General features: G+C 37.0%; 11 protein-coding genes across 20 annotated transcripts; 2 read left to right on the top strand and 9 right to left on the bottom strand.

The window, feature by feature from the left end:
• Nucleotides 1-379: 379 nt before the first annotated feature.
• LOC117631646 (heat stress transcription factor A-6b-like) lies at nt 380-2,598 on the bottom strand. Its single transcript, XM_034364916.1, has 2 exons — nt 2,027-2,598; nt 380-1,540 (listed from the first exon to the last, which is right to left on the bottom strand). The coding sequence occupies exons 1-2, from the start codon at nt 2,300-2,302 to the stop codon at nt 836-838; spliced, it is 981 nt and encodes a 326-aa protein (XP_034220807.1). The 5' UTR covers nt 2,303-2,598; the 3' UTR covers nt 380-835.
• A 2,789-nt stretch (nt 2,599-5,387) lies between these two features.
• On the bottom strand, nt 5,388-8,204 carry LOC117631699 (1,2-dihydroxy-3-keto-5-methylthiopentene dioxygenase 2). 3 transcript variants are annotated; one of them, XM_034364989.1, is made up of 7 exons: nt 8,082-8,204; nt 7,343-7,454; nt 6,838-6,932; nt 6,391-6,505; nt 6,180-6,304; nt 5,821-5,891; nt 5,388-5,711 (listed from the first exon to the last, which is right to left on the bottom strand). In XM_034364989.1, exons 1-7 carry the CDS (start codon nt 8,097-8,099, stop codon nt 5,645-5,647), a joined length of 603 nt encoding a protein of 200 aa, XP_034220880.1. In that variant the 5' UTR covers nt 8,100-8,204; the 3' UTR covers nt 5,388-5,644. The 3 variants fall into 3 exon arrangements, with proteins under 3 accessions (XP_034220880.1, XP_034220873.1, XP_034220887.1); XM_034364982.1 differs by having other exon boundaries at nt 7,343-7,460; nt 8,082-8,203; XM_034364996.1 differs by having other exon boundaries at nt 7,343-7,481; nt 8,082-8,145.
• Nucleotides 8,205-9,185: 981 nt separating this feature from the next.
• LOC117613845 (1,2-dihydroxy-3-keto-5-methylthiopentene dioxygenase 1) lies at nt 9,186-11,180 on the bottom strand. Of its 2 annotated transcripts, XM_034342441.1 has the most exons (5): nt 11,050-11,180; nt 10,860-10,947; nt 10,648-10,742; nt 10,026-10,265; nt 9,186-9,536 (listed from the first exon to the last, which is right to left on the bottom strand). In XM_034342441.1, the coding sequence occupies exons 1-5, from the start codon at nt 11,059-11,061 to the stop codon at nt 9,408-9,410; spliced, it is 564 nt and encodes a 187-aa protein (XP_034198332.1). In that variant the 5' UTR covers nt 11,062-11,180; the 3' UTR covers nt 9,186-9,407. The 2 variants fall into 2 exon arrangements, with proteins under 2 accessions (XP_034198332.1, XP_034198331.1); XM_034342440.1 differs by lacking the exon at nt 11,050-11,180 and having other exon boundaries at nt 10,860-10,962.
• A 370-nt stretch (nt 11,181-11,550) lies between these two features.
• Nucleotides 11,551-16,432, bottom strand: LOC117615555 (protein TIFY 4B-like). 2 transcript variants are annotated; one of them, XM_034344654.1, is made up of 9 exons: nt 16,151-16,432; nt 15,768-15,907; nt 15,499-15,641; nt 14,697-14,787; nt 14,459-14,624; nt 13,848-13,907; nt 12,726-12,789; nt 12,405-12,601; nt 11,551-12,144 (listed from the first exon to the last, which is right to left on the bottom strand). In XM_034344654.1, the coding sequence occupies exons 1-9, from the start codon at nt 16,266-16,268 to the stop codon at nt 12,122-12,124; spliced, it is 1,002 nt and encodes a 333-aa protein (XP_034200545.1). In that variant the 5' UTR covers nt 16,269-16,432; the 3' UTR covers nt 11,551-12,121. The 2 variants fall into 2 exon arrangements, with proteins under 2 accessions (XP_034200545.1, XP_034200546.1); XM_034344655.1 differs by having other exon boundaries at nt 12,726-12,783; nt 16,151-16,403.
• A 3,614-nt stretch (nt 16,433-20,046) lies between these two features.
• Nucleotides 20,047-20,887, top strand: LOC117615633 (EPIDERMAL PATTERNING FACTOR-like protein 5). Its single transcript, XM_034344747.1, has 2 exons — nt 20,047-20,299; nt 20,393-20,887. Exons 1-2 carry the CDS (start codon nt 20,158-20,160, stop codon nt 20,641-20,643), a joined length of 393 nt encoding a protein of 130 aa, XP_034200638.1. The 5' UTR covers nt 20,047-20,157; the 3' UTR covers nt 20,644-20,887.
• Nucleotides 20,888-24,680: 3,793 nt separating this feature from the next.
• On the bottom strand, nt 24,681-29,556 carry LOC117614370. 5 transcript variants are annotated; one of them, XM_034343162.1, is made up of 7 exons: nt 28,629-28,735; nt 28,399-28,532; nt 28,154-28,254; nt 27,124-27,231; nt 26,398-26,515; nt 26,152-26,304; nt 24,681-25,118 (listed from the first exon to the last, which is right to left on the bottom strand). In XM_034343162.1, the coding sequence occupies exons 4-7, from the start codon at nt 27,138-27,140 to the stop codon at nt 24,912-24,914; spliced, it is 495 nt and encodes a 164-aa protein (XP_034199053.1). In that variant the 5' UTR covers nt 27,141-27,231; nt 28,154-28,254; nt 28,399-28,532; nt 28,629-28,735; the 3' UTR covers nt 24,681-24,911. The 5 variants fall into 5 exon arrangements, with proteins under 5 accessions (XP_034199053.1, XP_034199056.1, XP_034199054.1 ...); XM_034343165.1 differs by lacking the exon at nt 27,124-27,231 and adding an exon at nt 26,672-26,790; XM_034343163.1 differs by having other exon boundaries at nt 28,399-28,529.
• Nucleotides 29,557-31,766: 2,210 nt separating this feature from the next.
• Nucleotides 31,767-33,794, bottom strand: LOC117614258 (chlorophyllase-2, chloroplastic). The gene is made up of 2 exons (XM_034343006.1): nt 33,462-33,794; nt 31,767-32,562 (listed from the first exon to the last, which is right to left on the bottom strand). Exons 1-2 carry the CDS (start codon nt 33,768-33,770, stop codon nt 31,882-31,884), a joined length of 990 nt encoding a protein of 329 aa, XP_034198897.1. The 5' UTR covers nt 33,771-33,794; the 3' UTR covers nt 31,767-31,881.
• A 3,504-nt stretch (nt 33,795-37,298) lies between these two features.
• LOC117615459 (protein LIFEGUARD 4-like) lies at nt 37,299-39,009 on the top strand. The gene is made up of 4 exons (XM_034344540.1): nt 37,299-37,751; nt 37,827-37,940; nt 38,191-38,348; nt 38,616-39,009. The coding sequence occupies exons 1-4, from the start codon at nt 37,490-37,492 to the stop codon at nt 38,817-38,819; spliced, it is 738 nt and encodes a 245-aa protein (XP_034200431.1). The 5' UTR covers nt 37,299-37,489; the 3' UTR covers nt 38,820-39,009.
• Nucleotides 39,010-40,000: 991 nt separating this feature from the next.
• Nucleotides 40,001-43,909, bottom strand: LOC117615250 (VAN3-binding protein-like). The gene is made up of 7 exons (XM_034344303.1): nt 43,495-43,909; nt 42,999-43,109; nt 41,825-42,245; nt 41,475-41,711; nt 41,101-41,150; nt 40,827-40,884; nt 40,001-40,676 (listed from the first exon to the last, which is right to left on the bottom strand). Exons 1-7 carry the CDS (start codon nt 43,798-43,800, stop codon nt 40,462-40,464), a joined length of 1,398 nt encoding a protein of 465 aa, XP_034200194.1. The 5' UTR covers nt 43,801-43,909; the 3' UTR covers nt 40,001-40,461.
• A 9,369-nt stretch (nt 43,910-53,278) lies between these two features.
• On the bottom strand, nt 53,279-55,805 carry LOC117614098. Its single transcript, XM_034342791.1, has 6 exons — nt 55,531-55,805; nt 55,259-55,405; nt 54,530-54,604; nt 54,271-54,396; nt 54,064-54,159; nt 53,279-53,659 (listed from the first exon to the last, which is right to left on the bottom strand). Exons 1-6 carry the CDS (start codon nt 55,637-55,639, stop codon nt 53,583-53,585), a joined length of 630 nt encoding a protein of 209 aa, XP_034198682.1. The 5' UTR covers nt 55,640-55,805; the 3' UTR covers nt 53,279-53,582.
• Nucleotides 55,806-61,828: 6,023 nt separating this feature from the next.
• Nucleotides 61,829-62,800, bottom strand: LOC117614733 (E3 ubiquitin-protein ligase RNF128-like). 2 transcript variants are annotated; one of them, XM_034343631.1, is made up of 2 exons: nt 62,402-62,800; nt 61,829-62,283 (listed from the first exon to the last, which is right to left on the bottom strand). In XM_034343631.1, the coding sequence occupies exons 1-2, from the start codon at nt 62,620-62,622 to the stop codon at nt 62,046-62,048; spliced, it is 459 nt and encodes a 152-aa protein (XP_034199522.1). In that variant the 5' UTR covers nt 62,623-62,800; the 3' UTR covers nt 61,829-62,045. The 2 variants fall into 2 exon arrangements, with proteins under 2 accessions (XP_034199522.1, XP_034199521.1); XM_034343630.1 differs by having other exon boundaries at nt 61,845-62,286.
• Between the last annotated feature and the right edge of the window lie 3,042 nt (nt 62,801-65,842).

Below are 65,842 nucleotides of genomic sequence, written 5' to 3'. Positions count from 1 at the left end.
AATTTGACTACTCCCTACAAAATGCCAGCTAAACTGCTCATGCACAGCATGTGCAACCTTATCGCTTGAGCCAGACAAATGCAGCTCTGTGTTCCAACTCAATTGCAGATATGGTGCACCATAAAATTCCCTGTCATTTAAAGGAAGCTAATACTCCAACTTTTTAATTTTTGCACCAATTTTCTGCCCTATTGATGTTTGCATTTGCACAAATAAACTAACAGCTTACACAAACATGTCATGCACCCTCTCTTCATGCATTTCAAGATGCAAGTAAGAGATTTCAAGCTTTTAATCATTTTGGTGAGACCACCATGCATCATCCACCACCTTCATGGAATGATTCAATAACAAATTATATTCCAGGACAGAAAAAACATAGCAAAAGGGTTCTAGATCACTGATGTCAACAGTCAGTTACAAATTAAGCAGAACATGATCTCAAGGGTGCAATCTCCAACTGGATTTTAAGGTCATGAATGTCAAGATTAATGATCTATCAGATAAATACATACCTTTAATTTCCTACCACTGGCAGGAACAAAATTAGACTGTGGACAAGAAAGGAAATGAGAGCAGTTCTAAAAGCAAACCCGGAAATTTAAGATATCCTAAAAATACCATCACTGAAGGAAAATCCCAGAACCTAACCAGTTTGCATTGGAATATTGTTTTCTGTTTTGCTTCATCAGTGTAATTTCTCAGTGTTAAAGTGTTGCCATTCACTCTTCAATTCCAATTAAGAAACCATTTAGGAACTTCAAGATTTTTTGAACGATGAGCGTCTCCTACCGAACTTCTTGAAGAAAACATTTATGAAAGCTCCTCATCTTCTTTACTTGGGACTAGAGGCCAAGTAAACAAGCTCCTCGACGAACACATCGACATCCTCATCTTCTTCTTGAACACCTAGCATACCAATTTCTTCATCAATACTCTCATTCAACAATTCGTGCCAGAAACTTTTATCCGGGTCTTTGCTTCCACTTTCATTTCCCTCTTCCTTCTCTGTACATTCTTCCTCATCGTATTCTTCAGGTTCAACTTTAACAAAAGTTTCTACTCCAACGTGGCCTAATTCATCCACCTCAAAACTACTAGGCCCTTGCTCAATAGGCCGCCTTCTCTTCTTAGTAATTGCTTCCTCGAGTTCATTCCTTTTGTCCTTCTGTTGTGCCAATTGTTGTACAAAGTTGGGATTCTGCATTGCTCTTGCCAAGAAATTCATCAGATGTTGCTGTTTCATCTCTGTCCTCTTCAGTCTATTTTCCATTCCGTGGAGGTAAACTCTAGTAGTTTGCTGCTGTTGTCTAAGCTTCACCAGTTCCCCCATTAAAACCTGTTTATCACGCCTCAGCTGGTCAATCTCTCCATCCAATCCAAACTTTCCAACTTCAACACAAGAGTCCAAAGCTTTCTGTGAAGCCTGAGGATGGTAAGATGTCTTCCTCCTCCGGATGTTCTTCAAAATATGTTTTTGCCCTCTGAGAAACCCTTCATTAGCGAACTCCCATCTATCTGTATCAACCTTTCTAAATCCCTACATTAATTAAATAACTTCTTCTTGATCAAATCCATAAAAGGCTGCGTCTACTAATTTTTTTAGTTTGCATCAGATCAACCCTAAGAAGCTTTGAAGTTGACAAATCCAACAGAAAGAAAAACAAGAACAAAAACCAAACAACAACTGACCCATATCTGTAACAGTATCATGCATATTTTATACATTGGTTTGTGCACTTTCCCTTTTGAAGCCATTTAACAAACAATATGTCCACATTAAGTAACCCCTTAAACAAATACACAAAAAAGGACCTGATTAAACAAAGACAGACAAGATTAAAAAAATGACACATTTCTATCTGTTTCATGAGCATGAATGTACAAAGTAGTCAAACCCAAAAGAACCCCACAAATATATCATAGATTTGAATACAATATCCAAATTGAAAAGAACAACATGGCAATTTCTTTGAAAAAAATCATACAAATGAGCAATTAGGACAGCCTAGAAAGTCATGCTTACATAGGTGTTGAGCTGCCTGACGAAGCTAGAGAAATTGTTGTGCTTGAAGTATCTGGGGAGAAGGCTCATGGAAAATTTCTGAGGATCCAACACAACAAAGCTATTGTTGTCTCTGCTCCAAGAAACTATATCATTGGTTGTTGGGTCATCAACGATGTCATAAGTTTTGGTGAGAAATGGTGGAGGGCCTTGGTCATAAAGTTTCTCCATTGGCAGAGGATGATCAGGTGCCGCACCTGAAGATGACAAACTTACTGGGTCTTGATCAGAATTCATTGTTCGATTAATGGTAAACTCTGATGGATGATTAGTGATCTGGGTTGATGATAATAATTATTGGGTTTGTTTGTTCAAATGGGTTTTAGGAATGCAGGTATACGAATTATTAAAAGCAAAGAGGAAGCACAGAGTAATGGTAAGGTAGTGCTAGAAAGAACAGAGCATAGACAGGGATGGTTGGTTGTGTTTGTGAGAAAGAGAAGCTCTGGCTGCTATGGAGGCCAAGAAGGCCAAGAGACTGCAGAGCTGAGGAACAGGAGGCTGCCGGGGTTTTCTTTTTCCTTTATTTGTTTTTTTTTTCAGACAGAAGGCAACTGTGGGGTACCTACCACAATTTATAAATCGCGGGTAGCACCTTTTCTTTCAAAAGCAAAAATTAAAAATGGTTTTTCTTCTCTTTTCCTTTTTGGCCAGACAAGATTTGTTCGATTGGATGGGAAACAAAGATGACACATAGAATACAAGCACATTTTCTTTTCTTCAAAATGTTTTCCTATTCCACTCAATTTGAAGGAGTTTGAAACAAATATTAAAGAAAAAGTTAGATTGTGAAGCTTTTTTTAAAACGAAAATGGCGTTGATGATAAATTCTTCTCTCTCCAATGCCCTAATGTTGTTTCTCCTTTTGGAAACCCACTTGGCACAATAGGTTTTCATCACAGTCAGTCATGGCGAAGAGAGAGTTTTAGAGTGAGACACTAAAGACTCTTTAGTAAAGAGACCTACAAAAACATTTAAGTAAACTAAAAAACTTATCTAATAATAATTGTGTTGTACTTTATGATCGTTGAAAACCAGAAGCTTGTAGAGCCATCATCTTAATAAAAAAATGGGTTTAGACAGTTCTTTATTGGAGAGGTGGGTATGGGTGCAATGCAAGTGGTACCCAGTGTACATGTACATCGAGACCATTCTTACTTAGAGGTGAATTAAAAATTGCTTAAGCATGCGTGGTTGATTTATAACCATTAATATATATGATTGAAATGAAACTCACATGCATCATCGAATAATCTTAATTATGCGCTCAAGTCGATTCACACTAGCACTTTCCACTCTTTAAAGGTGAAGGTTGTGGAAATAAACAAATATCTTAGAAGCTAAATTATTATTAAATGCATAAATCAGATCAACTTGCATTATATTGTTGTCACACTAATGATCTACGGTCCCGTTTAGTTTATGGAAAAGGAGGTTTAGGGATAGAAAATTAATTATTTTTTTATGTTTGGTAAGTCTAAGTACAGAAAATCGTTGTATGAGAGAAAGTGAAGCTCTCCTCTCCCTATGGGTTTTGTTTTCCTCCTCATGGAAAAATTTGGAAAAATGAGCCAACATTAAATACATATTTTTAATGACCATATTATTCCCATTAACAATTTAGAATTACAATATAGCATTAAATGCATTCTTTTTTTATTTGATTTCATATGTGTATAATTGAAAATTGGGAGATTCATTATTATACCCAATACATGTACCCAAATTATAAAAATACCCTATATGAAATGAATTTTAGAAACACATCAAAAACTCATTTACAACATAACAAAGAGGCTTTTAACTTCTTATAAATTGCAAAACTGCCATCAATTCTTAAAACAAGCCCAACCTCAAAATCTCATAAAAATACCCAAAACACTCAATAGGGCATCAAAGTAATTTAATAATCAATATTAATTCAATAGGACTAGCTATCATTTTTTGGGTTTTTTTTTTGTTTGTTTATAGAAATTCAACAGTGTGGGGTTTATTTATAATATTAGTGCTAAAAATTGGTATATCACTAAATATCTCTTGAAAATTTAAACAAACTTTGTTTTACATTCCTATACAAACCAAATGTATGAAGCTTAACTAAACAAATTACAACATATAATGAGTGGTTCCACTACTAATTATATCAAGACTTTTTGTGATAAAATATCACACATATTGGGCTTTGTAAGTTGTTCCTGTTTGTTTTTTTGCCGGTGTTTTTGCTCAACTTTGTTTGTATTGTTCTCTACCCTTTTGGGGGTTTGCAATGAATTGCAACGTCGACCAAAAAAACAAAAAGTTGGCTAAAATATCAGTAGTGTGCCACTGATTTGTCTTTGTGAAATTACACACGAAGTTGGGTGAATTCATGAACAATAAGCTCACTGTGATGCTAGCTGGAATCTAAAACGTTTCAAGTTACTGTAATTGGCCCTTAACAAAGTGCAAAAATGCCACCACACCCCGTGTCATTAATTGGGTTGTAGAGAAGGTGAAATCAAGGCTGTGCGGCTTGGAATTTTTGCTAAAGGTGAAAATTATTCACCTAAAAACACAATCAACACTGTAGGAGACCAAATTCTGATTTAACACCAACTAATGCATATAATATTATTTTAAGGGGGCACTTAAGATGAATGTAGAAGTGCAGCGAATATATCCGACAAAATATATTTTCAAAATCAAATTAGAGGGGGTCCAATCCAAATCTAGCTTTAGTAAGAATCAAATTTGTTATATAAATTATTGCACCAGGATCCCATGAGACCATAATGAGATCGGCTTCTTTGTCAAACACTTAAATCCAAGCAAATGAAAAATGAACACTTTGAAAGTTTCGTTTAGAAGTGATTTTGGGATAGACCAAAATCCCTTATGAAGAGAAATCATAATTTATGACCACTAGACTGTGTATTGAGTCATGATTGGTTTGTATCAATTTGAATTCGTCCCAAGTATTAACCAATTCTAACCCAACTTTCTTGTCCTTTTGTTTTATGAACACGAATGAGAATTTGAATTCTTCGAATATTAGGAAGAAAAAAAAATCACTAATTTGACTCATAATTGACAACTTGGATGAAGCGTTTGGATTAACGTCGATTATTAAAAACCTAATCCGCTTAATTTAGTAAAAAGGCTAAAACTTTCTTGTCCTCTGGTTTGTTTGTTTCTGTTTTTGTATTGTTTAAACTTTAAACAAAAGAAAGATTAGACTGTTAGCATACAACAGCCCAACCAGCCAATCTAAACCAACTAAACTTTAAAGTCGGCCCAGACTAAGAAGTTTATGCCTGGGCAGAAGGCAAGGCTGGAAGCACAATAACTCACAATTTAACACAGTAGAATTACGTAATTATTCGTTTTTACAAAGTTAGACATCAATATATAAAGATCATTAGGTAAAGATTATTCGGAATTTATTCGAGTCACGGAGCTACTAATAAACAAAGCATTACATAACAATACTATGGAGCCACCGGTGCATCCCAGATGATACAAGCATACATATATCTATATCATAGCCAAAACAGTCACTTCATTATTTGTAAATCCCAGTTTTAGAGCTTAAACCAGATTTCATGCTGCAGCATCAACTGCATGGTCACCAGTTTCCTTATGCACAAAAGCTTTAACATACTCCTGCCTGCAAGAAGGGCTCCTTGTAAGAAGAGACTCAAAGCCTATCCAACATTGTATTGTCTGCATGTATATAAGAAGGGATGCCGGCAATTTAAAGAAAGAGAGAATCAAACCTTGCAGGAAGATGGTCATGAGGGCGGTTAAAGGGAGTCCAAACTGGATCACCGACAAAGAGTCGCATTGCCTGCATTGAACACAAATCTTTTAGAACGTCTTTTGATTTGAAGATGTTAAACACTGTAAGGACCATTGTGGGACTTCTTAATCGACATTAATGCACGGACACAAATGTCAAAAATAAGTACAGTCCTGGTCTACAGATTCACCATCATCCCACAATAAAATACTTTTAAAAAAGTCAGTGCCAGATTATGTAGAAGTGTGTATTCATTCGAGTATAAAAGCATAACTAGATGGAGAAGGGGGGAAACAAACAGTGGGCATCACAACATTTCACACATTGAACCATTACCTTTATGTAGTTGTTTGTGTCCAAAGTAAAGCGGTGGTAAATTCCAGCAGGCAAAACAATCAACCCACCCTTTTTCAACCACACACGAATCCAACGTTCATTACGGTCCCTAACATCAAAATAACCTTCACAAAAGAAGTACACAATCACTAATCTGGACAGGTAAATAAAAATGGGACAACAAATTGGGATAAAGCATAACTAATCCTACCACTTCCTGCCACAGCATAGCGGATCTCCTCATCAGTGTGAAGATGTTCCTCAAAGAAACTTTTTATCTTCTCTTCATAATTAGGCAGCTTTTCAGGGGAAACCTCACAGAAGTCCTAGGAGAGGAAAACATTATCAAAAGTGTATAACTGTGCACAGAGACTTCTTGTGAATTTGCATATTCACAGTTACTATAACCTGATTATTAGTATTCAAACTATAAACAAGAAGGGGAAAAAAGACCAAACACATTTCAAAGTGTACGTTCAACAGGAGTCAAAAAATTTAATAGTTAATACGGAACAATTTCTTTCACATCATATTGGCAATCAATGGGCAAAACTTGGCATGGTTGTGATACATTGCCTTGAAATAAGTGAAGTAGAAAGTTTAGGTAGAAGATGACACAAAGCAAATAAAAAGTTAAAAATAAGTTAGTGTGACAAACCATGTAGGAGTAACCACGGTCTTCACGAATTTTCTTCAACTCCTCATCTGTTTCATAGTTATCAGCATCTAAACGCCAGCTGAGAACTCCAAGCTCTGCAAGGTCAACACAAATGCTCCCGAAAAGTTAAATGGTAGAACAACTATCATCATCCTTATCTTTGTCCCAACCAAGAAGATCAACTAGATGAATAGAGATGTTCCATTGTTTTCCATTATATACAATATCTCCTATTAAACGTAAGTTTTAAAAATCTTTCTTGTTACTTCTTCCTCGATTGGTCTTGGCCAGCTTCTTGTATTTTAACTTCTACATTGACTAGTATTATTGGTTAAAAATACATCTACTGGTCTACTTAGTATTTATTCATATCAGCTTAAGCCCAGTTTATCTTAACTTATCACTAACAGATGTCACTCCCATGGTTTCTCTAATGCATTGATTCTTCAAAAAATAAAACATTCATAATCTCTTAAAACTATTTTGTCTTCCTGAAAATGCTCACCAGTAAGTTGGTCTAGGGATACAAATTCCTTGGGCTCACGGTGATGGGGGAGCCTCTGGTCTTCATCACTGTCATCCATGTACCATGCTTGGATGACTTCCTCTCTTGGATCCTGCATCTGTTAACACTATGAGATACCCTGATCACAAAAATGCTGTCTATAATTTCCCTGTAATTTTTTATTCCCACAAACAAAACAACAATGAACCAAACAGAATTTCCAAAAATCTAACAACGAAAATCCCGCAAGTCCATCGCTGCAAGCACAGCAATAGCCAAATTCCAGTATCTAGCTGCCTTATCATCATTACTTTAGTTCACCCAAATTATCTTGAAGCAATATTTAATTCGCACAACTTATCATGTACAACTAATTAGCAGTAACACAAAATTAAATGCAAGCTACTACTGGAATCTCCTTAACCACCAAAATTGAGCAATCAAACCATAAAATTCATACAAAACAATTAACAAGCAAAGCACGTTCTGATGATGCATCAAGCTTGAAAACCTCAAACACAATCCACAAATCATAAATTCTAAGAAAACACGTTGTTGAGACAGAGAATAGTATTCAGAAAAGCTTCAATAGAAGAAAGGGGAAACACATAAATTTTCTGCTCTGTTTGCAATACGAAAATTTTCTCAGGAAAAAGGCGACTCTTTTTTTTCCCGAGAAAAAAGAAAACGAAAGAAATGATTTGAGCTGGGCTGGAGCTATAAGATTCGGAATGTGTACCTTTTCGGTGGCAACCATGGCTCTGCTTTTGTTCTGCGTTTTGGCTGACGATCCCTGAAATTTCTGGAGTGGCTTTGAGATCACGCGTGCCTCAGCCCTTTTAAACGAAGTGCAAAGGATGTTGAATGACGTAAATGCCCATCCGATGTTTACGCACACAGCAGTTTTGTGCTTTGTCCAGGTTAATTGAATCAATGGGTTTTCTTTTCACGTCGGCATTTCACTGCGGATTTTTTATTCTATATTCATATTGGTAAATAAAAAAAAATTAATAATAGAAAGGAAATTATATTCTTTCTGTTTTTTTGCCAAAAAAATTATATTCCTATCCTCACAAAATTTCTATAACAGAAAGGAAGATGCTATATAACCAATATTTGTCCTAATTGTTTTATAACTCTCACCATGCCATCATGTGAAAGGAATTTTTGTTTTTGTTAATTGTTTGACTAATCATCTCCACTCCTTGATTGGGTGGTTTGAGTGATTTGACTAGGGTTGGCAGGCCCCTTGATTTTCTTGGTTAAACTTTGTTAGTTTTTACCCCTTGGTTGGGGTTGGGAGGTCTCCTCATATAGCTGGTTAAGTTTAAAGGAGAAAAATTTAGGCCGCAGGTGTGTTTCGATGAGGCAGACTGACAAATAAAGAGCGTATGTGTTATAAAATCTGAATTATACATAACAATTTATAATAAACGTTATATTTTAACTGGACAATTGCTACTCAACCTGCCCATTTTTTTGTTCTACAACCAGCCTCGGTGGTAAGGAATGAAAAAAGAAAAAAGAAAAGAACAAAGCCTAAAATACGGACAGGTTCAATCTCTACTTCTAATGAAAAATAAAAGGTAGTTTTAGATCTCATTCTCATGTTATGTTAAAACATAGTCTTTGGGCTGGTGGTCCAAAATTCGGGAGTCAACATTCATCACAACAAATTTCATGTCACATGGCAAAATATTGAAGTCCACAATTATTCAAATAGGAAGACAAAGAGAAATACGTCTTTCGGGTTGCGTATCTCAAATTGCAACTCCCACAGTATCATTCCTTTTTCTTTTTGTGTACATTAAAGAAGCCAAAAGAAAAAGTCAAAGACCAAAACTGTTGGCTGAGAGGCTCACAGGCATCCAAAAATATATTTGACAAAAAGCACCATCCTTTAGACATAAGATTCTCATTATCACAACCTCAATTTTCAAGCACATATAGAACAATAAAAGAGTTCGAACTATAATCATACACCTTATAATATCATTACAAAGAAGATTCAGAACAACAATACCATGATGGTTCATCTGCAAGAACCCAGAAGAGTCATGACCCTTCAATGAGCTTCCAATGCCACTCCCACTTTCTTAGTGAAGCTCTCTATATACTCCTTCCTAGCCGGATGATCTTCCTGCGGCCGGTTGTACGAAATCCAAACAGGCTCTCCCATAAACAACCTCATCAACTGCATAATACCATGAATATGAACTTCATAACAAATTATCAAACATTCACCAATATTTTGTCTCGTCTTCTTCAATCGAGGTTTTTGGTGCAAATAAAATGAATGAGTGGAGACACTCTGCTGATCTTTCCTGTATTGATATGGTGCTTATGTCCAAAACTACATTTGTTTTAAGTTTTCATCAAATTGTTGTTCAACATATACACTTAAATACTAAACTCCTCAAACCCAATTACGTCGTTTTGGCCATAAATATCAGTACAATAAAAATCAGTAGAGGTTCTTCTGCCCAAATAAACTATATTGCAATGCACAACAAAGTAAACTCCAAAATTGTACAATATTTATGAAGCAGTGTTTTAAATTTCTATGTTTTTCTTTTCTAACAACTAAAATAATTGTGGTTTGCGAAATCATTTGGTTTGATGATTAAAACTTGGAAAGGCAAAAAAGAAAAAAACTTTTGATGCATATTACTTAGATTCTCACCTTAACATAGTTGCTAGTATCAAGGGTGAACCTGTGGTAAATCCCAGCAGGCAAAATGATAAGGTCACCAGCCTTAATCCAGATTCGAATCCAACGGTCATTCTTGTCTCTGACATCAAAGTACCCACTTCCTTCTAAACAGTAGCGTATCTCCTCATCAGCATGTATGTGCTCTGTATAGAAGTTCTTCAACTTCTCCTCATAATTCTCCAATTTCTCTGGGCATATATCAAGCAAATCCTACAAAATTCCCACCCAATAACAAGCATTTTTCTTTGTCAATGACCAAAATAGCAGATTAGCATGAAATCAACATCCTTTCTTTTTTCTCCAAAACCATGTCTACAAATACAACGCCACCAAGCCATAAATTTTGGCAAAAACATTACCAAATAACTTCCTCTTTTTTTTGGTTGCAAAAGACCTACTAGTGTAGTGATTTGGAGCAATTGCTTCTTCAGAAAAGGTCATGGGTTTGAATCCTAACATTCATGTGTAGTGTATTGTAGTGTGAATTCAGTATACTATCGCTCAATAGAAAGGTCCTTAAAAAAAAATTTTCCTTTTTAAAAAAATTGAAATTGAACCAAATATTTCATAATTGAAAAATATAAATACATACCATGTAATTGTATCCCCTGGTTTCTCTAATGTTGCGAAGTTGTTGATCATTCTCATAGTCCTTTGGGTTCAATCGCCAGTAGAGCACACCAAGCTCTGCAATACCAGCACCCACCAACTTGTTAAATACAAAATCAATTACACTAATTCGTATTAGGGACTAATTAACGAGAGCTAATTAATATTGATGTAAGAAAAAGATATAGAATTGACCTGCCAAATGGTCCAAGGGAACAAGCTCTTTGGGGTTGCGATGGTGAGGAAGCCTTGGGTCTTCATCGCTCTCGTCCATGAACCATGCCTGTTTCCATTTCATTAATTATAATTATAATTATAATTAACACCAACCCATTTGTTCACCATACCAATTAATTTATCGCTAATATACTAAGTAAGAGCTCACCTCGATCGCCATGGCTGACTCGCTTTCCAGCTCGGCGTTTTGCTGAGTAAACTAAACACAGTCACTGTTTATAATGGAAGCTAAACGAGTGTCGTTTTGCACTGGAGTTTCTTCTTAAACTTTGTTTTCGATGATATTGTTTAACATGAATGATTTTGCCAAGTGTATGGTTAGATTTCCTTCAAGTTAATTGTGGACACTATTCTTGGCAAATTTTGTCACCATTTTATTATGGTGTATATCAATTACGCAATTGATCTGATATCTAATCTAATACTCACAAAACCAATGGTCCAGATTCAAATAGTGCGCAGCACCAATCCTAGTGCACATGAATTCGTTCAAGTATCATTTTCCAATTTTGCAGTATCTTCTCGAATCTTCTTTCCATTTTGGGGTCCAAAGGTAAGATGGGTTGGGTCCAAAATACATGTACAGTCTGAGAAAGAAACAACACGGCCAACAATATTATACAATCTAATATATAGGAAACTGGCTTCAAGCTGTGCCCAAAGTGGCTTTTAAGTGTAAACCTAACAATTGTAGAGTAATCCAGAAAATAATACATTTTTCCAATTCCAATTCATCAACTCGCCGCGAGTTCTCTGCAAGTTGCAACGCATTTTTGCCAACTTTCATTGGGAAAATTATAAACAAAGGAGACCATAAATTACATAGAACTGTTCTGCATAGCTACAAAACGTTAAAGGAGATGATTTCCTTCAACTTGTACAATAAGCTCTCTTGACAGAGAATGGTACCGCGTACAATAATTACTTACATAAGGAGTTAAAAGGAAAATGGCTGCTTACAGCTCTGCATCTCGACCCTAAAACTTACAAAACTGATCAAAGCCATACCGGTCCAAAAAGAGAATTCTCCTCCTGATAGGCAAAAGCCAGTGAAAAAACTCCATGATCCTTGGAGCAGCCCAAATCATACCAAAAGGCAGGTCTCTAGGAGGCAGTTAAAATTAGTTTCTTCTTTCCCTTCCTATCAGGTTTGTCATGGTTCTAATTTATAACTGAGGGGTTCTTCAATCAACTCCCAACTCTGAATGACCTAGAAAGTGTCAAGTTCGGCGTTCCAGGATATCTGCATAACAGCCAACCGGGGAAAAAGAAAAAAACCAAACAAACCACCTGTAAATATTTTATAATCCAAAATATTTGCACATAAGATGATCTGTTTCTGGCTTGATTCCTTCAAATACGATCACTTAACATAATTAGGACATCCAACGTACCTGATATGTCACTTTATATTTGGTCGGAAAACGATAGAAGTCAAATTCATAAACAAATTATGAATATCATATGTCATGAAACATACAAAGGAGGAATTTTATAGCTTACCCTTGTCATTTAGGTCAACGGGAAGACACAGACTCTTTGGCTGATTGTCAGCTGTTTGTAGCGGCCCAGGCTGGGGTGGAGAGCTTGTGCCACTCTGACTTGAATTACCATTTGAGGTATGTGTCCTAAGTTGATGATTCAAAAAGACCTCCAAGCTAGAACTCGATCCAATATTTTTCTTAATCTTTAATCTCCCCCTTGTAGGAACACGAGCAAAGAAAAGGAGGAAATGAATGGGATGAAATCAGAAGCTTAGAATCAATTTAATTTTGTTGCAGATGATTTTAGAGGCAGTAAACAACAGTTTCTATCAGTAGGTACCTGTCTTTTCGCTTTTCACGATATCTCTCCAACGAGACTTTTCTGCTTGCCTGGCCCTCTGCATCTTAAGAATTACCACCAAATGTTTCAAGGAAAATAAACTACTAAATTTCATATTTCATCAAAGAGTGAAGCTTCTTTAACTGGTTAATCCTCTAAGACCCTTTCATCAGAATCCCATGGCATGCAAAGGGGCCATGTTAAAGCTCCACTTCAATAGGCTTTCCAGAAGTATCTACAGATCAACTTCTTTAGGTTCAAAGTTGTATATAATATGTTTCAACTGAACTTTAATGGAACCATTTCACTAAAAATGGGGATAAATGTATGGAGATGGTTTGAACAGCGTAGATGAAAAGGTAGTGATTGCAACACAAGCAATGGGAAATGAAAGTGACAGTGAAAAAGGTAGTAAGAGCAAGTATCAGTGGTGAAGATATTTTAGAGATGTGTCTTTTAAAGCAGCAAGGGACGGAGGACTACAGAGTTCAAAGAAATAACTCTGTAATGGAGTTTCACATGTTACAATGGCATAGCTAGTTCCAGAGGTTGACGTTGATGTGACAAAGGTGAAATGGTGGTTCCTATTTTTGGCCTCAAGTGACTGCAAAGTTTGGTTGTGTTGTGAATCTAGTGACACCAATGTAGATGCATTAACCTTCCACTAAAATACTTCTAAAAGAATAATACATCTTAAAGTTACCACACTTCTTCAAAGTACTGCAAGGTGCATCACCAACTGCAATTTCATAGCTATACCTTGCCTTACAGATTTTGAAATGATAAAAGGTTCTTCCAATATACTCCTAAGGGCAACGTCTACAGAGCAGGGGTAAAAGAAAAAAGAAAAAAAAAAAACTGATGAGCAGTTTCTTAAGAAGATGTCTTTTCATGTAAGAAAATATGGCACACAACCATGTACCTTCTACCTACTGTGTGAAATCAATGAATGGCTAGCATCTATCAAGATTTACGTCTCTTTTAATATAGGATCCAAAGATGTATGTCCTTGGAAAGTATAAAAGTTACAACAATAAGCATCTTTCTATTTAAACCAAGAACTGCACACTTTTCATCCTGATAACAGCAACTTCTGTAGAGGTGCAAGAATACTAAACTTACCAGGATCTCGAGTGCTGTTCCCTTTCTCCCAGTACTGCTGAGTATATTCACCGATCTTCTCTGTAAAGTTCAATGAAAACTATCATTACATAGCCACCAGTATTTCAAAAGCTACAATTTTCTAGCATAGGTATTTCAACATTGCCAATTGTCAAGGTCTCTAAGCTATCAAAAACTATAACAGCAAAAATCCTTTCTCTGTGACTCTAGCCAAATTGACTTGTAATTAATAGAAATAAGACTCAATAAAGATTCAGGCCACCATGTTTAGTACTATGGAAAAGGAAGATTGAGGAAGTTGAATAGAGAATTCTTGATTGTTTAAGTAAGCCTATATTATGAAAATCATCTTCCCATAAGCATGACGTCATTTTCCTTCTTTTTAAAACAACCAAGAAACAATTTTTAACAACAAAGTTAATAAAATCATACTGTTCCATGAATAAAATTATACTGTTTCATGAAAGAAACATGGCAATGCCTATAACCATTTCTTGGATCTTAGTTTCCATTCACCAAATGCAGTTCCAATTAAGTGTCAAGTACACAGCTACTCCATTCCACCCAAAGTATTTCACAAGGTAACCTAAGAAATCCTTCTGCGCGAATACCTGTTTGCATGGCCTGAGAGAATGTGGCACTCGGAGGGAGAAAGCCATCTTTGTCTCCGGCAGTCTGGAATTGGCATCGTAAGGATCTTAGTGCCGCAGTACCACCAAATTGATTGTCCAGAGGCAAAGAGTTGGGCCTTGCTGCAAGGTGCATGATTGCCCGTGCCTGCAAATCCATATAGCGCTGCATTGGAAGGATTATCTCCAGGTATCCATGCTAAGAGGAAGCTTCATTTACCTTATCAGGTGGCACTCCATCATATACATTCACCTTGCCGCAGTAGAAAATTGTCATTTGCCTAACTGATGCATCAATTGTACACTGATTTCTGTGGCCACAATATCAAATACTTTTCTTTAGAACTTAATATAAACATATCACAAGAAATCTAAATTAGAAGCATGCCGTGCCAATCTTGCCGCAGAAAATAGCAAAATTATTTGCTTCATTTGAAAAGGTAAAATGCAAAAAGTTTTATAAACAAGAAATATATCATATTATGCTCTGCAAAACAAATTAATCTGCTTTGGCTTCATACCGCCTTAAGAACAAAGAGAATATGAACATCAACACACCCACCCCCCCTCCCAAAAAAAAAATGTAATGTCACTTCAATTGAATATTTAACAGGTGGCTTATCATGTCAAGCATATTGTAGATGGAAAGCATACACAGGAAAAAAGCCAAAAACCATGGAAAAAAGATGGTAAACTTGGTGCCACCTTTAATGATGTGGGGCTTCTTTAACACCTATTTGGGCTAGGCATGAAAACAAGAATCCACATCAAAATCTACTCCACATACCAATTCCCCCACTCAATCTGCTGAGCTCAAACTAGACTCAATATGGAATCTCGAAGGACAAAGCCAACATTATGAAACCAAAGTCTACTAGTTTCCAGAAGGCTAAAACAATAACAGCTTCAACTAAGCTAAATTAGCATATTTAACTACCACATTGTGCTTAACATAATCAAACTACAGCAATCAGTAAATTCAGACATTGCCAGAGCCAAAGAGCCTGATAGAGAAGTTAAACCTTGGACTGATGGCCTTCGTATCGGCATCGGCTGGCCGGTCCTCCTGAACCGGTTTCTGATACGGCACCGGTTCGTCGGCTGACACGGAAACCTGGACATCGGCACTCGCTTCCTTGGCCGAACCGGCTGAATTCGAAGCCGCCTGTACAGAAAATTCCGAATCAAACAAGTGTTAAGAGGGAAACAAAGAGAAAGAAAAGAAAGACAGTAACTTTCTTTTGCATTTTTAATTTCTCGGGAACCAAACATATAATAAGAAAGCACTGACGCGCGGGGTGGTGGTATGAGGCGAAACGACAATCCGTCTGAGCGCTCCGGCGCCGGTATCGTCGTTGGGCTCCAGCAGAGCCTTGAGGGAAATAACTTGCTGGATCGCCTGCGATTTGTTCCACGAAGGCCTCCGCATTCCTGTACGGACACGTGTCCATCACATTTTTAAATTGCCAAAAAAAGGAAAAAAAATCCTCGTTAAGTAATTAATCAATTTCAATAAATAAATATAGTTGGAGAGAATGGAATGTTCCGTGATTGTAGACGTATCGGAGAACATGGCGGTGGAGGGAAGAGAGAGAGAGAGAGAGAGAGAGGCGAAGGGCAAAAGCGAAAATTAGTAGAAAAAGGGGGTGAGGTGTAAGGGGGGGGGGGGGGGACCTTTTTCTTTGAGGTATTTGCGGCAGTCTTCGCGGGTGAGCTGAGAAATGTCGTCCTCTGTGAGCTGGTTGAGGGGCTTCTCGAGAATGGAGCGGAACGACGTCGTGGTGGCGTTCATGGCGGGAGTTTCGGCGGCGGAGAGCCCTGCGAATGCGATCTGGGCAGGTTGGTAATTTCGCGGGAGTTGGGAGGGCGAAAGTGGGATTGGGGGAAAAAGGGGAAAGGGCAGCAAGCAAAGAAGTGAGAGAGAGAGAGAGAGTAGGCGCGGCGTCGTCTCATAAGACTAAAGAGTCACTCGTAAGTCGTATGGGGGTTTTGGTGGGGAAGGGGCTTTTCGGTAGCTGCGTTTCACCCTAGACTGCCACGTAATTCTTGTCTGAATGATTCTGGACTAAAACTTAGGGTTTTTATTTTTAATTACTGATTAATTAGTGGTTTGGGAGTTAGGGGCTTTGGGTTAATGCCACACTGCCACTGTGGAAGGGATCAAGGGAACATTTTGGCGGGGTTTACTAGGTCTGGTGTTTTATTTAATAATATTATGTTTATTCAAGGACCTTTTGGCAAATAGACCAAAAAGGTGTTTTCAACCCGTTGTGCTCTACATTTGAATTCTTTACCCATATGAAAATATTTAAATTTACATGATAGGTGGTTTATACGCTAGAGTTTACTTTAAAATTATGCGTCTGAATTATGAGGCTTTCTTTATTATCCCGAAATAAATAAATTTTTATTAGTTACACATGAGTTTGTGTGTGCAAATAATCAAGAATTGAATTTATTTTTGTGCGTTTCGCTCAAAAAAAGAATGATCTCGAGAAATTAATTTTTTTCTTTAAATTGTTGAATTAATATCTCTCTTTTCATAATCTACAAATCTCTTCTCTTTGAACATGTCTTTAATCTAAGAGAAATAGTGAGTGGTCAAGTTATTATGTGTTGGGGGGGTGGGGGGGAGAAGAGAAGGTGGGGGTGTTGATTTGATATTGCTACACGACTAAAGTATTGTGAGTTCAACTATTTGATAAGACTGGATTTTCATAGGAAACCTGTCTAATCCGAACATGTTAGGTTTTGAATTTAGAGATCTAATTTACCATTGTCATCGAATTTCGTCACTAGCAAAGAATTGGAAGGTCATTCTAGAAAAAAAGGGTTTGTCTGTTAAACATTAAAATTTCAGGTACACACACAATATAATTCCATCAATAATTAGACAGCACTATAGCATGGCTTAATTAAGAGATATTTAGTGACATACCCATTTCTAGCACTAATATTATAAATAAACCCTACACAATTGAATTCCTATAAACAAACCCAAAAAAAACCCAAAAAATGATAGCTAGCATTATTGAATTTAATATTGATTATTAAATTACTTTGATGCCCTATTGAGTGCTTTGGGTATTTTTATGAGATTTTGGGGTTGAGCTTGTTTTAAGAAATTGATGGCAGTTTTGTAATTTATAAGAAGTTAAAAGCTTTTTTGTTATGTTGTAAATTGGCTTTGGGTGTGTTTCTAAAGTCCATTTTATATAGGGTATTTTTATAATTTGGGCCCCCATATTGGGTATAATAGTGAATCTCCCCTTAATTAATTGAGTCTTCAAAGCTCAACTCTGGGAGAAAAACTTAGTTGCAAATTATAATGGGGATAGCATTGTTTTGCTATTTTCAGCCAATAATACTATAACACGTGAAAATGTTTTCAAGCGTGTCATAACGTTATTAACCGGATATAACAAAATACTGTTATGCCCGTTGAAGTCTTTCTCCTGCTCTACTCTAGGTGCCCCTTTCTTAAACTGGAGCTTGTAATCATTGAAGTGCAGCCCATGGCACTTGCTTTGTTAAAGCCATAATATCTATTGCTTGCAGAACCAAACTGAAGAAGATATCCTGGCCTCAATCATTTGACTGTGAAGGCTTGAAGCTATATGCAGAATCCAGACTCAATTATTCAGCTTGTAATTTTTGGTTAAGAATGAGTACTACAAATAGTTAAAACTTTTAATGCTCCAAACTAAAACTATAAACCACAAGGTAACAATTCAAACAGTTGTTGCAGAAACAGAAGTGCAAGCAATCATCAATGGCGTTTTGTTTTGTTTTGTTTTGTGTGTGTGTGTGTGGATTTTTTTGATTTTGAAATATCATAATGCAGTGAAGTGTCCCTTTCCAACTTGTACAGTCACAGATGATGTGTAAATCAAGCATGCAAAAGCTAGTAATGGTTGCTTCCTGCCGTGGGAAAAACCCTCATGTTAGTCCTGTTACTGTTTGAACACTAGGCCTCACCAACCCAAGAACCACCAAGGGCCCAACAGAGGCTAGGCCTAGTAGTTTTCCACTGTCCACACACTTTAAGCTGCAAAACTTAATTTCTGGCAAAAATTCAAGCGACGGAGGGAGGGGAGAATCAATCTCGGGCGTATAAGTAACTACTTTTAATTAGTTAAACTACAAGTCTCTTGTCAATTCTTTAATAATTTTTGTTTCCTTTCAATTCTCAACAATCAGCAAATTGATTAGTTTTCACAAAACCTTGGTGGATTGCCTTGTCCAACTAAAACCATGGCCTCTAGCAGCAAATCATTCGCAGTTCCTCTTTAACCCCAATGCGGCTATTTTTCTTTTTTGTTGTTGCCTTAAATGCAACCAAACCCAAAACCCATCAAATCACTGAGCCAGATTCACAGACCCTTTACACGGTTATACACTCTTCCTCCTCCTCCTCCTCTCACAGCTGCACAGACCCTGAGAGCCTGAGAGCTACCTGGCTAAGGATAGGCTAGGGCAGGCAGGCCCGCACTTACAGAAAGATCATGGGGGTTCATTTAATACAACTGCTCCTTCCTCCATTAATTTCTCATTCTCTTATTTCACCAACAACAAAATAAATAAATAGAAGGGAAAAAAGAAAGTGGCATGCATAATAAAAGTTATAAAACAACAAAAATGTTTCCATGTGGGCCCTGTCCCCTGTACAAATGGGCCCCTCTCAGAATTCAATAGGCCTACCATGTTAGACGAGAGAGAGAGAGAGAGAGAGAGAGAGAGAGGCAATAATGGTGTGCATAGGGTGGGCATTAGGGTGAGGGTGGGTTCAGCCTTGACTCAGATGTTCCGTGTTCGTCCCGTACGAGACAGCATCCCATCCTCCCCCACACGGGTGCTCTGCTCTCACCCATTTTACCTCAAAACCCACCTTCTTTTCGAATTATTACATTTAAGCCACTCTTCCTTTATTTTTCTTCCCCCCTCCTCTTGCATGTTTGCATTTGAAATTTTGTTACGCTCAGTCACTCACGTGTATAAATATTTTTCAGACAATAATTCATATGGAGTTCACTTCTTAACCACATACACAACATGTAGCATGCTAATATATTGTTATTATGATCTGATCATTGTTAATAATATGAGTAGATTCATAACACCTTGTTAATGTAAATTCACATAAATCACCATGTTAATAGGTCAAGTGAAGTTACTGTCACGTACAAAAATTTCTCATACCTAGATGATATCTCGTTCATTGTTGGTCTGAAATATGTTCCCAACCATTTCACTATCTCAGTGGCATTGTAGTGAATATGGTTTCCAAGTTGGCCTCTGTTTCAACTCCACATCACAATCATTCAGGGCCTTACAGGGTCCCAGGACTCTACCCCTTGGCCAAACAATACAACAAAGCTAAGAAATCTCTCTCTCTCTCTCTCTCTCTCTCTCTCTCTCTCTCTCTCTGGTTTGATCTTTGATCTTTTGGGGACTGTGTTTTTGACTTAGACCACCCTCCCCACACGCTCACAAGTAAAAACTGCAATAACAATAATAAAAGCATCTCCCCCCTCCCTCATTTCCCAATCTTCCTCCTCACTCTCCTTTTACATCATCATATCATTCATATTCATATATATCCTCCTCTTTCTCTCTCTCTCTCAATATCGAACTTTCACAGCCGAGCCCAGTTGCTAACCTGCGCAACTCCACCTCAGGCGATGGGCGTACTGCGCCACCGCCACCGCCACCGCCACCGCCGCCAGCACCACCATTACATCAGGCTATCAACTCTCATCACAGCCTTCACTTTCCTCTTGTTCACCTCAGCCTCCTCAGCCATAACCAGTCAAACCCAACTCGGTAAGCAACTCAGCAGCAAAACCCCTTTTTGAGTTTCCTTGACTCGTTGAGCAGTGACTCAGTTGTTGAGTTCCAACTTCAATGAATTTTCAGGCGGTGGGCATCATTCTCATCAGCAGCAGAAGCAGAGAGAGGAATATCAAATTGGGTCGTCGGCATTGGAGCGAGTTGAGACTCAGAAGAGCCGGCTGGGTTCATCGCCACCGAGTTGCAGATCCAAGTGTGGAAGGTGCTCGCCTTGTAAGGCGGTCCACGTGCCCATTCAACCAGGTGTCTCTATACCTCTCGAGTACTATCCTGAAGCTTGGCGCTGCAAGTGTGGCAACAAACTCTTCATGCCTTAAAAATTTAATTATAATTAGAAACTAAAACTACTTGATTTATTAATTACACTTAAGTAAGTAGTACAGTCAAATATTTAAACACTGCACCTGATCTGATCTTTAGCTTCTCAATCCAAAAATCTGTCACTAATTATATTATTATTATTGTCAATTATTTCCCACTATTTGTTATCATTATATTCTTGTTAAACATGGCATGGGGCGACAAGTGAGAAGGTGTTGGAAATGTAACATTTTAGGTGTGGCTGGCTCTCTCTCTCTCTCTCTCTCTCTTGTTTTTGATGATGCATGGTAGATGTATATATATATATACATTAATGCAAAGAGTTTAATTGAACTTTGCATTAATGCAAAGAGTTTAATTATCATGGGACAGAATGGAAGTGGAGGGCATGAAATTAAAGACCAAGCTTCTTCTTCTTCTTCTTTTTTCTTCTCTCTCTAGCCTCTAAGCTTGTATGTAAGGGAGAAAGCGATGCTTCAGTTCATGGAGGAAATACAGCTGGGTTTTTTTTGAGTGTTTGGTTTTGTTTTTGTGTGTCTGTAGACTCTGTAGGTTAACAATTATGTGCTATTTAAGTACATGGGCTTTGATCCTTAATGTTTCTTACTATGGGCTGATGTGTAACGAAAGAGATTGCACTCTCTGAAATCTGAATAGTACTGAGATTGTCTGATACTAGTGATGAATTATTGATTTGTTGGTAGCTATGCTATCTATCGTCATTATGGGTTTCATGTACAGCACCAAATATATTGCAACTATTATTTTTCAATTCTTATTATATATGCGCATGTGAATCAAACATGGGTTTCCATTCTTATTATATATATGTATTACGAGTATAATGACATGTATTTTTTTTTAGTAAGTAAGTCGGTGACATGTACGTCACCAATTTAATAATGAGTGGAACGATCCTACATTTAGATAAAAGATTAGAAATTGTCCTTGTTCACATACGCATAAACGACTGAACTTAGCTCACTCGTGCATAAGTGACTGAGCTTATCCCGGATGTTCGATGCTAGTAGCATACACATTACACAGTAGCCAAATTACCTTTTGAATTCTGTCTGCAAAATAAAAAGTGAAAGACTATACGTATGATCTCTTTCGCTATCGAGGGGGATATGGACATTAACTTCTGTCTATGGAAAAATCGCTTTTCCTGCGTACCTTGTTGGCTGCTTTATTAATTTTGTTACCAAATCAGCTTGTCTTCATCCTCAGGTCTTGGATAAACACATTAATTACTCCCTTGGAAGTTAGATAGATGGTTTGGTTCCATCCATCCATCTCTTGGTCTTGGTCAAATGTGGGTCAACTCCAATTTCTTAATGGCAGAGGCAGAGCCTGCCTGCAGATCCACAGCTGCTACTGCTTCTTTCACATGTGTGTGTGCATGCTCTCTGGGCATCTGCCAATTTACCATTTGGTATCCAATAAGAGGCAAATATTCGAAGATTAATTTCTTTGGGAAACAATAATTTTCCCAATTCCATCCACCAATATCTCTCTCTCTCTAACCTAATTTTCCAACTTTAAATTCTTTCTAAGGAATAAAAGATAAATTTTGCCACAGCTAGCTTGTTTGACTTTTGTTTTTGTTTTTGGTTTTTATGGAAACTCTCAGATATATGTCGTATTATCTGATTATCCCATGGCTGCATGCATGCACTTGTTTGACGTTGCAGTGGTTGGTGGACATTTGACCTCCTTGTTTAATCACAAATCTCGGATTAACACTAACACTAAAAGATGATCTTATTCTACTTAGAAAAACATTCTCTTCTCGAACAAATATTTATATTTTTGAATTCTAAATTTAAATTTAATATCAAAAAATTAATGATCTAGATTCAGAGTCTAATGTTTGAGAGAGGGGCAAGAAATGGCCAGAACAAGAGAGAGATTTGACCACATGATGTTGGGTTTGGTGATTTTGGTGCAACCCAACATGCAAACCCAAAGAAAAATGGTGTCGTTTTGTGGTCTGGTTAGTCTTTGCCACAAAAATCAGCACAAATTTATACGGGGCAAAGCCGTACATTATGCTGAAACCATCGCTTCACGAGGAGAGGAGAGGACCCCTGACATTTCAATTTCAAAATTTTTTTTTTCTTTTTGTAATATTATTTTGATAGGGTTTAATATTTCTGGATTAGGTGAGACATTTTGACAAAGAAAAAGAAAAGGGTGGGCCGGTGGCTCCAAAATACATTGAAAAATCAAAAGCTCAAGTGGTCTATGCTTCTGAGGTGTGGTCAGGTCAGAATGCCCATTCCCACGCACATGACCATTCCACCACCTTCTTCACTTTCTTTGGTTTCAGTTTCTGAACTACACAGACAGAGAAGACAGAGAAGAGAAGAGAGTGAGAGGGGGAAAAAGGAGACAGTGAGTGAGGGATTAGGTTATTTTTCTTTGTGGAAGTGATATTTGATTTGACACAATTGTTTTGGTTGCTGGTATTGATTTAACATATCTTTTCTGCTTTAGGTCTTTAACCAAACTTCTATGGGAGAGCACATTCAGTCTTTTCTCCGGGAGCATATCTTTTTTGTTACCAAATTATTCCCACGGTAAGTTCATCTTGCACTCATCTACTCTATGAAATTGAAGTGGAAGAAGCGGAAGGTGCAGTCCTTATATTTTTATTGGGAAGGAGTGTAGGACAATTTGTTTTAGAGTAGTAATATATAACAGTTTTATTATTATTTATGATTAACTAAAGTTGACATTAGCAAGTGTATATAGCTTATATGTGTATGGAAGAGAATATCTTGGGTCATTTTCACAAAAAAAAAATAATCTTGGGTAACGTTGTTTGGACTGTTCGGCCACTCTCACAAGGCAGAAAAATTTATTTGTAACGGAAATAACACTGTTTTACTATTCCCAACCAATAATACAATGACACGTGAAAAAGTTATCTCACGTGTCATTGCGTTATTAATTGAGAATGACAAAAAATGTTATTTCCGTTGCATGAAAGTCTTTCTCCTCGCAAAGGGTATAACTTCTTGCTTTTTGGTACCATTTGGCTTCACCTAATTACAACTCCTAATATAAGGATCGTGCTCTCTTGTGAGAGCAATCGAACAGTCCATGTAATCAGACGACATGATCATCAAAGTTGTTCTCATGTATGAAAATTGTTCTACCATGCCCTTTAGCGACAAAAGCTCATTTACACACCTTTACTCTTTTTAACTAAATTATTTTACCAATATGTATATCATGTGACATAATACACGCGATGATTGAAATTCACAAAAACAATGCAATTAGCATCCTTCAAAAAGAAAAAAAATAAAATAAAATCAATGATAACAATTCTTTTACGGACATGAATTCTAAAATTTTACATGATTCATCGCTTAATTTTCATATATATCCAGTCGGCTTATGATGAAAACATAGTTTAAGAATCATTGGGGTTTTTATCCTTAAAGATTTTGTCTGCAAATGTTTTGCTTTTTAAGATGACAACACAACTTAAGACAAACAAAAAGAGATCGACAACACAACACATGATTCTTCTGGTGTGGATGTCCCGAGCACAATTATTTAGGTTCATTGTGGATGTGGATCTATCATTTTCAGTCTTCAAATTTCGTTTTTTCAAAAGAAGGTACAATTATAAGGCCGACACAATTGTTCTATACCACATCAGTTTTCAGTTCAACGGGAAATTATTATCTGCAAATCAAATATAGTAATATATGGTGCCTGTCCTCATGCCCATCAGTTATTACTATCATGTCATAGAAATGGAAAAAGTTAAGAAAAATTTGAGTGGATGAAGAACTAAACGGCTTGGCTACCTCCCATGTGTCTCATCTTTAATGGACCAGTGCTTAATCAAATATCGTTCGTCATGTCGTCTTCATTTGGCGGGTTCATGGTTTAGGGTTGTGTGAGTTGAAAATGGTTCAAACTAAAAATTGGTTTTGACTTTTCACCTTTGCTTGCAAAGCCTCAAGCTTTCTTGTTCGAGAATGGTGTGGGTCTCATTTGAACAGACCAAATGCATTAAGAATAAAGTCGATGCCGAATGCAGAACAAAATACGTGCTTAATACCAAAACCTCCTTCCTTCATTATCGCTTGTACATGTAAAAACGAAAGGAAAGAATCACATAGAACATGATAAACTTGCTCTCAAACCTACAAGTTCAAAAATTCATGTGTCTTCCAACATTGGTATTGGCATTGGAACGCTTTTGAACACAAAATTTTTAAGAAAAGATTAACGGCCAGTCCTAAGACCCATCGATTGTCTCCATTTCTTCCTCATTTTCTGGTTTCCCTTCATCGTTATCATTCTGGTCTTCAATTTTTTCCACATTTGTGGTTTTTGCATCATTTTCGACAGTCTTTGCTGGAAGAGGAGATGGAAACACCTCTACCACCAATTCTACCAGCTCTTCAACAGTATCTCCTAAACGCAAGTCGCAATTCTCAATAAGCTGTGAAACATCAAAAACAAAAAATTAAATAACAGAGGATATCTGCAAATGAGTTGACATGTTTAGAAATTAGAACAAACCAGGAACGTTACAATATTTTCTCTCCGTTTACAAGTAGGAAAATCATATTAGGAGCCTTGGTAGAGACAATGTGACCCTTGGTCATTGCACATAGTAAGATCAAAATAAAATACCTCCATCCAGACGCAAAATCTTAATGCAATCATATTCTTGAGGATTATTATATTATTATGTTCACATGAACGAAGATGATCTATGAAGAAAAAAAAGAAGATATTGTGTATGCACCAACCACATGTTAATCCAGCGCGAGCTGCCATCAGACTCTCTCAGCATATAAAACAAAAAGACACACAAGACCATTCTACCATTTGGGAAGAAAAACAATTTCTTATAGACAGACATTAGAAATTTAGGCAATCCATAAACTTTGTCAATTATTAAGTTACAGAATAAGGTAACTTTGTTTATGATCCCGACTTCTGACAGGTTCAACCTTAATTGCCAATGTCGTGTTAACAATGATAATTAGGGGAATATCAGGCAGAGTTGATCATTTTCTGATATCACAAGTTACAGAAAAACAAAGAAATATGTTCGCTACAGAGAAGGGAAAGAAAAGAGATGGTACTCCGCCAATGTTCTACCATACTAGAGAGTAATGTGAATCAGTAAATCCATGGTCAAGTACTAAAAATACAGCATTATGCTCCTCATCACTCATCATTATTCTCTACACAAAATATAGTACCTATAGTTTTTTTCTCCTATCCCAATTTAATACGGTTCCAAAGCCACCCACAATGCAGGATACAAACACAAACAAATTTATTGCATAAACGGCATGATCCCATAAACCAAATACACAAAACATCACCAGCAAACACAGTAATATACACAATCATAAATTTAAAAGAACCTGAAACTATAAAGACACAAGCATCACAGTCATTAATAAAATCAATAAGCTACAACAGAAACAGATTAACAATAAAAGGTTGTTATAACAAACCGGGTAGATTCCAACAATGCTAGATGGCCTAGTGTTGATGATATTGAGCACCTCAGCTTCCGCAAGGTCATACTTCTTACACTTTTCCTTGAACTCATTGATATTCTCCGTTGTTTGACCACGAGCAGGAGTCCCAAACAAGTAACCATAAACCTAAACAAGGAAAATAAACAATACATCAATCTTCACAACAAGGTTGAATTAAAAACAGAATGTGGGTGGTGGAAACATAAACACCACTACAACCTTATTCTCTGATGGCGTTACGTCAGAAAAAACCCGTGCTGAATCTTCAGAAGCCCCTCTAGATTCTAGAAATTTGAGCACGTCGAAATTAGTAAGCACACCGGAATTAGCCTGTATTCTGCAAAGAAATTGGAATTTATAACATGGCATTAGAAAAATAAATAAAGAAGAATTGTCTAGAAAGACTGAAAACAGACATTTATATACAATTACCCTATCAGAAATAAGTAAAAGCAATAGGAATGAATAGCAAAAATAAAAGTTTAAGACATACATCTTCATCCCACTAAAAATCAGAGCTTCAGAACGATAAAAAACTGTTTAATAACAGAGTGTTTTGATACCCACAACGAGTCAGACGGTTTTCTGTTTTAATCTATTTCAGCGGAATACCTATAACATAGAACAAATAAAAATTAAGTAATCAATAATGTTATTAGAAAGAAAAAAAAAAAAAAAAAATCAGATAGAGAAGATGGATTAAGCACATTTGTGTGCTACCAAAAAGATTATGATTCATAAGTGTACTACATCCATGAAAGAGAATACGAATGCCTAGTTTGATAGCATGACTATAGCATTGTAGCCCAATATCAAAGAACTATCTGGGTGCAGATTATTGTGCTTTTAAAGTCTGATATTTTACATCCTACCCAATGAATTTCTATATTCTGTAAAGAAACCAAAACATCTTTTTTCAAGGGGAAAAGTTGGATTACAAAAAACCTGAGAGAACTTTCCATTCAAAGAGCAACATTCGTAAAGGGGATCCATGTTCCTAAGGACTAGGGGTGGGCACGGTTCGGTTTGGACCGGTTCCTAAGGACTGAAAAACTGCAAAATGAAAAACTGAAAAACTGAACAGCAACAGCAGTAATAAAGCTAAACAAAAATATGCAAAACTGAAAAACTGCAAAACTGAACAGCAACAGCAGTAATAAAGCAAAACAAAAATATGCAAAACTGAAAATCTGCAAAACTGAAAAACTACAAAACTGAAAAACTGAAAAATATTGCAGCAAATCTGTTATACACTGTCAATTAATCAATTAATCAATTTGAATGCACAACCAATTAATAAATTTGAATGCACACTAGTAAATCAAACCGAAACAACAAACAAAAGTCAACTACAAGCTAACAACACTTAACTAGAAAGCAACTGAAAAACAGAAACCAATTAACTAGACTTGAGCCAAGCAAGAAAATAAAGGGTTTCAAATTGCAGTTTTGACAAATCTGACATCTGTTCAGTTTTTAGCCTTTAACTTTCAAACCACTAGCCCAATTTTGACATTCTTTGCATCATTGGATTCAGCACGAAAAAACAAAGAACCCTACGCAAGCCAATTTCTCAAAATAGTTGCCTATGACAGCAGTAATAAAGCAAAACGAAAAACTGAAAATCTCAAAATCTGCAAAACTGCAAAATTGAAAAAATTGAATGCACAATATGAGCACAAACCGAAACACCATATCTAATTCCCTAAACAAATAATGAGCAGAAGAAATATACAGTCATGAAAGTTTGATAAAAATACAAATGCAAACAGAGATAACAATATTGAAGATTAACAACTTGGCTTAATTGTTTTGAAACTTTGAACTTCTCAAGTAGTGGAAAACATAAAATAAAATATGATTCGTGCTTTCACTCTTTCATTTTCTAAGCAAACAACCAGAGGATATAACTAAATATACAAAAGGACAACAAAATCCCAACGAATAAAAGAACAAAAATTTGCGAGAAATGAACCTGTTTCAAGTTGCAGAAACCTTCATAGATGGCAAGAACAACAGAGTCGAACGCTTTCACAGGGGAAAGAAGTGACGACTTCCCATCTTGATCCACAATTTCTACACATACCCAATTCATCAAAACCAGTTAGTTTTTTAAGAAAAAAACCAGCCACTTTGACCAGAGCCCAAGTAAGGAGCTCTCTGCTCTTGGAGTCCAGCTTCACTCCGACCACAACATTTACAGAAGAGTGAGAAATTCACCTTTGGCACAGAGAGAGTCTTCAATGGAAAACTGACGAGGAGGAGTGCACGGACGGCTGCGTCAATGGGAGAAAAAAAAGGAGTGCGAAGCTGCAACCTACTCCGGAAATATGGATGATGATCTGCACGAACTGCTGATGGAGGACATAGAGATGGTCAGACAGAGAATCGAAGGGGGAAAAGAAACAAAACGAAAAAACAAAGAAAAAAGAAAGCCAGAAGAATTGAACCTGCTTGCGTGACGAGGACGACGGCGCGACGGCTGAAGAAGAACAAGGATGGCTGCAACAATGGTTTCACGCAGAGGAAAGGAAAGGTTCTTTCGGGTTCGGCGGCTCTGAAATCAGAGAGAGGGAGAGGAAAAAAATCGAAGAAGGAAGAAGAAACCCCTAAATCGTGTGTTTTAGTTGTGATGATCCTCTGTGTGTGTGCGTACGGTAGTATTTTAGATAGCCAATACAAAACAGCCACATGTTAACTATATATAAAATATAAATATATAAAATATATAAAATATATATTAATTAATTATATTGGACCGGTTCGAATTGGACCGGTTCCTTGTAGTAGAAAACCGAAATCAGAATCGGTATGAACCGGTCCGGTTCAAATTTGACTCGGTTTTTGACTTTTTTAGTCAACACGGTTTTTTCCGGATTTTTTCGGTTTGGTTTAGTTCGGTTTTGCGGTTTTGCGGTTCTAATGCCCACCCCTACTAAGGACAGTAAGCAAACAATACATATCCGTCTGGTTTGATGCTCTACTGGAGTAAAGGGACCTTGCAAGCAAAGCAAACAATATTTGCCATGTAAAAATTCAAACTTTCAAAAATATACTGACAGCAAGCAAACAGTTGATACTGCTCAAAAGAAAATAATAAGGGCCTTTAATTACGCTTAAAGAAAAAAAAACTTTTATAACCCATTCTAACTTGGACCAAGAGAAATTCAAAAGCTCCACAATGAACAGACTATAAACGTACCCCAAAGTTCCAAGAGAAATTACCACTAGACGTGTACATGAGTAAGCACAAATTATCCAAGTTGCAATGCTCAAACAAAGTTTATACGGCAATAAGAAATTAGAAAGCTATTGAAAGACCAACAGAAAAATAAGAAGTAACAAGAATGGGAGTGACTGAACCATTGCAGACTTTTGGTTGCTGAGAAAAACTACAGACGAAAAAATGGAATTTTACAACAGCCTTTTCAAAACTAAGTCCATCAAAATTCCCACTTAATTTTTCGTTTTCCCAAGATTTCTCAGCTACCAAACAGGACCCATAAGATAATCAACCCCCAGCAGATACAGGAACTCATAAGCCAAAGTTATTTCAACAGAAAGTAAAGAAATTTTCTTAGTAAACTTGGAGAATAGCGGGACTCACCGATTCAGAGAAGACAATCATTAGGCACCAGAAAAACCCAACTTCTATAACACTAAAACAACTGTGTTCCAGTATTTTCAGAGCCAGAATGCCAACAACAACTGCTATGAAATCGAAGGCCTTTGTGTCCCCGCAGGCTGCAACCCCCTTAGTATTTTCTCAACTATAATTTCTAAAAGAATCGAAAAAGACGATGGGGTGGGCAGGGAGAATGGCTGCTAGGTGGAGGTGAGAGAGGCGGCGAGCAGAGAGAAAGGGAGGAGGAGGAGGTTGCGTTGGGTTTTTTATTCTTATTTTAAATGAGTTTTTGGGCTTAAAAGTAAAATCCGTTAGTTTTTAAAATTCAAGCCCCGTCATCTTTTTATAATGATATTGGGCCAGGCCTTCACTATGTTTCTAAGAAACTTTTAGTTTTTGGGCTTAACAAAATAATCCATTAGTTTTTGTGAAAATCCAACAAACTCATTTGCATCATAAGAATTTACAGTTGCCAACAGGATCTAGCACAGTAGAAAAGGGTCTTGACTCAAAGACCGGAGGCCTCAGGTTTGAATCCCCACGACATTATAGTTATGTGTGTGTGAGAAATCCTCATTCCTTGTAGTTTAGACTGTCGCTTGTACAAAAACAAGTTTGCTTCCCGTCCTCTCTTTCCCTCCCTCCTTGAGTTTTCTTCCTCACCCTTTTCTTTTGCTATGACTTTGAGATTTCCTTTATTTTTGTAAGATCCCACATCAACCAAACGGAGAGGGGGTGATGTGCCTTATATGGCACACCCGCATCCATCTAGCACGAGGCCTTTTGGGAGCTCACTGGCTTCGAAGTTGTAAGAACTCCGAAGTTAAGCGAGTTGGAGGCTGGAGCAATCCCAGGATGGGTGACCACCCTAGGAAGTTGCTCGTGAGCTCCCAGAAACAAAACCGTGCGGGCAGTGAGGGAGGCCCAAAGAGGACAATATCGTGCTACGGCAGAGCCGGTCTGGAGTGTGACAATTTTGCAGGGAGTGTGTGGTTGGGTGTGGGTAGCTTCGTTGTTCTGCTCCTATTCTGGATCTACTTTGTCTGGGGATTGCCTCTGTGTTTTGGTGGCTTGGGTGGTTTCCCCTGTGGCGGCCGCAGTTGGTTTATTATTCCGATTTGTGTTGCTGGCGGATTTTTTTGCTCTGTTTGTTTCTTTTGCAAATTTGAGATTTGATTCATGCTGGAACATTACTTTAGATCTATGATTCGCCTCTATCTATGATTTGGTGACAAACGAGGTGACCAAGCGTGCTATGCGATTCTCTTCAGCCTTTTGTGCTGCTTTTGCTTTCAACCCGTTTGTGGTGTTGATCAATATCTCTTTTAGTTTTTACTTGTAAGAGCCTCTAGTGCTTGATATGCATTTTCTTCTCCTACCACTAGCGGCTATGTCTCGGCACCTTCCCTTTACCACCATCTTCAGCGCCTCGACCACACGAGGGTCTCCTCTCCTTGGTGACTGTTATGCAATTGGGGTTGCTTTTAAAGTGCTCATGTCACTTATTGCTTGGATTATGGTAGCGCTCTTTGTAGCTTTGGTGGCTTGTCCACCACCATTTTCTATCTCGAGCATTGGTTACTGGTTTCTCTTCGGTGGGTGTGGGCTTGTGTTGATTATGCTGTTGTTTGGTTATGGGTGGTGTGGCATTTCTCTGTTCTGTTTTCACTGCTTTTTGTGTGCACTTTGCTTTTCTTGGCTTTACGTCCTCTTCAAGTTTTATGATGTAGTAGGTATTATGCCTTCTTGTGTTGCAGTTTCGTCGAATTCCTTTGTGGAGTTCACTTTGTTGTAACCGGCTTTTGCCTTCTATCTAATAAAATTTGATTCCGGCAAAGAAAAGAAAAAAGAAACGAAAAAAGATTATCGCTTGTACTAAAAAAATCAAAGATTTTTACAATGATCTTTGCATTAGTTTCAAATTCATAAAGCTAAATGTAATTTACTTAATTGAAGCGTCCGTGTGAGATTTGTAATGGAGCAAGCTGAGCAAGTAACATATATAAAGAAATTAATTTTGTTTTGGGAAACTGCAGCTTAATCTTTTTCTATTGCCTTTTGAACACAGCTCCTAAACTTCACAAATTAAATTTAACAATTTGAAGCTCTACCGGCAGAGTCTCATCAAGCCCATCTCTTATAGCCATTAAGTGGCTACTATCACCTTCCAAATAAGCTTGAAGGAAGGCAACCACAACCCCTCCAACAAACTTCCTCATGGGTTCCCTTGACTTCCCATTTTTGCACACACAGTATGTAGATTTCCCTCTGATCCCCTTGGTTTCATCATCCAGCATATCAAGATGACCACACTCCTTTGCCACAAAATAACATGCTGGTTTTTGGCATTCGTTGAAGAAGTCCTCATGGTTAACACCTTTTGGAGCACAAGGAGGGAACAGAGGGTTCCTTTTCACCTCACCCAAACCAGAACCAATCACCATCACTGCCATATCAAGATCAAATGAATGAGGAACATAGGTTAGTACTGGTGGAGGGGTTTGTTTCCCTTTGTCCATTCCATCAACTGGGTCAACGCCTATTAAGGCTGAAAACTTTCGATCAGTGTTTCCTTCTTTCCCTAATGCTAGTGCAAAAGAGACTTTGCCTCCACGACTGTGGCCGGCAAGTGCTAGCTTGCTTAGATTTGCCTGAACATGGGGTGGAAGCAAGAACTGAAGTCCTTCAGATAACCAATTTGTTATTGCCGCTGTAGACTTGATCTCACCTGTTGTATCTGGTCCAGCTATTGTATATAACTGTTGAACACAAAGAACATTTGCTTATCAATAAGGCAGAGTTAGAGGCAATTTTATTTATACATCTAGCTTTTTATAAAGGTACAGTAATATTAATGTCTGCTCCAATCTCTGTAGTTTAACTTTAAGAAGCACAATGTCAGCACAAAAATACAAGCCAAACTGGAAATTTTAGTCTTTCATGTTATATCTACAGCATCTCAATGTGAATGAGAGTTGTTCTCTCAACTCAGCCACTTCTAGTATATTGTTAAGGACAAGGAATCTCAGACTTGAAATAGACTCACCGGCAAAAAACAAGAAGGGTCAGTATTTAGACCCCAAACATATCTGATAAGGACTGAGCCACTTGGGTATTTTCAGTTCATACAATGCCAATCAAAACATGCCATTTTGTCAAGCATTGAAAATGAAAGCTCAGTGACTCACATATTTTGCTTTTGTTACTTGAAAACTTGGTTGGTGCCCAACAAGACAGCACAAGCCTCTGTTAGATGTGGACATATACACCATTTACCTTGCAGACTAAGGCAATCACTGAAAATAACTTAATCGAAACTTGCAGATGATAGCCTCAAGGAATGCACAAGCAACATGAACTCACATGATGTTTGATCATGAATATCAATATGTGGACTATCTCTTCAAATGATAAGTCACAATAATTCATATCCAAACCCAATAAGGTAATTGGAAACCATGGAAAGTTAGTATATATGCCTAACAAGAGAGAAACCAAAATTGGAAGTCATTGATTTGAACATAGAAACTATAATAAGACCACCATCACCATACTGTTTAATTGATTATCAAAGAGGGATATGAAAAATTCTGAGTCATATATGTATAATTACAATTTGTAAAGTGTGCATCCAAGTGAAAGAGAGAGAGAGCCTAGCCTGAGGGGCAACGACAATGAAGCCGTGAGAAGCGATGTGTTGGATAAGCTGAGAGTAGAAAGAGTTGGAGAGAAGATAACCATGGAGGAGCAGCAAGAGAGGGAATTCTCCAGCTTCACAAGGCATGCCAATCAGAAGAGGCTTTGGAGGTGGAACTGGAATATTTGAGGACTTGGTGCTGCATGTAGTCTCTGGTTCAGCTCTTTGGAGCACCACCTTGTATTTTCCAATCTCAAAAACGACATTTGTAGCAGCAGTGCTAGCAACTGCAGAAGAGGAAGTGGAGGAGGACATGACTGTCATGAGCATCAAACTTTTTTTTTTTTTCGTTTCTTTTTGCAGGCTCTATAGGATAAGTTACATTGATCTTTAATTTATAGCCTCACCTTACATTTGGCAAAGCTCATGACTGCAACTTCATATTGGTTTCAAGGTCAATAGGTCCAAGGGTTTAGGCCACATGAATTTGGTCCATTGGGCTCAAATCTATTGTGGGTTAAGCTGGGCTATTACTTTCGTGGGTTAGGTGCTGTGTCACTTTGGTTGTTGTGCCTCTATGTATTACTTTGATGCCCAAACTGGCATGAACATGAGATGAGTACAGCTAAGTTGGTATGTCAAAACCCTCGTTTGAATTGGCAAGCTCCTAAACATGCACGGAGATTGGCATATAGAAGGGCTACCAAACATTTTTAGGCATATAAACAGAACCAGCACACAATGACCATACATTTAGAGATACAATTTGTTTGCTTAGAAGAAGTAGCAAACGTACCAATTAATAATTAGTTGGAAGACATCTCAAGTTCAAATTCCCCCTCACCATTAATTAAAGAAAAAGGAAAAATAACTAGCGAAATACTATCGAAACATACAAAACTCCCCAAAAAAAGAAATACATGATTTTTATTTGTTTCAAATCTTCACATTGAATCTAGGGTTCTATACACTTTCTCACTATTTCTGTGGTAAAGACATAGTGAGCTTACCAATTCCAAACAACAGAAGATACTAAAACATGATCCAAACTATGACCAAATCTCTGCAAATTCTCTCTGTATACTTCTGTACTCTCAAAAGCTTCGAGGATAACAAACAGCAAAACCCTACATGGCCTATGGCTACACAATACAAGAGGACTGCTGAGCAGTTTTGTCATATATTCCTCCTTTACCGTGGCTTCATCTTCAATGCTGTGTAAAGTATAGCAGTTATCACGACACCGGCAGACATCAGCAGCTTAGGCCGATGCAGCAGCCCTGGGCCTTTGATGGCATCTCCATTTTCAACTCAGTCTCTTTTGCTTCTTCCACGATAACTAGTTCCTGCAATTCATGAATCGCATTGTTTTCCTTCTCAACTTCAGTTTTTGTTTCTTCTTCAAGTTGAGCAATAGTCTTCCCATTATCAACTTCTGCTTCCTTAATAACACCAAGTTTACCTTCCATATCAGAAAGTTGAGACTCAGAAAAGGCCTTTAATGCCTGCATCTTTCTTTGCTCTCCAGATTCTCTCAGCATAGCTACTCGATCAGCTTCCAATCCAGAAACATCGCTGCTCTCCAGAATTTTCTCCGAGTCACCTATAGAGAGAGACATTGTCATTGAATTCATCTGGGGATATCTTTTCACCACGTCCTCAACCGAAGCTTGCACCCGACGTTCAATCTTTAGGCCAATAGACTCTAGGTCCAGCTGATCTGCTCTCATGATAGCATCTTTAAAATCCCTCCATTCTTGATTGGATTCATCAGCCTCTCCTAATGTCACGTCATCTGCTCTCATTACAAACTTCAAATATTGATCTGTAACTCCTTCACTACAACATAAACTCGACCCTGAACCAGAACCAATCTGTTCTTTCTCAGCAATTTCAGGAACAAGATTATTGAGGTCTAGCTGATCAGTAACTACCCCTTTAACATTTTCAGTCTTTGCTGAACCCACAATCTCATCCGAACCCACCATTTTTTCATTCAAGAACACTGGTTTCACAACCTCTTCTTTCGCAATCTCATCCGAACCCACAATCTTTTTCCCATCTCCTTCAGAACTACAAGAATGCCTCAATTCTGAATCAGTAATTTCAGAATCAAGATGAAGATTGAGGCCTTGCTGATCAGCAACTACCCCATTCCCATCTTCAGTACTGTTCTCTTGTCCACACACTGACCCAGTTCTCAAACCCACAATCTCATCGCAACCCACCAATTTTTCATTCAAGAACTTTGCTTTCACAGCCTCTTCTTCTTCTTCGCTTTTCAACCCTTCAGTCTCACCCAGCAAAACCCCACTCATTTTTGGGCTTTCTTCTTTCTCAACCACCAAACCAGTACGCTGGTCATGGCCCATAATTTCTTCAGTCAAGATCGATCCACTGCCCTTATGCTTATCTTTCATGGCGGATTTGTTCATTTCTGATGTCGCTTGAACAGCTTCAAGATCAAGACTTTGAGAATCTTGATTCGTGACTCCACTTTCTTCTCTCAGATCAGAAATGTTCTCATTTTCCATGATAATTCTTACCAAGAAAACTATAAACTTTGGAAAAATATCAGTAAGAAACAGGATTTTAGATTCTCAGAAGGTGGAGATAGAACGCTGTGGTGTAATGGGGAAAATCGACTGTCTAGAGTTTGTTAATGGTTCTGGTTTGGCGCCTGAACTCTGAGCCAGAGGCTTATAAACAGGTGAGGTTTCTCTGTTGGGCATCTTGACCGTTGGATTCAAGTTCCAACCAACCGCTAAGATTAAAACAAATCACTTGAGGAAATCCAGCGACACTATTTGTCCCATTTTAACATGTCGTAAGGATCAGTGGACAAAACGACATGTTTTATGCTTTGTAAAATCTACTGAAGGTTTTTTGTTTTGTTTTTTTTTTATTTTTTCGACAAAACAATATTTTAGTTGCACTAATGTACGGATAGTTGCATTAAAAAAATTGACAAAAAAAAAATTGAAATATTTTTGGTACCTAAACAAATTTAATATATTTGAATATTTACTCTTAAATATATTTAAATTTTAAAGGTATAGCCGCCCGGCTATACTTTTAAAATACTTGTATATTTTTAAAGAGTATAGGCGCTTGGATATACTCTTGAAATATTAATATATTTTAACAGTATAGCCACTTGGCTATACCTTTTAAATATTCGAATATATTTAACACATATAGCCGCGCAGCTATACCCTTTTAATATTTTAAGAATATATTAAAAAGGTATATCTGTACGGCTATACATTTTAAAAATTAATATGTTTTTAAAGTATAGCCGCGCGGGCTATATGTTAAATATTTTCAAAGAATATAGCTGCTCGGCTATACTTTTAAAATTCAAATATATTTAAGAGTAAATTTTCAAATATATTAAATTAGTTTAAGTCCCAAAAATATTTTAAATTTTTTTTAATATTCCAAAAAATGGAGGGTAGTAATTTATAGTCTCATCTTACATTTGACGAAGCTCACGGAAAGGCTAATGAGGAGTTTAGAGTGAGGAACTTAGTTGAGGGGTTCAATCCCACCTTCAACAAATTTAAGAAAATCAATGGACTTCAAAAATTTTAATGGTTTGATGGTAAGATTCAATTCCTCAAATAATCTCCTCACTCGAAACTCCTCCTCACAGTCAATATAGGCCCCATGAATTTGGTCTGTTGGGCTCAAATCTATTGTGGGTTAAGGTGATATATTACTTTCTTGGGTTGGATGCACCACTTAAATTTTTTATAATTTTTAAATTCTTATAAACCCACCCTATAAATAACCATCTTTAAAGCCTAAACCGTACACTCAGTTTTGAAGACTCTCCAAACCCCCCTCCTACTTTTCCTCTCGTTCCCACGCTTTCTCCCCTTTCAAACAAAACCCACAAAAAAGAATAAAAGAATAAAAGAATCACATTGCATCTTTCGCGATCGACGAAACCTTTTTGATTCGATATTCTTCAAAATTTTCTAAATCAGCTTGTCTGTCTCACCTTATTTTTAAAAAATTCTTTTTCTGTGAAGTGTGATTTAGCAATGGCGCTAAAGTTCATGAAGGGTCGTGACTTGGAGGCAGGCAGAGGTCAAAATGGGGAGCAACAATTGTACCCGAACCAGATGGAGACCCCTCAGCTCCGATGGGCTTTCATCCGCAAGGTCTACATGATCGTCGCCTTTCAGTTGCTTCTCACCGTTGGCATTTCCTACGCCGTCGTTTCGATCCCCGCCATTCCCCAATTCGTCAGATCCTTGGCCGGCACCATCACTTTCATTTGCATTTTTATCGCTGCCATAGCTGGTAATCCAAATTACTTTTGATCTAATCAATTTTCTATCTCCTTGTTATCACTTTTTTTAATTTTAATTTGTGCAGTTACGATTGCCTTGTACTATTACCACAAGAAGCATCCGGTGAATTATGTGCTTCTTATTCTGTTTACGATTTTACTTTCGATTACGGTGGGATTCTGCTGTTCCTTTAGACCAGGTACTTATTTATATACATGTTATGCTAAAAATAATTTTAATGTAACATGTTATGTTGTTATGCTATTAATTTATCGTGCCATATGCGCAAAGAAGAATTCACTTCATTAGTTGACGGGCACAATTTGACTCTACTTTTTCCCTTGTATTTTTCTCGCAATGGAAATCTAACTACCCACCCCACTCAATAGAATTCTTGGTTCTTTTGAGTTGTATAGTAATTTGAAATATGCATAATTTGGTGCCTACAGGGAAAAGTATTCTTCTAGCTGTGATTTTGACGGCTACGGTGGTTGTGAGCCTCACCATATACACATTCTGGGCAGTCAAGAGAGGCCAGGATTTCAGCTTCCTTGGCCCATTTTTGTTTGCTGCAACCCTCATGCTTATGGTGTTTGGCCTCATCCAGGTAACCCAACTCTACTTAATTTCCATTTTCTTTGTGCCATTGCTAAATCACAAGTCACAGGTCATGATGCATACAACGGTTATACAAAATCACTCTTACATAAACTAGTCACAGGTGATGATGCCTAGTTTTTTGTAAGAAATAGACAAAAAAAAGACTTGCTAGCCCAACTTGATGTCCACATACAACAGTTGTACTTAAGAATTTCTCCTTTCCATCAATCCATTTATCTTAACTTTGTGGTGCATTTTTGGAATGAACCTGCAGATATTTTTTCCCTTGGGGCCTTTTTCAAGGATGGTATATTCTGCATTGGGGGCTCTTCTATGTTGTGCTTATATTGTGTACGACACAGACAATCTGATAAAGCGGCTGAGCTACGATGAGTACATATTCGGTGCTCTCTCTATATATATTGATGTTGTCCAACTCTTCCTCTTTCTTCTCTCTTTAATTAGCGGCGGTAGGTAAATTAACCAACACTCGCTAACCCCTAGAGATTAAGATCAGAGACCCCATTTTCTCATCTCACCACTATTATGAAGATGAAAATTTGTCTATGATCGTTTCTTGTATGAACTGTATATTCACCCCCATTTTCACAACTTCATGTACAACTAGTTTAATTGCATTTAGCTTGTTTCGATTACTTGCTTTTCAAGAAAGACATTCCAATATTTATTTTTGAACTCGTAATGTCTTCTAATATTGAAAAGAAAAGTACCACTAAACTAGCTGAGAAAGAGGTAGTTATTGCAGAGTTGCTGATTCGTAAGACACGCAGAAGGTTTATTCATGAACCAAAATTAGGGGATGCTTGAGAATTGATAAGGTTTATTCATGTTCTGCCTTTACTTAGTTTTGCCATTGTTTCATTGGAGCACGTAAACAAGCCCAATATCAATGTGCCTTCTTTTCTTTGGTGTCCCATTCCATTCTATATCACCCTTTTTTTTTTTTTTCCTTGTTTCTCTATCGATTTTATTATTTGGAGAGGAACAAATTTGAACTTGGAAATTGGGTGTGCTTAATATATTCTCAATCATCTTTCTCTGCAAGGCCCATTTGTCTTGTTCCTAACGTTTGCTTTCTTTTGTCATATTCAATCCAGTTCAATTTAAGCACCATCTACAAACTAGCACAAGGGACTCTTAACTTTGACTATGCCAAAATTGTGAATTTATTTTGTTTTCAATTATTCTGTTGCTGTCATAGAAAACCACATGCTCATTCTTCTTTTCTCTTATTTTATTTTATTTTATTCTATATTATATTATTGCTTGAATAATCCTACCGTAGAAATTCTCTCTCAGATTCCTCGTTCCCTCGAAGTTCTCTTAGAAAAAAAATACTCTACCTCAGATGATTTTGAAATCTAAACCTATAGTGGGTCATGAGAAGTTGTTTACTTCTTCTAGACCCAAGTTTGCAAGGAGGCAATCATTTTTACCACTAATTTATTTGGCACATTCTCTGACAAACAGCCTCTTATTCTCCTCCCAGCTAATTAAATATTTCTTAAGCCCTCCTCCCGCCATTCACTTAAACAAAACAAAAAACTAATTTATCAAGTGGGAAGATTACAGACCAAGAGCAAGACAATTCACAACCTTGAAAACCTTAAACTAAATCCAAAAACTCAACAAGGAGGGTCAAAAGCAAAATCCACATGAATAAACAAAAAACAAAAAATCAAAAGGGCATCTTGTATCTTGTTCTTTACTCAATTGAGATTCTTTTCAATTCTTTTTTGACTGCCTGAGTCCAAGATCCTCCTTTTCTTTCCTAAACAGTGCAAAAACAGGACTAGCTAGGATCACATGGTCTTGCTACCTCTCATTCCAATCTCTTTTCTTTTCCATTAAAATTGAAAGACAAGGGCCCAAAATATATATATATATATATATATATATATTCCACAATACTAAAGGGGCCAATTGGGATAAGTTATAACCCTTTAATTTATCCTTTTTACAATAGCAAGACAAACTAACAGCACAGCCAAGTACCAAAATACCCACTCATCATGTAAATTTTTAGCCGGCCATATATCCTATTGCCAATTCCCCCATCTGCCAAATGTTTTCCCTCTGATATTGTTGGAGAACACAATTCAAACCCTATGTCTATTGTGCCTTTCTGCAGCAATGGAGAGGAGCCTTGAGACACCGAGAGTCCAAATATCATACTCTCTCTGGCTCCGGCATTCGAATTCTACAACTCCGCGCATAACTGTTTTCAGTCCAAAGTAACGCCGGTGCTCACCTCCCTCAAGCAGGTGGCGACCAGGCCAAGCTGGCATATCTTTAATCACCTCCAGCACCACATCTGTAAATTCAAAAGAAGATGGAATTAAAGAAGAATCCTTTTGATCTTTTCCCACTAGACTGCTAGCTTTTGCAAATCCCCAGATGGAAGAAGACCCCCCCACCTCCATTCTGCTCAAATTATTAGTGAAAGACAAAAGTAGTCACTTACTCTTTTTCTTTTTTGTGATGGTCCCAGCAACATGCCTGCTCTTCATCTTCAGCATAACCTGCACAAAAAGAAGTTCCAGACTAAATAAAGAAAGCACAAAAAGAGAAAAGAGAAGGCAGATCCAATTCTTTCATCATAGCAGTCTCTTTTGCTGCGAGTACCTTTTTTCCCATGAAGTTCACATTCATGACCAAAAGTTCTACTGATGCCCAAATTATTAGGCCCTACGTTAAAGAAAAATAAAATAAATCAATAGACAAGCTAGGAACTTTACCTGACCCGTCCTATTGATATAAACAGAGACAATTTTCCAATGAAGATCACCTGGCATTCAGCAGAACAAAGTTATAACAGTTGAGAATTGGATGTAGTAACCAGAAATGATCAATCAAAACCTCCAAGCAAATTCAAATTTCACTCGCTAGCTCCCCATACAGTAATTTAAGCACAATCCAAAGTGAAAAAGGGACAAAAGTATCGTCAAACGTAAATAATTGCAATGATTTCAACCTAGTTCATCGAAGATGGAAGCAATTTTTCCATCTTCCACCCACGTAACCATGCCTCCAACTCAATTCCAATAGAGAGAGGTAAATAATTGCAATGATTTCAAATGAAAAACATAAAAACAAACAAACAAAAGTTTACCTTTGCGGGTGCGCTTGAGGATCTCACAACCCTTAGCAAGTAATTCTCTACTACAGATGCCCAGAAAATTCTCTTCAGGAACAAGTTCTCCACTGAAACTACTGTTGGAATTACCGTTACTACCATTACCATTACCATTACCACCTACTCCTACCCCTTTCTCGACAGGAATAACTGCTGCTATATTCCACACTTCCTTCAATGCCCTTGCCTTCAATGTTGCTGCACCACGTAAAGCTGCAATCCACACCACAAACCTCAAGGGCATTAGAGTCCATAACACAAAGAAAAAACCGAAAACTTCAATTCCAATTATACCCATAACAGTAAACCAAATCTACATTATATACCTGTTGCTGCAGCAGCCGTTAATGTCATGATATCGCCAGCAGATCGGACATTCACGGCAGAGCTGACCACTGTAGCAAGATGTTCCCGCTCAGCCCCCATGGCCTCAGCCGCCTCCACACACTGTGCAGCAACCAATGTGGCAGCAGAGGCCACGGCCATGTCAGTCTTGGCCATATGCTCATCTTTACCGGACCCAGATGAGGCGGCAGTGGCAGCAGCAATGGCGGCTATGGCAGAAGCCACCCCAGCAACAGAAACAGCAGCATGGAGCTGGGCATTGTGGGCCCTGGTCTCCTCTTTCTTCTTCTCCCTCCTATCCTTAAGCCACCTACCCACTGTCTTTCCCCCACCGGACGTGGCGGTGCCGCCAGCACCGGTGGCTCTAAATCCGGTGTTGTGGTGGTTGTTTGAGCGGCCATACTGCATGGAGATTAAAAGGAATGTTAAAAATGTGATTTTTGGTTCATTGATGGAAAGTCCTCAATTGGATATGTTATATGTATGAATGTAATGTTAAACCACCCAAATACAGAAGTAACGAGTGTATGGCACCAATCACACACCCACTTCAGCTTCTTGGGGTCCATAACTCATCTAACGAAAGCTGAGTGAGAAGAAGCCATAGGTTTCTTCACACTGGATCTCGAGGAAGTGGCACTGTCGGTTCATAAATTAAATACAGAGACAGATTTTGGGTCATAACCACCGTGTGTGCAAAATAGACCAATTCATCTGTGGGGGACCAAAATGAATCATGATGCTTGGTTAGCTCTGTAAATAGACAGAAAACCAAGACTGTTTCTGTAAATGTTGAAGTTAGAACAAATCCAATTACGAACACTAAAAATACGCAGATTTATGAAATGGGTTTTCTAATTAGCTGAAGCAGAGGGCCAAAAGCTTTTAACTTTCGCATTGAAAAGAGCGAAACAACATGGATTTGGTCATCTTTGGAGGTTTATAATTAAAGGGACGTTGGTTAGTGGGAAAGCTGGGGACTATGTCCGACCGAGTCAGAGTGAGTCAGGGACGACCCAGTACTCGTGCTTTAAACCCAGATATCATACTTTCGTACTTTTCTTGTGGTTGTTAACATATTCCGGCAACCGTGTACAGTGGTCGCCGACAAATATTAAAAAAACAGTAAATAAATAGCAAACAGAGCCTACAAACCTTGACATCGTCGATTTCAGAGGGAGAGACAGGTGGGCTGTCGGTTAAGGAACCGTTGAGAGGGCCGCTGCTGTGTGAGAGCCGACCTGAGGTGCGTGGAGATACCTCTTGCTGTAAAAACAGTGACATAAAACAGTGAATTAATGTGGGTTGGTTTCTATTTTAGAAGAGTAAGATGAAGAAGAAGAAGAAGAAGACCCGGAAATGGAAAGTTTAACCCAAAACAAAATGTCAATTTGCCACCAAAACAAGAAAAGAGAGGCACAGACGAATGAGGCATAAAGCATCACCCACCGAACCCAAATACAATGACAGAAGAAAGAGCCAAACAAAACAGGGACAGAGGGAGCTAAAAAACAATACCAGAAACACAACAAAGAGAAAAAAGAAGACTTTCACAATCGATTTCAAGAAAACAAGACCAAACCAAAAAAAATCCCACAATTTGTCCACACATGCCAAGCTAAAAATCCCAACTCTGCTCAACCCAACTTACAGATTGTGACATAATACGCTCCATTACAAGCTGAGAGGTCTCAGAGGAAGCAAACGAAAATGGGTTCCCAGAAAAACTAGCACTCTCGTCTAACTCTCCGGCCAAGTCCTCAGGTATGGGCCCACCACCGCCATTAACAGCAGAGCTGAGGTTGAGCTTTGAGAGTGGGCCTTGGCCTTGGCCAGGGGAAGGAGATAAGGCTTTGGATACTTCTTGAGCTGAGACGCTCCAGGAGCGCGAGAGAAATTCCATGGGTTCGCGAGGAGTTTCCGGTGGCCGGAACATGGCGGCCTGAACCGGGTCCATTTGAGTGGGTGGTAATTGAAACGGCTGTAAGTGAACCAGTTTACAAAGAGGTGCTCAGTGGTAAGAGTAAGAGAAGGGTACAGAGAGAGAGGTTCTTTTAGGTGAATGGGAAGGTTGCCAGCTTTATAGAGAGAGACACACAAAGCAAGCGGCCGTATTGAGGATTGGATTTTAGTAGAATAAAATTAAAATAATGGGCAGTAGAATTTTTGTATGAATATTTTTATAACAGAGATAAGAGACAGAGAGACGAATATTTTTATGTGAAAAATTACAAATTTGGAAGAATTTTAGGTGTAAGGATCCAAATATTCTATAACATTAAAAATGTTTGTGGGATGTAATCTAAACATGTGCCAAGTGTATTTAGGATATTGAGTCTCTTGATGCATGAACTTCAATGGGTTACTAAAAATGTCACAATCTTTAACTTTTTTAAAAAAATAAAACTTAAATTAAATTGAACTATGGGTGGCAATAGTGAAATAAAAGTGTGTGTTTTTTTTAATACAAGCGATAGTAGAGGGGATTTGAACATATGACCCTAAGTACAGGGATAACTTATCGTAATCACTTGCAAACCAAGACGATATTGGGTTTGATATTCTCATCGTCATCCCCGTCTTTGACAAGCGAGGCCTCGCTTTCGGGTTTTTAAAAATATTTTGATACTAAAATACTAAACATCATAAATACATAGTATTATAAAGTTGTAGGTGTGTTAAGTATAAGGGCATTTCAGTATCTCATTTACTCGATAACACACAGTCTTCCTAAGTTTGAGGCTTTTCAAGAATACGTTTGATAAATAACATTCTGTGATTTGGCTCGGTATGTATCGTGTGACTAGGTGCAGAGAGAGCTATGAAACACGCGCTGCAAATCAGCGTGTTGACCATTTTCCGGAACGACATTTGATTAAAATCATATGGCTCGATTTGTTTGTACATTGTACAATGTTTCTCTCTCCGAACCGAGCGGAAGACACAATTTGTTTTTCTTTTATTTTTTGGGTCGGTTGGCGGTAAAAATGAATTGGAAGACCGACTTTAATATTTCATTTTCGTTGGGAACTTGAGAAATGGCAAGTTTCTGTTCTATCTAAGAAATAAGTAAATGTTCACGTCTTGTTATTAAAAACAAGAAAACTTAGAAGTGGAATTTTATTTTCTTTAAGAGTTTAATCATAATTCGAACATTCCTTGAAACTCTTGATAGTGTGGTGCTATTTATGAAAACAATTAGGAGAAATATTGTAGATATTAAAACTCCTAAGCGAGTTGTAGATTGACAACTTATAAATTTAAAAACAAAAGTAAGGGATTTGTAGCTCAAGAAGTCAAGAGTATTTATCCATGCACTCGAGATTCTGCGTTAGAATGCTCCTCTCTCTCTGATATTGCTTGTATAAAAAATAAAAAGTGGACAAAATGCAAAAATAATTGGGAAAGACATTTTATTTATTTATGATAAGACATGAAAAGATTCGAAATTCATGGGTTTCTCACCAATGCACTACTAAGGTCACAAAATGTCATAAATGTTCGAGCCTAAGACTACCTGTTTGTAAATTAAGACCCTTTTCCCACTAGACTTCAAATTGCACGGGCATGAACAATTGCAAAAGTGAAAACATATCATTATGTATATCAATAATAAGAAAAAGAAGTTGTGTTTAAAAAAATAATTGCATAATAAGTGTGAGAACAATTGAACAAAGAGGGGTGGGTGGGCTGGCATTTGGAGCATGGAGGACCCAAGGTAGAGCTAGTGAACTGTATCCATCTGGAGAATTAAATGAGATGGGCCATTAACAAAATGCATGCAAATTGCAATGCAAGGAGATAGAAAGACTGAGGTGATGAGGAGGAACCTGCGATTAGATGCATAATTAAGCTGCTGCTATCAGTGAATGAATGGTGAAGATGATCAATCATGGGCAGTCGCACCTTCCACATCTACTATATGGACCATATTATATATATGGACCATTGCCCTCGTGTTTCTGTATTTCTCAATTATAATGATCAGATTCAGATTTCAGATGTCAAATTTCAGATTTCAGTTTTGTGCTTCTGTTCAACACTTTTACAGTGAAAAAACCCCCACCAAGGGGAAACAGAAACACACAAAATCCACAACTTGATCAGCATGGTATTTTTTATAGTCTTTACCTTGTTGGGAGATAGATAATTGTGAGTTCAAATTTTATGAACGAAAATTTGTTATACTAAAAAAATAATGTGACAAATGACTCTTCAAAGAAAAATAAAAGAGACTTTGTTTATGGCTTAATTTGCACAATGGATATAAACCTCAAAGAATCATGGTTGTATTTGTATTAGTTAGTTGTCGTTTTTTTTCAGTTTTATCCCCCTATCTCATAAATTTTAAAAAAAAAAAAAAAAAGAAGCATGGTTGTATATAACTTTACAGTAAAAATATTGCCACCCCCCACAATCCATGATTGAATTGAATCAGCTCATTCCATACATTAAAAAAATAAATAATAAAGAAAAGAAAAGGGACTCGAAGACTGATCAGATGGTATATATGGTGGCTGATTTAAGGGTTTTGGTTGGGTTCAGCCTTCCTGCAAAGAATGATGTTCTTCCAGTAATCTTGGGTCCCATGGTTTCTGATGATCAGTCTCCTCCTGTTCTGCTAGTGCTTGCTGCATGAACACAAGGAATTTCAATGCCAGTACCAAAAGTAGGGCCTCTTTGAATTCAACGTCCTTTGCCTCTTTGCCTTTCTGTTTGTTTTTTATTCTTCCAACTTGCTTTAATTTTCCGAATAACTAACAGAAAGAAAGAAAAAAAAAAAGATTTTTATTGAGCTTACTTTCCCTTAATTTGCCTATCCATCTCTCAAATATTCGAGACTTCGTTTTTGTATCTCGTTTGCATTACCTTTCATCTTTGTTTAATAATTTTTGGATGCTTGTGAAGATGTCAATGGTAATATTACCTTGGACTAAGCTTAAAGCTCAGGAGAGAATTTGTTTTTCCGGATTTCAGTTTTGATAGAGCTTTGATGACGGGTCTATATAATGTGTCATTCGACTTCATATATAAAATATTAGTCAATTCACATTCGAGATGTTTTTACGGCATGTTTACTTATCATAAACGAGTGAAGTAAGGAATCATGGAATTTAGGAATAGGGGAAGTAAAGAATTGGTATGAGAAGAAGTCATTCCCATTAAGTTGTTTACTAACCATATGAAATCAACACATGAATGAGAATAACCTTGGTAGTTGATCTAATTTTAAAGGTATATGATTACGGATTTTAAAGTAAGATCCACCTGTTTTTTCATTCCTTGTGTATTAGTAAATGCGGAGAAGTCAAAAATTAGAATCATTTTCTTTCTTCCCATACCTATTATTGGTAAGTAAGCATGCCATTAGTTAATGAATTATGCAAAAGGATGCATCAAGTTGGATTTTTCAACAGTATGGATTCATATTTAGTGTGAACTTAGTCATAACTGTTAAATCATTGGATTCACTCTAACTTAAATACAAAGATTTAATACATATATTTTCTCTAATGAAAAAAACCCATGCCACATTTAGAAGAATTTTCAAATGACTTCATTACAGCAAAAAAGAAAAGAAGAAACAACCATGCCTTCATTGAATCGTACTCACGAGTTGACCCCAAAACCATGACTTCTCCAATTTTCTTTCACTGGATTAGATGTTTGGTTCTTCAATTTTCTTGGTTTCAATAGTAACATTCCTTAACATTTTGTCAGTCCATAAAGATTTCAAAATCAAATAAACATACACGATCCATCCAGCTCACGTGGGACCTCACCGATGACTGCCACGTAGGGCCAGAAAATGCTTTGAAAAATTCATTTCCAACAAGGCCCTCAGGCCTTGGCTCACTTGAGAGAGACAAATATGTAAGAGAGCCTCTGACAGAAAAAATAAAAATAAAAATGGAAAACTGTTATTGATTCTATTAGTATAGTTTGTTTTGGCAGTGTCTCTCTGGGATTTTGTCGCTCGTTGGGTCCTCACCTCACCTTGGGCTAAAACGGGGCGTGTTGTGTTGGCGTGCCTGGCTAACGTCATCATCTCCCTCTTTTGATTTCATCTTCTTCCTTTCAGACCAAAAAGCTCAAAGAAAAAACAGTAGGGTATGCAGCCTTTTTCCTCTTTTTCTCTTTTATTTATACTTTTTGGTTTCTTCTTCGTGAATGAATGAAGCAGACACTAACCAAGCAGAGGCTCCATTTTATGCTTCCCTATGGATTGAACTTTTTCAAATTCCAATATTACCCTTGTCAACTTTTCTCCTTCTTCTTCACCTTGTTGTGCTATCTTGTACTTTAATGTGGAAAAGTGTCTTACTGTGGTCAAATATATGGGCTAGCTGTGTGTGAATAGTGGGATTCTGGATGCCATTATGCCAACACTTTACTGCTAAGTGACTACTTAAAAGACTAATGAGAAAGTTTATGGAAGTTTGTGCAGCCTAAATCTTATGCTCAATCGATATGATTTGAATCATATTTTTCTTCACATTATCTACTATTGGAATTCGACTCTTTAATCCCTAATTTTTATGGATGGACAAAAAAAGTTGACAATACTTCATTTCTCAAGAGAATATTTTTCCTTTTACATACCAAATGTTCAAGGATGAGAGTTCAAACCAGAAGTTTTTTTTTTCCTTCTTGACTTTCTTATTGGTAATTTTCATAAAGTTTTCTTTCCAAAAGGGTCTGGACGGCAGTTAATTTACACAATTTGGTTACAGAGTTGAGAGTTGAGAGCTATACTGACATTAATTTACTGTAGGTTGATGGAGTGGTAGGTGGGTGGGCAATGAGAAAGATTTTCATGCAACAGAAATATCACTTTTTACTATTTCAAATCAATAACATAATAACATGTAAGATAATTTTTTCGCTTAGCAATTGCTCTCCCGTGCAAAGTTTTTGGGTGTGAAATGGGTTGTGGCAGGGAGAGGAAGAACAACTTGCTTTGGCTTTTGTGGGTGCATTGGTAATGGCATCCCTAGTACTAATTATTTAACATGGTAATGCAGGCAGCATTGGTGGGATAATAATTAGCTACCCATTTCGATGCTTTTGTATAATAACACCTTGATGAATCCAAACCAAACTTAGGAGAGAGCGAGCATCTGTGTGTGGGGTTCTGAGCACGATATTAAACACAAACTGTTACTCAATTTGTTGAAAAATTGATTCATGTTAGAATTACGAAGAAATCTTACTTATATTTTGTAAGAGTCATTAATTGATAAATAAAGAATTAATTAAATAGTCTCCTCCTCCAGCTGGTAAATATAAACTAAATGTTTATGTTGTTTTTATTTCTAAAACAGATGTGGGTGGAATTGGCGCTGTTGTTAGAAATGACAAAGGGGAAGTGACGGCGGCTATGACCCTTCCTCTTGCCAGTGCCACCTCATCTAAACATGCGGAGATCATGACGTTTCTTTTCGGGATGAAATTTGCTCGGGATGCTGGCTTTTCTTCCATTTTAATTGAATCTGATTCACAAGGGGTGGTAAATGATGTAAAGAAGGACGATGAAGAGTCTTGGGCATCTTATTGATGATATTAAGAGGAGTCTGCAACACTTTGAATATGTTATTATCTCTTTTAGTCCACGAGGGGTTAACCAAGTTGCGCATTTTCTAGCAAAGCATGCTCTTAATTGTAGTACTGTGGTAACTTGGATTGAAGAGGTTCCCTTTTGGCTGGAATCAATTGTAAACGATGACATGGTTGTATCCTCTGAATTGTTATCAATGAGTTCTTCTTTCGCACCACAACAAAAAAAAAAAAAAAAAAAACCACGCATACTGATATGGAACCTTTTAGTTAAACCACGCAATTGAAGACGATACCGACATATTTGCTATGTGAGTTCCGACAATTTGCTTCCCCACAGCATCATTAGGCTACCACCACGATGAATTTGGAATACGTATTGAATTCCCTTGTTAATATGCGTTGCGTTAGATCTTGCCTTGCAATCAATAAACGTATTGATAGTAAATTCTGAGACATAATACCTCCGGTAGTCACCTACGGTCCACCTCCACACATTTCGACATCACCACCATCCTTCCCCTATGTCCTCATGAAGGCCTAGCAAACGACTGTCCTTATCTTGGTTTACTATGTCTCAGGCCAGTAGCTACATTTAATGCTTGAAAATCATACACCTACGGCATTAGATAATAGTCAAAGCAAACAGCAAAAATTGATACTTGAAAGAGAGATTGTGTTGCTTTCATCCTTTCTAATTCAGTCATTTATACTGATGCATTCCCTGATTGAGATCTAGGAGCCATGTTTTCTTTGTTTAAAAGAGCCACACATCTTATCTTAATAAATAATAATAACAACATAAAGAGAGATTTAAACCATTGTGGTGTATGGAACTGGGGACAGACAGAAGGATTTCATTTTCCATCATTAAAATTCATATAATACGCGTGTTTCTCAGTGACCCCATGCACTAGCTACAATGCTCGTCTTGATTCATAGTTTGACAATATAAATCTAATAAGTAAATAACTACCGCTTTTGCCATTTTGGTCTCATTTCTTAACCAGCTGCAAGGTTTTTTTGTTTAGAGTAAAGTAATCAAATGAAAAAAAAATCTTGCAATGGCGGGCCAATTGCTAGGATTTTGATATTTGCAGGTAGCTCAAGGTATGTTAAAGAATCGACATGGCATGATGTGTGATGAGTAGATGGGACAGAACTATAAACTCAAGGGAAGAAAGGAGATGATTTTATGGAGCATTAAAACCCACCACCAACTTACACCCTGTTTGTGTGGATGACAAGGCATCCTGCAAAAGATAGTGAAGAAACCAACATCTCTATATTGCATCCCTAAAAACTTTCAACTTGAGCTTCATTGGAATCTTTGATTATCTCCACCAAAGCAAAGCACCTTGTGATACTAATAAGTCAACAAAGCTTCCTCGATGTCTTAATTATATAGTTGCATATATTGTGTGATTTGTGAGAGCCCTAATGTGACTTATGAGATGACTTGTCAATTACAAGTTGTCCTACCAATTGCCTATCCAACTCGGTTGGAAGAAAATAAATTTGGTACGTGTAATTACGTAATCATGGTCCATGAAACGAATGGATTTGATTGAGTAAGAGGCCAACTTCCACACCACACAAACCCTTTATTTTCTTGATATTTGATTGAATATTCACATATATTCAACTTTTATAGGCCAACATGAATTTAATTTTTGATACAAAAGATATTTCAGGGAATTGTAACTAGGATTTCGGATGGTAAATGTTCTTAAATTTTATATCTTTGCTATTATTCCATTTTATGTTTTTTTTCTCAAGAAGAACTCCGAGAGGTAGTAATGGGTTACAGCCTCTCACGGCCCCAAAAAGCCACTGGGGGAAGAAGTTGTATGCACATCCTAGGTTCTCCAAGATTCCAATAGCATTACAACTACTATATAATATTAATCCAACTTTGCAATCATGATATTTGCCACATGGATAAGACTAACTTGCTCTGATCTGATGACATGCAAACGAAGAGATGGTGGGGACTCAAGTCAACAACACTCACGATATTGATTCGTGAAATAAATATCATAAATTCTTTTTTTGTTTTGTTTTTGGATTATGGGATGAAAATTGTGATTTTTTTTTAATCATAATTAAAAAGCAGAGAGCAGCCCACTATTTATTTCCTATTTGATGATGAAAGATTAGACAGACATGATTGACAAGGTTTACAGCGGAGACATGGACTGTTGGAAATGACATGTAGAGTTGTTGTAGATCCAATTTCCAAAGGCCGGCCAGCCAGCCACAGGAGACTTCAAACAATTTTTACTGCTACAGTCCAAAAACAGAGATTAAATTTTACATACATACACAAACGTAGCAAAGCAACAACATTAAAACAAGGGTTGGTAGGGGCCCCCTTCTCCTAGAAATTTCAAAGAGGTTGCCAAAAATGAGCAGATGCATAAGGGGCATGAATTGAACTTGGAGCAAGAAAAGGAAAGCTATTGTGACTAGTGAGAGAGAGGAACAAAAACCAAGAAGTTGAAAAAAGCAGAGGACGTCAATAATTCACACGACATTCGAAGAGAAAAATGAGAGAGGGATGGTGGCACTGACTGGCACTTTGCTAGGCTCACTTGTAGTTCAAATGCTAGGAAAAGTGTAATTGGGTTCCTTTAAAATGACATAAAAATTCAAGGGTCCTCTGCCTTTGGCAGACCTGTGTGATGATGCCTGTAAATTGTAATGGTGGGCCGTACGCCGCCGATTGAGAGGTGTGAGCTGAGCAAAGGTCATATGGGGTTTAAGATTTAATGTGATGGGATTTGGGGGGTCACAACAAGCAAGGGACAAGGGTAGCTTGCCTTTAGGCTTTAGTTTATTGGTTGTTTCTTGTTTGCTTTTTCAAAGGGTTTGATGAGGGATTGATTGGTGAACTTTGAGACAGTATTTATTTAGGTTTTTGGATTTCATGTATCTTCAACTTTACAATTTGGAAGGAAAGTAGATCAAAGTATGTGAAAAAGTAAAAGTTGTAGATCTCTCAATTCTGAATACACAAAAAATATTATTCTTCCTAACTTGAATATTGTGAAGAGGGCGTATTTGAGAAAATTTTCTTCCCCATCCCTTCCATTCAAAGATTGGAAAATGTGAGATTCATGGGTTTGGGTCTTAGGGTCCATCCAATTCTCGTCCATTTCCCTCCAAATTTTCACAAAGAAAGGGAGAATCTTTTCCTTCCATTCCAAAAACAACCAACCAAAGATAAGGTCAATACAGAAATGATGTTGAAAATTCATGCAAAAGTCATATCTTTTTTCTGTTTATAATCCCAAGCCAACTTCCATATGTATGTTACTATGTTGGCTATAAAAAAACAAAACAAAACTGTCCTTTGTAATGAATGATAGGCCTTTAAAAATTGTTTGGGCCTAAGTCAAGTATGCAACGGCCTTGGTCTTCATGACTGGGACTGATGTAAGAGAAAAAGTGGACTGAACCCAAACAAATTGGAACATGCATGGTGAACTTGAACCCAAACACATTCTGAAATATAAAGTTAAAGAGTTGATATAAGAGTCCCCAGAAGTGCTATAATGAGGGGTTCAATCCCCACAATCCAACAAGAGAGAAAAAATATTGGACTTGAACTTTTTTAATGATTGAATGGTTGGATTGAACCCTTCATTCAACCTCCTCACCAAAATCCCCCACATTGTAGAAGAGAGTCCTGGCCTCTTTAGAATACTTGGTCACATAATCATGAATAGTTTTCCCTTCTGAGCTCAAAATTGCAGTCTACCCTTAGGATTGCTCAAGGTTGGCATCTGACCCTGCAATCAGGTTCAATCAACTGCAGAGGCAAATATGAGGAGAGAAGTCTCTTTCCCCACCAAAACAAATATCATGAAAGGAAGTTCAAAAACCCAAGTGTAAACATGAACTTATGTCTCTTATTCCAGTAGCCAGCAACAGCAGGGTTATCAATTATGTACAAAACAAACAAAAATCTTCTTCACTCTATCTATGTGTGAAAAATGAGTTTAGGAATGAGATCAGCACCTCCCTGAATACATCTTGTAACTTATTCATCTGACTGGAAAATCTATATCCAAACGTGAGAGCTAACTAAATCTGTCAGCAGATATCAAATAAATACCGCAGCAATCAACCACGGGTTCAAAGGTGTGGTGCGAAAAACAGCCTGGAACAACTAATTCTCTATTTCCAATATAGCATAGCAGCAAACAGCATCAGGATCACCAATGTAGGAGAGTTTACTTGTACCATTGAGCTAGCTGTAAATGAGAAAACACGAAGACAAAACGGAGTGAACGCGTGATCATCAATACGAAGGTAAAAAAGCTATAATACTCAATTTGATGTAGCTGTTGGAGGCCATTCAACTAAAAATTGATGAGTAAATTAGCTCCTAAAAGTGTCAAAGTCAAGTATGAACCATCCTGTTGTTGGTCAATCTTTTTAATCAAATGATTTTAAAAAGCCGGGTTGTTAACATCTTCCAGAGTACCTCATCGGCACAAGGGAGTCAAACATGCTGTTTTGAATAAGATAATTGTTTATCTAAATTTTTTGGATCTCCAAATTTGAGCTTTATGTATTGAACCGTGGCTGGAACTACTATCAGACAGTAAAAAACAAAAGTAATGTAGAATTATCTTGCTTGAGTTGCTAGCCTCACCTTGATTCTTTGCATTGTCAGCTAATGGTGGTGCTGAAGCAGCAGATTTATTTGACACTGAAATCCCAAGGTTTGCACAATCCATCCCGATTGCACCTTAATGAATGCAATGAAACTCAAGTCAGACACTGTCTTCTGATATACAATTGTTGCATAACTATTCATCAGTGCATCATTATTTAAAAGCTTCTAGGTATATGCACTTACAATCTTCAAAGCAAGGGAGGGCAGTGACATTTAGAAGATTATAATAACCTTCTGCACATTCGCAGTTGTATGTGAATTTTGATGTCTTGTTGCATGATCCACGTCCACAATAACTCCAAAAGCAAGCTATAAGACCAAAATTATAAAATGCGTGACTGTGTGCTAGGAAAGAAAACCAAACAACATTATGCAGTGTGTAGGGCTGGTGATAGTTTAATAGATAAATATATTTAAAAGTACAGGGGTTAATAGTTAATACGATCAAAGATTGATGAATCATTGGCTTTGCTTGGTTCAGGGGCTGGCGCTTTGGTGCAGGAGTAATTCAGATTACCTATAAACATCCAAAACCATCAGCATCATCAAAGCCATGATATTAGCAAGAAAGTATCCAAATAACAAAAGGAAGTAAATATCTAAAACCAAGGATGTATATCCACCAATTAAAAGGAAAGAAGAATTATGATCCCAATCTTTGACTTATAGGTAGGATATCAAAATCTTATCTTTACATGTGTATGCTTATCTCCATTAAGCCTAGCCAAAAAAATTTCAACATGACTGGAGTCCAAGACAAGGTTAGTCTGTGAAGAACATGCACTACCAAATTGAATTAAATGGGCATTTTTTATTAACGATTTTCGGGCTGAGCTTCCTGTCATGGACACACTTTGACTTCATTGTACCCCAAAAAGTACTTATGTTTTGGTTTATCAATCTTTATGTTGTAACTTGCTCTCTCTTTCTTCCCTACAATTGGAAGGTCATATCTCTCTTGGTCTCTAAATCTAAACTAAGATTTCCTAATACTATAAAACCAATAACTATCAGTATTAAGATTTTCTCCATCTGCACGTGCTATACAGAAAAGCAAACACTCCCATAACAAATTTGTTTGACTTATAAACAGCAAATGAGTGCTTTTACAACATATAATCCATAATCTATTTGAATGCTCATTTGGGAGATTGAAAGATGGAGGCCTTACATTGGGGAATCACGCAAGGGAGAAACTTGAGGTGATCAGAAGAAGTCTGCTTCCACCCAGGTTCACATTCACATTCAAAAAGGAAAGTGCTGTTGCTAGAAGGCTTGCACGTCCCTTTTCCACATTCTACTTGTTTGCACACATCATCTGTTATCGGAAATCAACATCCCCAAAAAATTTATGAAAATCAAAGAAAACCCAATAAATAAATAAAGTAACAAAACCCAAACCAAAAAATACTGATGATATAAGAAGAGTGAAATGAAACAAACCCAAGATTGGAGAGAAGATAGGAGCAAGTAAGCTGCCCAATGGATCAGCAGAGACAGACTGAATAGCAAGCAAGATGGCAAGCGGAGCACAGAGAAAGGTGGAAGCCATATCTCAAGTCTGAAACATGCACACAAGCAAAGCCAAGGTTAAGCTGAAATGGAAGGAGAGATAAGCAGAGGGCAGTGAGGAAAATGCTGGTGATTAAATTGACTTGTTGATAGACTTTGAAAGTATTTAGGAAGAGATGTCTTTAATTTGGCAGCTTCAGCAGTTAAGATACGATATCGCGTCAACGTGGCTGAGATGTAAAGAGGTTTATAGACTTTACATGGGAAAGTGTGGGTTGTTGGAAGTTGGGGTTTGAATCCTCTGGACTAAATTCTTGGGTGACTTTGAAAGGAGGGAGAAATTTTTTAAAATAAATTTAAATAAATTAAAATGAATAAAATTGTCCTTATTTATTTTTGAATTTTCTAAAGAATCCTTTATATTTGTATGTTTTTGGTTTGAAAGTTAAGAGGTTTTTTTGTTTTTTTTGAAAAAGATTTTGCTTGGTTAAAACCTAAATTTACTTAAATGGTCCCTCAATATATTCACATGTACTATTCATATTAAAATGTTTATTATAACTTTTATTTTTTATTTTTTACAAAACGATAATTTAAATTACTCTATAATATACAACAAGGGAAATAATTCGGGTGCAAGTTGCTAGCACACTACCTCTACCTTGATCAATTTTCTTTAACACAAGTCACAATTCAATCAGATGAGTCTTGAATAACATGAAATATTAAGAGATATTTAGTGATATACCCATTTCTAGCATTAATATTATAAATAAACCCTACACAATTGAATTCCTATAAACAAACCCAAAAAAAACCCAAAAAATGATAGCTAGCCTTATTGAATTTAATATTGATTATTAAATTACTTTGATGCCCTATTGAGTGCTTTGGGTATTTTTATGAGATTTTGGGGTTGGGCTTGTTTTAAGAAATTGATGGCAGTTTTGTAATTTATAAGAAGTTAAAAGCTTTTTTGTTATGTTGTAAATGAGTTTTGGGTGTGTTTCTAAAGTCCATTTTATATAGGGTATTTTTATAATTTGGGCCCCCATATTGGGTATAATAGTGAATCTCCCAAATATTAACTTCCTCTGCTCCACTTGGCTTTAGCCTTTCTCAACTTTGAAGAAATGTTAAGCTTTACTTCGAAAAAGCAAAATTTAGAAGAAAAATGAATTATACTTGAAGTTTAAGCAATAGCCGACCTAACTGGCAGTTGGCAATGAAAGTTTAAAGCCGTTGGAAATTTCAAACGTGATGAGGGAAGGGAAGGGGCCGTTGGAAATGCACAGTCATCTTTGAAATATACGCCCCGCCATTAACGAGCTATATGCTACTCATAGGTTGGGCAATGCTCAATGGGTCACGGACCACCGAATTTCTTAGCGTGTACCATCCAAACTTGTCTAACCGCAGAAGCAGAAGCATTTGGTGGAAGCCAAATAATGATGATGATGATTCTATGAATTGTGATATCTTCAACTCCTCAACTAATACAAAGAAATTTGAACACCTAACTGAATGGTATAGTTTTCATATAATTAGGTTTAGGATGTGGTTTTACCTTCAAACATGCTAGCAAACAATGTTGCTTGTGGACTACAATGTCTAGATATACCCACGCACAAATTATTATGTGAGCTTGACACTATATCGGTTCAAAAAGAAAAACTACGTGTCCTTTGCATATTTTCGATGAGTCTGATATTCTTCATTGGCTAAAAAAATAACTACTTGCATATATATTTTAGTTTTTCAAGTCAACTTTGACGATATAATATACTTACCTTAGAAAATACTTAGCCTTTTAGAGACCTATAGATTGCTTAGGCTATTAATTTTTTCTACTAAAAAAAAAAAAAAGGTTTTAACCCCATTTAGTTATTATAAAAAAGAAAGGTTTAACCCTTCCTCTCTTTCAGTATTCTATCACTTACTTACCTATGATAATTTGTTATTAGATGAGTGCAGGAGTGGTATGTTAATAAACAGCTAGTTCGCCATTGAAATTGTTTATGTTTTCTTTTTAATGAAATGGTGTATGTTATGTTTATGGAGCTTTATTTTTCACAAAACTGTATTTTCTTTTGTGAGGGAACATAGTATAATCATTTATGAACAACTGAGCATATTAACGCATACTTGATAAGGTCCAACAGAATAAAATATGCAAGTATGGCCAGTCGAAATTCAAGCCCAATGTTCGTCTGAAAGCCCTTCTGTATTTTCTTGGGTCTCCAAGCCCATTCTAGGCGTAGAAAGAAAGTTAATTTGGGTTGGTCTTGTTTAAAGGGGCCCGGTCTTTATATCGTTGTAAATTTTGATTTTACCGTTTGGTCTCTCTAGGGACGATAACGGGTCGGTTCGGGACTGGGTATGATAATATCATTCCCGTTCCCGCCGCCATCCCCGATTAGAATTTTCGGGGAATGCCTCCCAAAGCCACCCCAAATTAGGGATGGCAACGGGCCTGCTAGGGGCCGGATGTGGCAACACCATCCCCATCTCCATCCCCTTCCCCGCCCCCATCCTCGATAAAAAATTTCGGGGAATTTCCATCCCCATCCCCGTTGAGGAAGAGTCTTCCAAACCCGCCCCGAATTCCCTATTTATTTATAAAATAATGAACTCATATACACACATTGAATATTTTCTTAATGTTAGTCCAGTAATTAGAGACCTCTATTGACACAAAATAAATGTAGCCTAACAAACTGGTTGAATGTTGATCATTATTGTGGTATTAAGGTATCCCATGCAACTTGCAATTTTTATTTTGAAAGCAAGGGATGGGCATGAAATTAAATTGAATGCCATATACAAGAAAGAAAGAATCTGACCCTATAATACTATAATCCCATTTAGGCAAATTCAATTGTAATCAAGTCATATCCAAGGTACAAAAATGTATGATTTTTATTGAACTTGAAGGAAAGTCCCAGTGCGAAAGTAATCAAAACCAAAAACAACCTTGCTATTATTAGTGTATCTTCGCCCAAGTTAAAACTTAAAAGCCAGTGAGGTGCAACATTTCAATTTGGTATTTACCACAAAGAAAACACATTTTCTTTTGGAATAGCAGATTTACAATTGATTATCCGTTCAATCCTTAATGCAGCAAGTATATTAGAGGAAAGAAATCGAAAATAAGTTAATTGTTATATTATATTATTTATTTATTTTAATTAAAAATAAATTTATCACTTATCGTTTTAGGGTTTGGGGATAATAAATAAATAATATAGCCACGTGGCTATACTCGGTTTCCCTTAATTTTTTAAAAAGATATAGTATAGCCGAGCGGCTTTACTTGTCTCTTTATTTTAATTTTTTTAATGAATAGTATCGCCGAGCGACTATACTCTTTATTCTATACATATACTAGGATCCTCTTTTTCTTTTATATTGTTTCCCCAATTTTTGTTCATCTATTAGATTAGTTTAGAGTATTATCCATTGTTATTAGGCCATTACTTGAGTCTGTATTGTCCCCTTTTGATTTTTCACTTTTCCAGAGTTATTATACGTATAAAGAATTTATCACTTTCACGTTTAATACTCTATTATACACGTACATACCTATTTTTCAATAATACATCCGTGTTTTGTATACATCTTAAAGACTTGGTAAAATTCACGTTTTTTAAGAAGCAAACATACAATACTCGTATTGAACATGTACATACATATTTTTCATGATCAGTAAACATATTTTTTACAAAATTTTCAATAACACACACAAAATTCACGTATTATACACATAAATCTCACATATTATTGTAAATTATATTAAAATATTATATAATAGCCGAACTTTTAAGTTGTAATTTGTCAAAAATTTTCCGAATTAAACAAGTACATATTTTATTCGTATAGCCGTGCATCTATACCAAATTAATATCTATAAAGTATAAACTAATGCAACTAGAAGGGTATTTTTATTTATTTATTTATTTAATGTATTTAAATAGTATAGCCTCGAGGCTATATGACGGTTTTTTTAAAATAAAAAATGCGGCTATACTCCTTTTTTAAAGAAATAGTTTTTAAAAAAAGAAATAGTACTGCCGCACACCTATACTTGGTTTTTAATTTTTTTTAATTTTTATAAATAAATAGTATAGGCGCTTTGCTATACTAGTTTTTTATAATTTATTTTTTAAATAGTATAGCTACATGGCTATACGCGTTATATATATAGGGACTTTCTCCAGTACAAAGCTTTTCAGTATTTTCATCAGAGCCAAAATTTCCCACGCTTACACCTCCAATCCACTAACCTCTGTTTCTTTCTTCCATCACAACACCCTCTCTTCCTTGCGCTCTCATCCGATGCTTTCATCAATTGCTATTTGTGACTCTGTATATGCAATACGTCATTTCCCTTCTTGTCTACATCAATTTTCTATTTCTTTTTACAGGGACATCCTCGTTGATTTGGATTTGGCTTTTACTTGGTCTTCGTATGTACTTGATGTTGTGGGTTCAGCTTCATACAAAATTATAGCTTGAACAATAATGAACTAATCCAGCCACAACTACATTCAAAGTTCAATTTCCACAGGCATCGACTATTACTTCACAGAACCATTATTGATATTGGGTGAAATATTTTCTGCATCCTTGCACAAAGAGGACCGGCATAAGAAATAAGAAATTATATATTTAAGATAAAATAATCGAATAAATCGAAATAAAAAATTCAACTTAGTTTCTTACTAATTAATGTGAGTTGTACAAGTTATTCTGTCGTGTCATGTTTGTCCACACCCATGGCAATGACGTCTACTCTTGTTCATTGCTTTCTCTTTTCTTCTCTTCAATCGTTTACCACAGCCTTTCGCCCTTACTTGAAGAGGGTCATTCAAATGTGGTGAAAGATAACTACTAGTTTCATTTTCATTATTACCTCCACATATATTGTTACTAGTACTACGCACCACAAAATTTATCTTTTCTCGCTTACTTTCAAAACTTTCTAGAAGAACTTGTCTCTTGAGATACCAAGGCACCATCAATAAGCTCAAAAGCAAGTTTAGACAATCTTGTTTGCCTCAATAATAATGAATTATCACCACATTCAGTTATTTCCCTTCCACCCTCTTCCACAACTATGTCAGATTTTCCGGCCTGTCCACCTCTTTAACGTATATTTATTTGACAAATACTCAATTTGTTTCATTTTCATGTATGCCAACACATGCCTGCATAAGATTCCTTCAAATTCAAATCTCTTACATGTACATGAAGCATAGTCTGCAACTTTGTCAACCATGACTTCTCGCACCTTCAACTTGAAGCTTACCATCCATTTCTCTCTCCATTACCTTATAAAAGCATAAATTGTCATCCTCTCTTGCAAGTTGAAGTACGCATGCCAAACATTTCCACAACTCTTTTTGGAACTTGTAGAAAATTTTATAAGTATAAATGGCAGCCATTTGCTTCTCCATTATCAATGGAGATTTCAACATAGGCTTCTCTTCATGACGTTGTTGGGCAAGCGCCCTATTAAACCGTAGTATAAAATGCATTAAAGAATTTATTTTAGAAATATATAGCTTGAAATATTATATAGTGGCCGAACTTTAAGTTGTAATTTGCTAAAATTTTGCTGAATAAAACATGTACGTATTCGTATCGCCGCGCGGCTATACCAAATTAATATCTATAAAGTATAAACTAATGCAACTAGGAGGGTCATTTTTTCTTATTTTTTTAATTAATTAGTATAGCTGCCCGGCTATACCATTACATATTTAAATAGTATCGCCTTGCGGCCATATCATGGTTTTTTTAAAACGGTATAGCCGTGCGGCTATATTATTTATTTGAAAAAAAAAACCAGATGTGGTTAGCGCCTTTAGAAATAGTATAGCCGCGTGGATACACTCGGGTTTTTAGTTTTTTTAAAAGAAATACTACAGCCGCCCGGCTATACACGGTTTTTTTTATATTTATTAAAAGAACTAGTATAGCCGTGCGGCTATACGCAGTTTTCTATTTTTTTTAAAAAAGAAATAGTATAGCCGATCGGCTATACTATGTTTTTTAAATTTTTTAAAGAAATAGTATAGCCGGGCGGCTATACACTGTTTTTCTAGTTTTTTATATATAAAAGAAATAGCATAGCCGCCCGGCTATATATTTCTTTATTTTTATAAAAAAAAATAGTATAGCCGTGCGGCTGTACCTATCTATTTTTTTTAAAAAGTAATATTATGTCTAAGGCAAATGGGCAATAATCCTAGAAAAATAACATCTTTCAGCAAACTATAAATCTTACAAGTAAGTACTGCACATTATTTAACACATGAAACAAGATTGCTGATACAACCAAGCATGTGAAACCATCTTTACAGAATGGGCGTGCATGATGCAGCCATGCCCTGCAGCTAGCTCTGGAATCTGGAACTGGATGGCTGTTTCTGCTTGATTGAATATTAAGAAACAGGGGTCCTACAATAAGGGCAATCTGGATGGGCATGAAGCCATGGCAGAAGACAATTGGAGTGGAACTTATGGGCACAACTGAGGTCCATGGCCTGCTCTCCTGCCTCAAAACTTTCTAAGCAAATAGCACAAACCTCTCTGTCTGCTGTTACATTTCTGCTGATCACAGAGAAGAAGCCCCATGACCTGCCCAATCCTTTTGAATTTGAACCCATTGCAGCATCTTTTCTACTAATTTGATCAATTGAGTACATGTTCAATAATAAAAAGAATTTTAAAAAAATTGGTAAATGTATATATAAGAGACTAGCTGAGTAAGGAGAAAAACAAAGCGAAGAGGCAGAACCTTGAGGAGGGTCTGCAATAGCCAAGCCTCTTCTCTAGCCTGCTGCGAGCTTTGTGAGTTGCTTCATCCAAATCCATGGAGGTCACTTGGTTCACGGATGGCTCCAGCCATTCCCTCAGCGGTGGTGCTTCTCTATACTTGGCATAACTTTCATGACGGTGGGTTGGTTTTCTTCTTCTTGGAGGCAGATCTACCCCAGGAAACCTTCCAAGCCCAGCCATCTTTTTTGTTTACTTCTATTGTGACAAAAACAAGAAGAGCTATATCATCTTTTTGAGCACATAATCATCTTCCTCAATTATACACTCTGAAAGGAAAACCGAAGGCATTAATTCAAGTCAATTTGGGCACGTCAGGGACTTGGTGGGCACATAATCTAAGAAAGTGAAAGAGGAGACTTCTTAGTGCTCGTTTGGTATTACTTATTTGGGATAATAAGTGATTTTTTAAAAATTTTGAAAAGCCCAATCCGTTTGGTGAACTATGAGAAAATCACTTATTGTTAAAAATTGCTGTGAGAGAAAGCTATAAAGGAAAGCAGCTAATGAGGTGCTTTCATTATGCAGGAATCAGTTTCGAAAAGGTGTTGGGTTTAATGATTATGCGGCAATCATTTTCTGATTATGCATAAAATCAATACCAACAACACTTTTAACAAAAATTTTACCAAACGCCAAACTGCTTTCTCTCACAGCTGATTTCTCTCACAGCAAATCTGACAGCGATTATTTTCACAGCACAGCAATGCCAATCTGGCCCTTAGAATGTCTATGCAAACACTACTTTGGTTGTTACTTTCTGGCCGGCCTAAGCATAGAGAAACACTTCATTGCCCCTCTCTTTCTCTATCTCATTCTTCCTCCGATAGATGACATGAGGAAAATAATAGAAAGAATGAGACAATGAAACGGAGATAGGGAAGTTTCTTTCACATGCATGATGTCATTATTCTAGTTAACCTCTTCTATGTGTACCATGAAAAATGTACTTTTGTCTTGGTGAACTTTTCTCCCCCCTTGGATTCATCGTATAAATTCATTTATAAGATGAACGGCTATATGAAAAAAAAAAAAAAAAAAAAACACGACAAGGTGTATTCAATTGAGATTTTAATGGATTGTTTTGAAGCTTAAAAGTACATCGGTATTCAATTAGGATTTTTAAGTAATCAATAAAAGTTTGGTGGTATTTAATTAAGATATTTAAATAATCAATACAAGTCCGGTGGTATTCAATTAGGACTTTTAAAAGATAAGAAAAAGTACCGTAGTATTAAAAAACTTATTTATTTTAATGTATTTCATTAAATGATGTATTGTGTGAGACTTTTGAGTGTGTGATATAAATACCAAATCACATAACAAATCCCACCCTCCTATGCTTGTTTCTCATATATGATCTCATACTTTTTTTTTCCCACTATTTTTTCATGATTTCTATTTGTACAAAAAAATAAATAAAACCTTTCAGAAGAGAGATGATAAAGACACATTAACAGAGAGAAGATATTGCCTCTTCTGGAGTTAATGGACATTTTCCAGTGGCTCTTCTTTCCTTGTAAACAAGCTTCTTTGGAGCAAAATATCTTTTCGGTTCAGAATCTCCTACTCTTTGGGGATGAAAATATCAAAAGCATAGATGTTAAGAAGTCATCAGATAACATTAATTTTTCAAAATATGAACTCATTAACTATTTCAAAATCTGAACCGATGAAACAAATAGTTGTCAAAGTGATTGTTCAAGAATAGCTACTGTAAAGGTATAATGTAAGATCCCACATCAACCAACGGAGAGGGGGTGATGTGCCTTATATGTGCACACCCGCATCCATCTAGCACGAGGCCTTTTGGGAGCTCATTGGCTTCGGAGTCGTAGGAACTCCGAAGTTAAGCGAGTTAGGGGCTAGAGCAATCCCAGGATGGGTGACCCATTGGGAAGTTACTTGTGAGCTCTCAGAAACAAAACCGTGCGGGCAGAGAGGGGAGCCCAAAGCGGACAATATCGTGCTACGGCGGAGCTGATCCCAGGGTGTGACAATTTGGTATCAGAGCCACTCTGCGTGTGGTGCGAGTGTGCCGACGAGGACGTCGGGCCCTTAAGGGGGGTGGATTGTAAGATCCCACATCAACCAACGGAGAGGGGGTGATGTGCCTTATATGTGCACACCCGCATTCATCTAGCACGAGGCCTTTTGGGAGCTCACTGGCTTCGGAGTCGTAGGAACTCCGAAGTTAAGCGAGTTAGGGGCTAGAGCAATCCCATGATGGGTGACCCACTGGGAAGTTGCTCGTGAGTTTCCAGAAACAAAACCGTGCGGGCAGAGAGGGGGGCCCAAAGCGGACAATATCGTGCTACGGTGAGCCGATCCCGGGATGTGACACATAACTACTTGGGTGACACTCAAGACCACTTCACATATTCGTGATGATTTTCTATCTATATTCTTGATTCAGCTCTAACTTGCTCTCATGCCACAATCATGATATTTCCTTGTATGTAGTGTAATGGTATATGCATTCAGGTTATGTATTTTTGTGAATGATGCTGGGTGATAGAGTTCAAGGTTGTATAGAAATATAAGTAAAATCCTGTAATTGCAATCTATTAAAATCATAAGTAAAATCATGTAATTGCAATCTATTAAAATCATATAATTACAAATCCGGCTGAAATCCATTACATTAAAATCATGTCATTAAAATCTATTAAAATCTCAATTGAATACACTCCTCAAGTTATTTGAATGCAACATTCTAGCACCAAAGCAAAAGGAAATATTTTTCCTCACCGCTTTAACCCAAAGTGTACCCTCACCACCCTTCTCAACATTTGACACGTGTTCATTGACATAACCATAATTAACTATTTACTTTGTATTTATGGAACCATAGTTATGTAAATGTACATGTGTCAAGTGTTGAGAAAAGTGATGATGGTACACATTGGTTAAAGTGGTGAGCACAAATGCTCTCAAAGCAAAAACCTTTATAATCAAGCACCTAAAATTGGAATTTCCACCATAATTTGAACTTGGAGTCTCCTTTGGTTTGGTGGGTTTAATATTGGAATTTCCAATATTAAATTATACTGGACTGGATCGAATTTGTAATGTCTCGAGTTTAAGGGTGTTTATCACACTTCAAAATTGTAAAGTCCACTAACAAGTCTCACACATTACTATAACTATTTATTTGGATGATATGATAGTCATGTAGAAAGCCAACAATTAATTGTATAAATGCATCATTAATTCATTTTCTTTTATTTTTAAAAAGTGATGAATTTAAATCTTATTAACGATAATTGTTCAATAAAGAATTACAACAAGAGTCCGAATACAACCTCACGATATAAGAAATAACCCCTCGTTGGTATTAGGCCGAGAAGTAAATTAAAAGGCCCCACAACATTTTAATTGTGTTAAAAATTAGATAGACAAC

Source organism: Prunus dulcis, chromosome 1, assembly GCF_902201215.1.
Source record: "Prunus dulcis chromosome 1, ALMONDv2, whole genome shotgun sequence".
Classification (NCBI taxonomy): domain Eukaryota; kingdom Viridiplantae; phylum Streptophyta; class Magnoliopsida; order Rosales; family Rosaceae; genus Prunus; species Prunus dulcis.
Note: the sequence above shows the minus strand (reverse complement) of the source record. Positions and strands in the feature narration are given on the sequence as shown.

Bases quoted from the DNA above. Each gene is read 5' to 3' on its own strand.
- LOC117631646 (XM_034364916.1), bottom strand. From the start codon at position 2,302: ATGAATTCTGATCAAGACCCAGTAAGTTTGTCATCTTCAGGTGCGGCA. The intron at 1,541-2,026 runs GTAAGCATGACT...TAATTAATGTAG, and splicing joins TCAGGCAGCTCAACACCTAT to GGATTTAGAAAGGTTGATAC.
- LOC117631699 (XM_034364982.1), bottom strand. The intron at 6,305-6,390 runs GTAGGATTAGTT...TCTTTTGTGAAG, and splicing joins CTATGCTGTGGCAGGAAGTG to GTTATTTTGATGTTAGGGAC. The intron at 5,712-5,820 runs GTTTGATTCTCT...CCCTTCTTGCAG, and splicing joins CATGACCATCTTCCTGCAAG to GCAGGAGTATGTTAAAGCTT.
- LOC117613845 (XM_034342440.1), bottom strand. From the start codon at position 10,962: ATGAAATGGAAACAGGCATGGTTCATGGACGAGAGCGATGAAGACCCA. The intron at 10,743-10,859 runs GTCAATTCTATA...CTGGTATTGCAG, and splicing joins TCCCTTGGACCATTTGGCAG to AGCTTGGTGTGCTCTACTGG. The intron at 10,266-10,647 runs GTATGTATTTAT...GGAATTTTGTAG, and splicing joins CCAGGGGATACAATTACATG to GATTTGCTTGATATATGCCC.
- LOC117615555 (XM_034344654.1), bottom strand. From the start codon at position 16,268: ATGAACGCCACCACGACGTCGTTCCGCTCCATTCTCGAGAAGCCCCTC. The intron at 15,642-15,767 runs GTCAGTGCTTTC...TTTTCTGTACAG, and splicing joins CTCATACCACCACCCCGCGC to GCGGCTTCGAATTCAGCCGG. The intron at 12,790-13,847 runs GTAAGTTTAGTA...GTAATTCTTAAG, and splicing joins GAACAGCACTCGAGATCCTG to ATGCAGAGGGCCAGGCAAGC.
- LOC117615633 (XM_034344747.1), top strand. From the start codon at position 20,158: ATGGGCGTACTGCGCCACCGCCACCGCCACCGCCACCGCCGCCAGCAC. The intron at 20,300-20,392 runs GTAAGCAACTCA...ATGAATTTTCAG, and splicing joins AACCAGTCAAACCCAACTCG to GCGGTGGGCATCATTCTCAT.
- LOC117614370 (XM_034343164.1), bottom strand. The intron at 26,305-26,397 runs GTTGTAGTGGTG...TTCCTTGTTTAG, and splicing joins TAACGCCATCAGAGAATAAG to GTTTATGGTTACTTGTTTGG. The intron at 25,119-26,151 runs GTTTGTTATAAC...GATGTTTCACAG, and splicing joins GCATTGTTGGAATCTACCCG to CTTATTGAGAATTGCGACTT.
- LOC117614258 (XM_034343006.1), bottom strand. From the start codon at position 33,770: ATGCTCATGACAGTCATGTCCTCCTCCACTTCCTCTTCTGCAGTTGCT. The intron at 32,563-33,461 runs GCTAGGCTCTCT...TGTGTTCAACAG, and splicing joins TCATTGTCGTTGCCCCTCAG to TTATATACAATAGCTGGACC.
- LOC117615459 (XM_034344540.1), top strand. From the start codon at position 37,490: ATGGCGCTAAAGTTCATGAAGGGTCGTGACTTGGAGGCAGGCAGAGGT. The intron at 37,941-38,190 runs GTACTTATTTAT...TGGTGCCTACAG, and splicing joins CTGCTGTTCCTTTAGACCAG to GGAAAAGTATTCTTCTAGCT. The intron at 38,349-38,615 runs GTAACCCAACTC...ATGAACCTGCAG, and splicing joins TGGTGTTTGGCCTCATCCAG to ATATTTTTTCCCTTGGGGCC.
- LOC117615250 (XM_034344303.1), bottom strand. From the start codon at position 43,800: ATGGACCCGGTTCAGGCCGCCATGTTCCGGCCACCGGAAACTCCTCGC. The intron at 42,246-42,998 runs GTTTGTAGGCTC...ATCTCCATGCAG, and splicing joins CTGAAATCGACGATGTCAAG to TATGGCCGCTCAAACAACCA. The intron at 41,151-41,474 runs GTAAACTTTTGT...GCTGAATGCCAG, and splicing joins CCTCAAGCGCACCCGCAAAG to GTGATCTTCATTGGAAAATT.
- LOC117614098 (XM_034342791.1), bottom strand. From the start codon at position 55,639: ATGGCTTCCACCTTTCTCTGTGCTCCGCTTGCCATCTTGCTTGCTATT. The intron at 54,397-54,529 runs GTATTAACTATT...TTGGTCTTATAG, and splicing joins TGATTCATCAATCTTTGATC to CTTGCTTTTGGAGTTATTGT. The intron at 54,160-54,270 runs GTAAGTGCATAT...GCATTCATTAAG, and splicing joins CCTCCCTTGCTTTGAAGATT to GTGCAATCGGGATGGATTGT.
- LOC117614733 (XM_034343630.1), bottom strand. From the start codon at position 62,622: ATGGCTGGGCTTGGAAGGTTTCCTGGGGTAGATCTGCCTCCAAGAAGA. The intron at 62,287-62,401 runs GTTCTGCCTCTT...TGATCAAATTAG, and splicing joins TATTGCAGACCCTCCTCAAG to TAGAAAAGATGCTGCAATGG.